Source organism: Lolium rigidum, chromosome 7 (genome assembly GCF_022539505.1).
Source record: "Lolium rigidum isolate FL_2022 chromosome 7, APGP_CSIRO_Lrig_0.1, whole genome shotgun sequence".
Taxonomy (NCBI): domain Eukaryota; kingdom Viridiplantae; phylum Streptophyta; class Magnoliopsida; order Poales; family Poaceae; genus Lolium; species Lolium rigidum.
The window spans coordinates 329,544,319-329,615,122 of NC_061514.1; the positions used below are offsets into that span (position 1 = coordinate 329,544,319).

Sequence of the window (70,804 nt, forward strand, 5' to 3'; positions counted from 1 at the left end):
CTTGGTCTTCTCCATAGGCGGGATCTACCATTCATCCTGCCAGGGTGGCCTCTCGGGCTTGCTAGCGGTGGGACGCCCTGTAGCACACATGTTGGCTAAAATATTTCATTCTAGGCATTTTTGGCCAGGCTTCTAGAAATTTCTTAATGTTCTTCTCTTCAGGTTGTGTAGAAAGAAACAACCTATTGAACTGCCAGTGTCAATAACCACACGAAGAAAATTGGTTGAGCCATATGTCTACTGGGTGCATCTTATCCGGTTTTTTAGTAGTCATTTTTCTTGAAATACATAACGTTTCTAGATGGAAGAGATTTGTTATTAGGGGTCATATATGGAAGCGTCAGTTACTCCTCTAACAAAAAGTACATGTTAGTGATCGGAGTCATTGCCCATCTAGAACATTCATTCTTATCAGATCCATGTATAGGTGTGATGTAGTCTTCAATCTATGTCCCGCACACAACCCTTAGCCGCCCAACCTCACCGTTGTCGACCGTCGTGCTTCTTCATTGTGAGCAGGTTGGCGTCTCCTTAGCCGCATCTTCATCGCCCGTTGCCACTGGCCGGACAAACAGCCGGACATGTCCAGCAACATGTCCGGCAACAAGTCCGGCAATTGTTTTTGTCGTCATACTTGTGCGACAACAAGTCACACAACTACTTCTCCTGACATGTATCTGGACTGTTCATCGCGTCAACGCGCCTTGCATTGCCTTGCCTTGCTGTGCCGCCGCCCTGCCACGCCGCCGTCCTTGCTGGCACACACCTACAAGGCCATTCTGAGGCGTGTGCCGGCCGGATCCTCCTCGAAGTGCATAGTGCCTAGCCAGCGCCGGCACCACCACCAGCCCGCCGGCCACGACCATCGCCGGCGATGAACCGGCGTACGTATGTACTTGTATACATACATATGATAGAAAGGCGTATAATTTTGTTGGACCATACGGATTTTGTAGTATTAATTTTGAAGGGGTATCAGGCAATCTCAGTCGTTCTTGTGTTTAAGTTTACTTAAGTTTGGGTTAAGTTTGAGGGGAGGGGTTGTACCGGAGCAAACGCCTAAACTTACTCAATAATGAAATCTGATCTTGATATGGATAGTTTTGAGGTTGTATGCAGTCAATGACTTGCGTCCAGTGTATATATACATAAAATTAAGGCAAAACGTACCCCTAATAAATTATGAGACAATAGGGAGATATGGTTTAGATCTTGAATGATAAATTAAAGGTATACCAAAATTTGCAAAACCAACAATCAAAATCTGATGCAAAAAAAAGTAGATATATCAATCAGTTTTAAAGAACTTGTAAAATCTCCAGTCATATGATAACATGAGTAAGAATTCAATGATAATGCCCCATGTTCTTTCTAATGTTCCAGGCGATATTTCCATGTACTTCCTCACCCAGCTTGACCCGATTGACTGGGTAGGTGTATGCATGTAGAGCGGAATTAAGGGAAGATGAATGACCTGCAGCCAGCTCATGTGCAGCCAGCTCATGTTTAACGCAGAAAACCAGACGCCCGCATGTGTTTGATTGACTACTAGGATTCCATCCCATAATAATTAAGCACATCATTGATCAGCTCAACGCTCCAATTAGCCAAGTCAGTGATCCGTGGGCTATTCATCTCATCCGTCGGTGGAAGCTTCCACGAGAGGAGGAGAACCGATGGATTGAAATTCTGCTTGCTTCCCTCAAAACTCGAATTTCTTTTCCCTCCAAGTCGAGTCTACAAATATGAGGCCATGGTAAATCCGCGGGCGGCAACGCGTGCGTGACTTGTGAAATTAGGGGGTAAAAAAACTTCAAGAAAGGAAAGGTTTATCGTTCATAGAGGCTGACATGTGGGACCTATGAGCCAGCAGAGTCCTCAACGTTTCAAAGGCGGCAAAGGCTCAAAAGAAAAAGGAAATAGCCAAAAATATGAGGGTGAAAAAAATCCAAGAAAAGAAATTTTATTGTACATAGAGGATGACATGCGGGTCCCATTTAGCAGCAGCGGTATCAATGTTTCAGAGGCGGTACGAGATCGAAATAAAAAAGAAAGTGACCAAATATCAGGTGCCAAAAAAAATCCAAGAAAAGAAAGTTTTATAGTACATAGGGGATGACATGCGAGTCCCATTTAGCAGCAGCGGTCTCACCGTTTGAGAGGCGGCACGGGATCAAAAGAAAAAGGCAAGTGACCAAATATGAGGTGCCAAAAATAACTCCAAGAAAAGAAAGTTGATTGTACATAAAGGATGACATGCGGGTCCCATTTAACAGCAGCGGTATCACCGTTTGAGAGGCGGCACGTGATCGAAAGAAAAAGACAAGTGACCAAATATCAGATGCCAAAAATACTCTAAGAAAAGAAAGTTGATTATACATAGAAGATGACATGCGGGTCCCATTTTGCAGCAGCGGTATCACCGTTTGAGAGGCGGCACGGGATCGAAAGAAAAAGGCAAGTGCCCAAATATGAGGTGCCAAAAAAACTCCAAGAAAAGAAACTTGATTGCACATAGAGGATGACATGCGGGTCCCATTTAGCAGTAGCGGTCTCAACGTTTCCAAGGCGGCACGAGATCAAAAGAAAAAAGGAAGTAGCCAGAAATCAGGGGGTCAAAAAAATCCAAGAAAAGAAAGAATTTTCGTTCATAGAGGATGACATGTGGGACCCATGATCCTGCATCGTAAACGGCTTGATCGGAGAGCGTTGAACGATATGGCGCGATCGAGAAAAAAATGCTAGAGAGGCTGCCATCTGGGCCCTACATCCCTGGGCGGTTCGGATTTGCGTTGACTCGGCCGGCGAACCCGAGAATTTGTGATGAACCACGTCCCGGGACACCATACGCGACGTTTTGGACGTTTTTGTCGGGCTAGGTGGTCTCAAAAACGAGAAAAAAAAGTTTTGACATGCACTATGGAGAGACCAAAAATCGTCGTCCATCGCGCACCAGCAACCACGACGCGACTTCAACTTCGTCGACCATGGCAACTTTTCTTGTAGTGGTGGCGCCAGCTGGTTGGAGCGGGCTGGATGCCGCACGCTCGGGGGAGACAGGCGCGGCAGGATCTGGCAGCACGCAATCCAAGGGGATTTCTGCCCAAAATCAGCCTCGGGATCGCTGCTACTGCTGTTGTTTTCTGCTGTCCTGATCTCCTGGTCTGTGGCATTATTGGATATGTTGTTTTCTGCAGTTTCTTCAGAATTTTGACGAGGTTCATCTTCAGAATGTGTAGGAGTGACTTCAGCAGCAACCTGAGGAGAATCAACAATAGGAGAAAGATGCAAATAGTGATCATTAGTATGCACACCCCTATCACTAGATTTCGAAGAAGAGATATCATTTTGCAAGACGAGAGGGTTAAACTACAAAAATGTGTTGTGCCCAGTTCGGACAAACTTAGGACTGCGGGTTGATTCTGCTAGAACTGAGGGGGTCAAACTGCACAAATGCATTGCATCTGGTTCCCAACATTGGATGTTTATCGGACGGCCGGAAGGACAACCGATTTTGAGCAAAATATCAGCCCACCGACGCCTAGCGTCCGCCTATAATATGTGCACCATGCCACCATCAATGGGATACATCATACATGTAACTGTGGCTTCTCTCACTGTCTCCAAGGATTCCACTTTTTTAGGAAGATGTCATACCCTTTGGTCCAAGGATTCTGCTGAGAGTACATTGAAGATTACAACAAATCACGGATTGATTCTTAAGGCAACTAAACTTGGAAGGTGTCACAACCAACTTTGATCCACGATCTGGGTCTGATACAAGTATCTCATCTCATCACATGCAAGCCATTGCAAAGTTATAGCATGTAAGCCTGCAAAAAGAAGAAATACATCTCCAGGAAAATTAATTTAGTTATTTAGTTGCTGGATTGGTAATCAATAAACAACCTTCTGCTTAACGGTAACAAATCCATCTTGGTCTTTTGCTCACCTCTGCCGAGCTCTGGCAACATACGGAGATGCGTCCAAACATGACATTGCAGTCACCAATCCAGACCATGATTTAGATGCAATGATGCAGCTTTGAATTTTGGATAATGACCGAATGAATTTTATGTTGGCAACGGAACAAAGAAGGGACTTCGAGTGACATGAAACAAAATCAGAATCACTTTATCTAGATAACGTTGTACCAGATAAAGATTGAATATCACAGACTCCTAAAAAAGCAGTTGACACAAACAAGGAACATTTTTTTCGAAATGGGGCATCCCAGCCTCTGCATCAAGTGATGCATATGACCTCTTTTATTAGAACTTTGACCAGCAAAAACAAGCAGTCTCAGGTTCCCTTATTACAGTTCATGGATCACAAAGTGTCTCAACAAAAATTAACCATCTAAAAAAGAGTAACATGCCGCGCCTTTGCATCAACATGTCAATCGTCGATCAGCATACCAGCCGCATCGGCTGTAGAAATCCCGTGCAACCATTGCCGGTCGGTTGCACCCGGTGTCCAACGCTTGGCGCTCACATATAATAACTATATAAGAAGAAAATGAAAAGACCCTTTTTCAGTTAAGCCCACAACTCCTAAATTCCCTTGCTCACTCAAGATGCATCTATCTTCAGAGTGTTGCAGGCATTGAGTCCTTGACTGCACCTTGTGAACTACCAAGCCAGCCTCCTCACAGTCGGTGAGAGCGCATTGTAGGATGTAGGACCAGGGCGATGACAAGTGGAGATCGTCGATGGTGTCGCTAGGCGAGCATGCTGAATCATGATGACACCGAGAAGCACGTGCACCAACGCCGAGGTTGCATCGCACCGCATTGTCAAGCAGTGTTGGATTTTTGGGTGGTAGTCGGCAGGTGTGGTGCTGCGCTCGTATGGAGCCGAGGGTCATAGGGGCTGAGAAGTTGGAGGCGGCTAGGTTTTAGATTTTGTTTTGTGGAGCCGAATCGAGCTATTAAAAATAGTTGAATGCTCGCGCGTTGCCACTGTCCATTTAATTTTTCTCTCATCCCACTTATGTACATCTTTCTATACATATTGATGTATATAGAAAATAAAACCATGTAGTATACTTAGTTTGCACTCAACATCTTTCTTTAAATATAATAAGCATAAACATAGAATTATGTTGTATACGTCGGCTCAATTGGATAATTTTGCTCGAAATGTGAACCTGCCCCTAAGTCAATGACAGAAAACGGCAACATAGATTGTGATAAGTCAATGCTACACATGGATACAATGGACACACTATTTCTTCTACCCTAGAGTTAAAATATGATATGAACAGTTGACCATCGGCCAGTAATGTAACACAAGGGAAAAATTGAAGCATAATACTCAGAAAAAAAAGGACATCCATACTTGATCCGTGTTAGAAGATGAAATGTTTCCCTGTACTCTATTTCTCTTATCTGAGGATAGTAAATAATTCCTTTGCATGCATATAACTTTGTCTAACACTTCTTTGGCAAAGCTTCCGAAATACTAAAACTTGGTCTAGCACGTGGAATTTAGGAGGCCGTCCCATGTATTAGTAATCTTATCTTTGAATAATCTTCTATAGAGGTTATGAGGTCTAACTGTAGTTTATGATACTAACAACATAGTGTAGTATGGAGAACCAACCTGAGGTTGGATGGTTAGGAGGGTGGTTGTACCCCTAGCCCACCAGAGTTCAAACCACATATTTGATATGTGTGTCTCATAAATGCGGAATATTCTTTTAGTGGGAGGCGACGTTCCCGTCGACAACGAGACCCCTATGGTGACTTTGTCAATTTCAAGATTCGATCCGCCGGCTCAACTTAATTATCAACAGATAGCAATGCTTGACCTCACATAGCTCAAGCTCAGCATCAATAAAGCCTAGAAAAAGGACATGTTGTTCATAATTGATGATTACATGAGAAGGAGGGCACAATGCAACAAGCACAAGTATATACACCTTAGATTCATGTTTCATTTATTTGGCATGGTTCGCGGTGGTCCCCGTGGTGACTTCATCAATTTCAAGATTTGATCCGCCGGCTCAACTTAATTATCAACAGATCGCAATGCTTGACCTCACATAGCTCAAGCTCAACATCAATAAAATCTAGAAAAAGGACATGTTGTTCATAATTGATGATTACATGAGAAGGAGGGCACAATGCAACAAGCACAAGTATATAAACCTTAGATTCATGTTTCATTTATTTGACATGGTTCGCGGTTGCACTTTCTCGTCTTCTTTGTGTCTCCTGCTTCCTCGATAGTATAAGGGCATTATAATCTAGGAGCTTAAGAACTTGATCAAATGTTCTAGGCACCCAAACGAGAGCAAAAGTTAGCTTTTATTTCACCAATATGTACATCAAAAATCCCATGATGAGGAGCACACACCGGTATTTATTGATGTTTATCTCGCTGATACCGCGGGCACACAATCGGAAAATGGTTCTTTGATGAGTTTTTTCTAGGCCGAGTACAATATTTTGTGATACTCAATAGAGGCCATACACGATAAAGGCAGAAACGATACTCGCTAAAGGAAAAAAAACATTCGGCAAAGACTGCCTTTGCCGAGGGCTAATTCAACAGTTGGGAAAGATAGTCTTTGACAAGTTCCAAAATTTGACACTCGGCAAATACATGCAACAAGTGACCATTGTCCCCTTCATTTGATGGCAACCTTGACAGTGTCATCCTTTTCTAAGTGCCAACTAATGGATGCCTAGTTTCCTCATATTAACACTCAACAAAGAGTTGATTTGTCTACTGCAAGGACATTAGGTTTCGGCCTTTAATTATTTTTTCCTCCCACTCATGCAGCACCACATGAAACCAACGCCGGATCTGTGATAAAATAACATCTTGTGGACCTAAAAAGGATATTTTTGCAAAACACAAGCGAAAGTTAACACTTAGCTCATATCTGGCCCGAGGAGGAGGCCGCGGAGACGCAGGTTGGCCCTTCGGTCATCCACGTCTTGTCGGCCTCCTCCTCTTCGTTGTACCCCGACATCTAGAATAGCTTCAACGGCGATGAGGATACAGCTGCAAACTAGGTAGTGGCGGAGTTATTCTGAATAATCTATCTAGTGTTAATGTTTATGAATATTTATAGTGTCAGAGTTACCGATGTTTAATCGATGTTCTATCAATGTTTAGGTAAATGTTAAAGTTTAAATCGATCAAATCACTGTTCATAGTGTTGAATTTGAAGTGTTCAAATGCTTCCTCTTTCAATAAAATGCATCATCTTGTAATCCACTCGTGTCCTAAAATACATCGTCTTGTAAACCATACCTTACAGAGGTGATGTAAAAAACACGTTCTGGTGATGTAAGATTCATATGGCATCCCTTTTTAATGCCCTATTTTACATCATCTGCTGAAAATGCTTTAAGAGATGACGTGCTTTTTCTACCATTGTACATGCTATTTAAAAGTGTAACCACTTCACTGTCCACCATATGTGTTTTGGTTCTCGCTTCTCACTGGCACTTGGGGTTGATTGCAATATTGACCATAGAAGAAGTAGTTCCTCTGTTTCCGTCGCAGAATTATCTAGATTGGTATGATGATAGTACCATCACTCGAAGTATGATTGAGACAAAGGTAAGATATTAATCCTCCATGCCTTCGCACGAGAATTCGTTACACATTATACACATGAGGACGCACGAGTGCAAGTATGCACGGGTACAGTACAATACAACCACCACACATTCACATGGTACGTACGTATACAAGTATGCTGGTGCTGGTACGTACTGGCCGCCGAGGACCTTATTTTCTTCACGATGAATAGCACCAGCGTTGGCGACGCCGAAATTACGAGTTCACCTTGGAGCAGCTGAGCCTGATCTGGCCCTGCGTCCCCGTCTTCGGCGCGATGTTGCCCATGTTCACCATGGCCGTGGCGAAGGCGCTCCCGAATGCCGCCGGGTTTGACGCGAAGCTCCTGACGGTGTTGTCGGTTCTGCCGCCGTTGAACAGCACCTGGTCGGAGTGAAGGAGCCCCTTCTGAGAAAGGAGGTTGCTGTAATAGGCGTTGTCGAACGCGTTGGGGCTCGTCCTGTCCAGCGGCGCCAGGCTGCTGTCGCTGGAGCCGGTGGGTTGCGGGCAGTTTGCCTTAAGCGAGGTCGCGAAGGCCGTGTCGATGTTGGTCTCGTTGTAGATCCTGTCCCGGAAGTTCTTGCACTGCGACTGCCCGATCGTGTGAGCGCCTGAAGTGCAGATCAATCATTCAGAAGTCCGTGTCAAAACTGAATGTCGATCGTGTCTTTGTGGGGGGAAGAGAGACCGTGTCTAGTGTACCTGAGAGAGCGACCATGTCTGTTACGCTTAGGCCCTTGTTGCTGAACTTGGTGGTGAGGTCCTGGAGATCGGAGGAAGGAGGAGGCAGGTCGTTTTCTGCATTTGTCTTGCTTGCGGTGGTGGAGTCCCTCCTCCCCAGAGGAACTGTCCAAAAGGGCCCTCCAAGCTGGCGCATGGCATGCACAGAAATTAGTTCCAGTCTTCCAGACCACAAGCGTCAAGAAATAAGCCATGCCAAAATGCATGTATATCATGTAGCTCACCGCGACCACGGAGTCACGGGCGGCGACGGCGAGGATGTCGGCGCAGGAGACGGTCTGCTTGCACACCGCCTCCACCTGGGTCTTGGCGTTGTCGATGACGTTCATGCCTCGAATGGAAAACTGTGCTTTTTTGGGTTGTGGCTTGATGGAGAACAATACATCGCACTGGGCATATATATAGCCAGAGGTTTTGGCGCCACGGCTAAAACCTCCAAATTTTGTTGCCTAACTGGTACATGGATATATGCTCGCAAACATCATCGTCGATCAAGGATACCCCACAAACCAATACTATTTGTGGGTTTCGGTCGAGATGCATGGTTAGCATGCAAAGTTCTCACATATTGATTTGATTACCAGTTTAGTACAACCTATTCGTCAAACGGCCAATACCAACTCTGCATTATCCGTGCAAAAAATCAACTGCATTATTCGGTCAGTGTATGCAATATTGCATATGGTCAGTTCGATCGGGCCTTAAGATAACGATTAGGCGAAAGCATGCACGCCAGTGACATATAATATGTGCACCATCAGCTGGATACACATTACATGTTTCACGTGTGGTTTGTGCTAATGCAGGCAATTTGATCCATGTATCCATTATTTCATTGGCATCTGACCTGAATGGAACGTTAGCATCTTTTCTCCTTCAAAACCTCAGTCGATTCTCAATAGTCCATAGAGTCCCATAACTAGGTAGTACCTATAGACCGCGTACGCTCCTAGGGGAGTAGGGGGGCAGCGTGGGCGAAACCCTGGTCGCCGCGCCTCTGTCTTCCTCTCCCCGTAAATCCTGCCGCCGGATGAAGTGGCAGCCTGGCAGGCCTCTCGTCCACAGGGAAAAAAATCATCGAAATTTCGACCGAAATTTGCGAATTTGACGGATATCGACAATGGGCGAGAATATGTAATCTCGACCGAAAATATCGCATCAACTTGAATTCATCCGTGATATTGCAGTTCAATAAGAGATAGAGCATGTTTCCAGCATGTAATTTGTTGTACTACAGTGGTTGAAGGACTACCTATTGTAGGTAGGTTATTAGTTCGTTTCCTCACCACATCATTTTATTTTTCGAAAATAATTTGAATTGCAGACTTTGAATCTGCCCGAAATATTTGAAAAGTTTGAACGAAACTTCATTAATTTCTCAAAATTTGTGAATCTCTGCGAGGTGCGAACAAATACAAAATCTAAATCTTAAACCCTGCTCGTCCCTCCCAATGTGGGACCTCTGGCCTAGTGTGATGTTCGTCCCTAGATGGTGTTGCGCTGGGTAGAGCTAGAAAACTGAGGGCATAGCCTGAAGAACTTTTTGTTAGTCGTTGCATGGTTGCGGTGGCTTGAATATTTAGGCATACCACTACATTGTGATAGGTTAAGAAGGTTACAACCTCTATTAGAGAGTATTTTGCATAGGGTCACTCGCTGGAGGGGGAACTTCTTGTCCTCTACTGCTAAGAGGATTCTTATCCAAGCATATCTAGCTAGTGTTCATATCTACTAGGAAGGTTGGCGTGGCGACACGCCGCTCCCGTGGTGTTGACTTCTTGGAGTATACAGCTAGTTTAGATCAATAAAAGAAGGTATGAAATAATCAATAATATAACATAGTATTATTTTTCTTGAATAAAAGATGAGATGAATAGTGGAGGTAGGGTGATGGTGAGGTGATATATAAAGTAGGCGAGAAATAATTGAGTATGCTAAAAACTCTAGAATGTGAGCTCTGTAAAGAAATAATTTTTTTTACATCAAACAACTCTTGTTTGAATGTATAATTGCTAGGCTACTTTGGGATGTCCTATTTGAAGCTTTTGACAAACAATTCACAAACTTTGAATCTGTTGCATCTTAGTGGCTTCATGATAAAAGAGGTGTGTAGAATAATATGAATTATATAGTCTTTAACAAGGTTATTTGGATTAACACTAGAAAGGTGTGGCGTATGATTTCAACCTATCAGAATCTGGAAGATCCCTTCAATGAGCTGGAGGGTGCAAATTTAGCCACATTCATGAACCTGATCATCTACAGGCTGAAAAAACCTCCAAGTCTTCCAGCAGGCTGACATGCACCGGATTCGAGTGAATTTTCACTTGGAAAACATCTGCTGAAGGTGTGGGACATTGGACATGGCGGCTATGAGACGTTCGAATACTTGAAGGCGCAACCTGAATATGACCCTCCGATCCATAGCTAAGCTGTCCGGTGATGAACTATTTGAAGCCTGGTGCGATGGAGCTTTTGAACGGTCCTAGTAGTGATTTAAAGATCGGCATCCGATCTGTTGTGGTCTAGTTCTATAATAGACTTTGGGCTGAGGACAAGGATTTTGTTACCGAGTGAAATACCACGGTTACTGGTACCCGTAATTCCTAGCCCCTCCAGCAAATGAGTTTATTGTTCAAAACAATCTCCGTGCATTCGAATTTATTTTAAATTTGGGTTGGTTGGTTAGTCTAGCATAAACCATATGTGTTCCTCCTCCGCTATAACTGTTAAAAGTATAAGCAAATTAATATATGATTTAACTTGAAAAAAATGATTGATAGATCATGACTAGAAACAACAAGCAAACTAATCACGTAGACTAGCAGAGTAGATGAACAAATCACATCTAGACAAGATAAACCGATCACATCTACTAGAAATACCAAAACTAGAAATTCTGGTGAAGACTAAAATAGAAATGGCAAAAACACATACAATGCAGCGTTGGCATTGGCACTGGCAGCGGCAACAACAATGGCAGCAACATCGGTGTTGTCGCCCATGTTAAGCTTGTTGAAGAGGTTATTGATGCCTAGGAAGAAATCGTCGTTCGGGAACTCGTCATCGGATGATGTTGTATTGCCAGTAATGGTGCACAAGTGATACGTCTCCAACGTATCGATAATTTCTTGTGTTCCATGCCACATTATTGATGTTATCTACATGTTTTATGCACACTTTATGTCATATTCGTGCATTTTCTGGAACTAACCTATTAACAAGATGCCGAAGTGCCGATTCTTGTTTTCTGCTGTTTTTGGTTTCAGAAATCCTAGTAAAGAAATATTCTCGGAATTGGACGAAATAAAAGCCCGGAGGCCTATTTTCTCACGAAGCTTCCAGAAGACCGAAGACGAGACGGAGAGGGGCCACGGGGTGGCCAAACCCTAGGGCGGCGCGGCCCCACCCCTGGCCGCGCCGGCCTATGGTGCGGGCCCCCCGTGCCGCCTCTCGACTTGCCCTTCCGCCTACTTAAAGCCTCCGTGACGAAACCCCCAGTACCGAGAGCCACGATACGGAAAACATTACTGAGACGCCGTCGCCGCCGATCCCATCTCGGGGGATCCTGGAGATCGCCTCCGGCACCCTGCCGGAGAGGGGAATCATCTCCCGGAGGACTCTACACCGCCATGGTCGCCTCCGGAGTGATGAGTGAGTAGTCTACCCCTGGACTATGGGTCCATAGCAGTAGCTAGATGGTTGTCTTCTCCCCATTGTGCTATCATTGTCGGATCTTGTGAGCTGCCTATCATGATCAAGATCATCTATATGTAATTCTATATGTTGCGTTTGTTGGGATCCGATGAATAGAGAATACTTGTTATGTTGATTATCAAAGTTATGCTTATGTGTTGTTTATGATCTTGCATGCTCTCCGTTATTAGTAGATGCTCTGGCCAAGTAGATGCTTTTAACTCCAAGAGGGAGTACTTATGCTCGATAGTGGGTTCATGCCTGCATTGACACCAGGACGAGTGACGAGAAAGTTCTAAGGTTGTGTTGTGCTTGTTGCCACTAGGGATAAAACATTGATGCTATGTCTAAGGATGTAGTTGTTGATTACATTACGCACCATACTTAATGCAATTGTCCGTTGCTTTGCAACTTAATACTGGAGGGGTTCGGATGATAACTCTGAAGGTGGACTTTTTAGGCATAGATGCGGTTGGATGGCGGTCTATGTACTTTGTCGTAATGCCCAATTAAATCTCACTATACTCATCATGATATGTATGTGCATTGTCATGCTCTCTTTATTTGTCAATTGCCCAAGCTGTAATTTGTTCACCCAACATGCTGTTCGTCTTATGGGAGAGACACCTCTAGTGAGCTGTGGACCCCGGTCCATTCTTTAATACTTGAAATACAAATCTGCTGCAATACTTGTTTTACTATTTTCTCTGCAAACAATCATCTTCCACACAATACGGTTAATCCTTTGTTACAGCAAGCCGGTGAGATTGACAACCTCACCTTGTTTCGTTGGGGCAAAGTACTTTGGTTGTGTTGTGCAGGTTCCACGTTGGCGCCGGAATCTCTGGTGTTGCGCCGCACTACATCCCGCCGCCATCAAACTTCAACGTGCTTCTTGGCTCCTCCTGGTTCGATAAACCTTGGTTTCTTTCCGAGGGAAAACTTGCTGCTGTGCGCATCATACCTTCCTCTTGGGGTTGCCCAACGAACGTGTGAAATACACGCCATCAAGCTCTTTTTCTGGCGCCGTTGCCGGGGAGATCAAGACACGCTGCAAGGGGAGTCTCCACTTCTCAATCTCTTTAGTTTGTTTTTGTCTTACTTTATTTTATTTACTACTTTGTTTGCTGCACTAAATCAAAACACAAAAAAATTAGTTGCTAGTTTTACTTTATTTACTGTCTTGCACTCTATATCAAAATACAAAAAAATTAGTTACTAGCATTTACTTTACTTATTTCATCATGTTTCCTTTTAATTTTACCACAAAGAACATACCGGTAGGACGTGGGTCTATAGTTGGGAGAAATAATATAGAAGAATTCTTCAACCATGTTAGTACTATTGATGATTTTGAGGATAGACACTTGGTAGACCTTGCGCCTACTTATGAAATTGCTGCCGCGCATTTAGTTCGCTTGTTGGAAACCAAATTTGTTAATCTCAATCCTATAATCCAACATATGTTTTTCACACTTGGTGATATGGAAGAAGGGGAAAAGAAAGATTTTGTTTTAGAAACCCTTCTTAGAGAATTTGGTGGTCTAGCAAGAGAAGCTAGAAAGGTCTTTGCTAAATTTAATATGCTTGGTTCTCCTACTAATTTTGCTAGTCTCCTTGAAAAGATGGATATGGATAGAATAAGATACACTAATAATATTGATGATGGTGAGGAGATCAAAGCACCAATACCATGCAAGCTCCTAGCTATGAATGATGCACTAGAAAATAATTATGCTTGGCTTGTTCCTGAAAATTTATTTGATGAGAGTAGCACACCTAAGACTAATGAAAAGGGAGATGCTAAAACTTATGTATCTAATATAATATGCCTAGTTGAGAAAACTCCACACCTCGCTGAGAATGCACCACCCTTCGATAATACTTGAGATACACTTTCCGCGCCTAGCTGAAAGGCGTTAAAGAAAAGCGCTTATGGGAGACAACCCATGTTTTTACCTACAGTACTTTGTTTTTATTTTGTGTCTTGGAAGTTGTTTACTACTGTAGCAACCTCTTCTTATCTTAGTTTTGAGTTTTGTTGTGCCAAGTTAAGCCGTTGATAGAAAAGTAAGTACTAGATTTGGATTACTGCGCAGTTCCAGATTTCTTTGCTGTCACGAATCTGAGCCCACTGCCCTGCAGGAAGCTCAGAAAATTATGCCAATTTACGTGCATGATCCTCAGATATGTACGCAACTTTCATTAAATTTGAGCATTTTCATTTGAGCAAGTCTGGTGCCATTTTAAAATTCGTCAATACGAACTGTTCTGTTTTGACAGATTCTGCCTTTTATTTCGCATTGCCTCTTTCGCTATGTTGGATGAATTTCTTTGATCCACTAATGTCCAGTAGCATTATGCAATGTCCAGAAGTGTTAAGAATGATTGTGTCACCTCTGAATATGTCAATTTATATTGTGCACTAACCCTCTAATGAGTTGTTTCGAGTTTGGTGTGGAGGAAGTTTTCAAGGGTCAAGAGAGGAGTATGATGCAACATGATCAAGAAGAGTGAAAGCTCTAAGCTTGGGGATGCACCCGTGGTTCACCCCTGCATATATCAAGAAGACTCAAGCGTCTAAGCTTGGGGATGCCCAAGGCATCCCCTTCTTCATCAACAAATTATCAGGTTCCTCCCCTGAAACTACATTTTTATTCGGCCACATCTTATGTGCTTTTTCTTGGAGCGTCGGTTTGTTTTTGTTTTTGTTTTATTTGAATAAAATGGATCCTAGCATTCACTTCATGGGAGAGATACACGCTCCGCTGTAGCATATGGACAAATATGTCCTTGGTTTCTACTCATAGTATTCATGGCGAAGTTTCTTCTTCGTTAAATTGTTATATGGTTGGAATTGGAAAATGATACATGTAGTAATTGCTATAAATGTCTTGGGTAATGTGATACTTGGCAATTGTTGTGCTCATGTTTAAGCTCTTGCATCATATGCTTTGCACCCATTAATGAAGAAATACATAGAGCATGCTAAAATTTGGTTTGCATATTTGGTTTCTCTAAGGTCTAGATAATTTCTAGTATTGAGTTTGAACAACAAGGAAGACGGTGTAGAGTCTTATAATGTTTTCAATATGTCTTTTATGTAAGTTTTGCTGCACCGGTTCATCCTTGTGTTTGTTTCAAATAAGCCTTGCTAGCCTAAACCTTGTATCGAGAGGGAATACTTCTCATGCATCCAAAATACTTGAGCCAACCATTATGCCATTTGTGTCCACCATACCTACCTATACTACATGGTATTTTCCCGCCATTCCAAAGTAAATTGCTTGAGTGCTACCTTTAAAATTCCATCATTCACCTTTGCAATATATAGCTCATGTGACAAATAGCTTAAAAACTATTGTGGTATTGAATATGTAATTATGCACTTTATCTCTTAATAAGTTGCTTGTTGTGCGATAACCATGTTTACTGGGGAACGCCATCAACTCTTTGTTGAATTTCATGTGAGTTGCTATGCATGTTCGTCTTGTCTGAAGTAAGGGCGATCTACACTGAGTTGAATGGTTTGAGCATGCATATTGTGAGAGAAGAACATTGGGCCGCTAACTAAAGCCATGATTCATGGTGGAAGTTTCAGTTTTGGACAAACATCCTCAAATCTCTAATGAGAAAAGAATTAATTGTTGTCAAATGCTTAAAGCATTAAATGAGGAGTCCATTATCTCGTTGTCTATGTTGTCCCGGTATGGATGTCTAAGTTGAGAATAATCAAAAGCGAGAAATCCAAATGCGAGCTTTCTCCTTAGACCTTTGTACGAGGCGGCATAGAGGTACCCCTTTGTGAAACTTGGTTAAAGCATATGTATTGCGGTGATAATCCAGGTAGTCCAAGCTAATTAGGACAAGGTGCGAGCACTATTAGTACACTATGCATGAGGCTTGCAACTTATAAGATATAATTTACATGATGCATATGCTTTATTACTACCGTTGACAAAATTGTTTCATGTTTTCAAAATCAAAGCTCTAGCACAAATATAGCAATCGATGCTTTTCCTCTATGAGGACCATTCTTTTACTTTTAATGTTGAGTCCGTTCACCTATTTCTCTCCACCTCAAGAAGCAAACACTTGTGTGAACTGTGCATTGATTCCTACATACTTGCTTATTGCACTTATTATATTACTCTATGTTGACAATATCCATGAGATATACATGTTACAAGTTGAAAGCAACCGCTGAAACTTAATCTTCTTTTGTGTTGCTTCAATACCTTTACTTTGAATTATTGCTTTATGGGTTAACTCTTATGCAAGACTTATTGATGCTTGTCTTGAAGTGCTATTCATGAAAAGTCTTTGCTTTATGATTCACTTGTTTACTCATGTCATACACATTGTTTTGATCGCTGCATTCACTACATATGCTTTACAAATAGTATGATCAAGTTTATGATGGCATGTCACTCCAGAAATTATCTTTGTTATCGTTTTACCCGCTCGGGACGAGCAGAACTAAGCTTGGGGATGCTGATACGTCTCCAACGTATCGATAATTTCTTGTGTTCCATGCCACATTATTGATGTTATCTACATGTTTTATGCACACTTTATGTCATATTCGTGCATTTTCCGGAACTAACCTATTAACAAGATGCCGAAGTGCCGATTCTGTTTTCTCGCTGTTTTTGGTTTCAGAAATCCTAGTAAAGAAATATTCTCGGAATTGGACGAAATAAAAGCCCAGAGGCCTATTTTCTCACGAAGCTTCCAGAAGACCGAAGACGAGACGGAGAGGGGCCACGGGGTGGCCAAACCCTAGGGCGGCGCGACCCCACCCCTGGCCGCGCCGGCCTATGGTCTGGGCCCCCCGTGCCGCCTCTCGACTTGCCCTTCCGCCTACTTAAAGCCTCCGTGACGAAACCCCCAGTACCGAGAGCCACGATACGGAAAACATTACTGAGACGCCGTCGCCGCCGATCCCATCTCGGGGGATCCTCGGAGATCGCCTCCGGCACCCTGCCGGAGAGGGGAATCATCTCCCGGAGGACTCTACACCGCCATGGTCGCCTCCGGAGTGATGAGTGAGTAGTCTACCCCTGGACTATGGGTCCATAGCAGTAGCTAGATGGTTGTCTTCTCCCCATTGTGCTATCATTGTCGGATCTTGTGAGCTGCCTATCATGATCAAGATCATCTATATGTAATTCTATATGTTGCGTTTGTTGGGATCCGATGAATAGAGAATACTTGTTATGTTGATTATCAAAGTTATGCTTATGTGTTGTTTATGATCTTGCATGCTCTCCGTTATTAGTAGATGCTCTGGCCAAGTAGATGCTTTTAACTCCAAGAGGGAGTAATTATGCTCGATAGTGGGTTCATGCCTGCATTGACACCGGGACGAGTGACGAAAGTTCTAAGGTTGTGTTGTGCTTGTTGCCACTAGGGATAAAACATTGATGCTATGTCTAAGGATGTAGTTGTTGATTACATTACGCACCATACTTAATGCAATTGTCCGTTGCTTTGCAACTTAATACTGGAGGGGGTTCGGATGATAACCTGAAGGTGGACTTTTTAGGCATAGATGCAGTTGGATGGCGGTCTATGTACTTTGTCGTAATACCCAATTAAATCTCACTATACTCATCATGATATGTATGTGCATTGTCATGCTCTATTTATTTGTCAATTGCCCAATTGTAATTTGTTCACCCAACATGCTGTTCGTCTTATGGGAGAGACACCTCTAGTGAACTGTGGACCCCGGTCCATTCTTTAATACTGAAATACAAATCTGCTGCAATACTTGTTTTACTATTTTCTCTGCAAACAATCATCTTCCACACAATACGGTTAATCCTTTGTTACAGCAAGCCGGTGAGATTGACAACCTCACTGTTTCGTTGGGGCAAAGTACTTTGGTTGTGTTGTGCAGGTTCCACGTTGGCGCCGGAATCTCCGGTGTTGCGCCGCACTACATCCCGCCGCCATCAACCTTCAACGTGCTTCTTGGCTCCTCCTGGTTCGATAAACCTTGGTTTCTTTCTGAGGGAAAACTTGCTGCTGTGCGCATCATACCTTCCTCTTGGGGTTGCCCAACGAACGTGTGAAATACACGCCATCAACAAGCGCTCCCCAAAAACCTGATCGCCCTCACCCATACAGATCTACACGAGAGGAGGAGTTCCGGAGGCCTACTGTCCCGTCTGTCGGTGGACGCCAAAGGACGAGATGAGTAAGACGATTGCGGCGACACAAGGTTCTTGAAGGAGGTAGACGCATATGTGTCTCGTGTAGGATAGGGTTTTCGTTCGCGCTTATATAGTGTGGTTCAGGAAGGTCGTGGGCGCAACCCACATCCGAGTTGGCCGAACCACGATCCAGAAAAAAGCATAACGAAATGGTTGCGTTAACGTGTCCGTCAATAACTCGTTACTAATAACATAATTAATTTCTTGAACATCATTAATGGCTCATAATTAATAACATGACATGATTATTTTCCCCAACAACAAAAATAAGTAATTAATTTCTTGAACATCGCTAATGGCTCATAATTTATAACATAACATGATTATTTTCCCGAACAATAAAAATATGTAATTAATTTTTTGAACATTGTTAATGGCTCATAATTAATAATATTATTATTTTCCAAAATTGCAAAAATAAGCTCGGCTCAGGGAGATTCCCGCATTCTGTGACGTATCGTGATGAAGCGAGCATTAGATGAGGAGCGCGCGAGGGTTCTCTCTCTCTCTCTTCTCATGCACTTACAAAGACTAGAACATCACCCCTTATAAATCATTCCACATCTCCCTCAAGTAGTAATGTGAGACTAAACTTTAATCCCACCCCTTGCTATACATGAATGGGCCAAAGAGAATTTCAGAATTTTTCTTCAGTTATAGGCTAAGGTCCAAGGCCAAATTTCAATAATAACTCCATGTCCCAACTCATTTGTCCGAGATTTTGACTATTTCTCTCCTAGACAATACATAAAAAATGTGTAAACATTATCGAGTTCAAAATTTGCGTGTTGTTTGAGAATCTCGTCAGGTCCGGTTATCTCCGGTAACCAAGGTTACTGGAAATCTTGCCCCCTCCAAGATTTTCTGCTTCTTATCGGTACCCAAATCCTTGCTTGATGGCAGCTACCTTCGGTGACGAGGTAGTTTTAGTAGATACAATTCGTTTTACTTGCGTAACTACTTTTTATGCTCCAAAAGGTTCCGATGGTTGCTTTTCGAAGTGAATGGAGCTAGAGAGAGATATCTTTTCTTGTAAGAAAATCTTTTGGAGCGAATTCCCAGTGAAATAGTGCGCAAAGCTGAGCTGCAACGTGGTACAAAACTAATGGAGCCGGTCATGGTTGAAGTATTTTAGTTTCAATTAAAAGAAAATCAGGGCAACCCTTCCATGAAGAAAAAAAATGCATGTCGACCCATGATTTGAGATAAAGGGAAGCAATTGATTTTCTCCATGCCTTTGCACGAGAATTCATTACACGGTATATTACACCACACGTTCGCAGGTAGTAATAAAAGTACTCGTGTTGCCTGGTATATCGGCTATCGAGGCCTTATTTAGTTCATCCCCGGCGGATAGAGTGACGATCGACTCCCAAACTAAGAGTTCACCTTGGAGCAGGTGAGCCTGATCTGGCCCTGCGTCCCCGTCTTGGGCGCGATGTTCCCCATGTTAACCATGGCCGTGGCGAAGGCGCTGCTGAACGCCGCTGCGCTGGAGGCGAAGTTCCTGACGGTGTTGTCGGTGCTGCCGCCGTTGAACAGCACCTGGTCCGAGTGCAGAAGCCCCTTCTGGGACATCAGGTTGGTGTAGTAGGCGTTGTCGAAGGCGTTGGGCGTCGTCGTGTCCAGCGGCGCCAGGCTGCCGTCGCCGGAGCCGGTTGGTCGCGGGCGGTTGGCCTTGAGCGACGTCGCAAACGTCGTGTCGATGTTGGTCTCGTTGTAGAGCCTGTCCCCGAAGTTGAGGCACTGCGCCTGCCCGATGGTGTGGGGCGCCCGCATGTTGCGGATAGCCTTCTTGTCGAATATTCCTCGCAAGCCGTCCGCGGTTTCAGTTTTAGCTGAGAGAAATGAACGGTGTGGTACCTGAGAGCGCCACCATGTCTGTTACGCTGAGTTGCTTGTTGCCGAAAGCGGTGGTGAGATTCGTGAGGTCGAAGGAAGGAGGAGGCAGGTCGCGTTCTGCATTGGTCTTGCTTGCGGTGGTAGAGTCCCTCCTCCCTAGAAGAACCGTCCATGTCGGCCCTCCGAGCTGGATGCAGGGCATTGCAGAGTTAACTCCAAGAAACAACATGCGACAGTCGAATGCCATCGATCATGTAAACGATCACATGCGTGGCTGGTGAGAGATAACTGTCGAGCTTACCGCGACTGAAACACTGAAGCAACGAGAGAAAGACTGAAGCTTGCTCACGTTAACAAAGCAGTCGTCGAGTGGAAGTGCAGCCGGAGCAGCGACGCGCCCATGCATGCCAGGTACGGTGTGCGCGACGCGCGCGCGCATGGATGGATGAGTCGTTTCATCCGGCCAGGGAAGGAAAAGGAAAAGAAGATGTGTCGCACCTCTGCACGCACGCGACGAGCCAGGCTGGCACCAACCAATTCAACTGTGGCTTATTAATGCTTCTGCTCTATTTTACTGCATGTATCTGAACATCGATCGGAACGCAGGCACGCGCGCCATTCGTTGATGCAGCCTTTATTTGTTTTGCTCATTTATTTTTCCTCTTGCCAACAATTTCCTTTCATCGCTACTCGCAAATTTTTGGCTAGTAATACGAACACTAGTCGCCTAGCCGGGCCACCGTTTTGGCTAATTCGCAAAACTTTGGCACCACCAAAAGAAAGAGCACGCACGATCGAGTGTACGAGTACGTACATGCACGTACGTGTGATTAATTGCATCCATGATTCGAGAGCCAGAGTTGGAACTTGGAATTATACCTAGTTAATAATACTACATCGGTTCGCTCGCTCGCATCGATTAGTTTCAAGCGTGAACGACTACTATAGTTGAATTTGGTTCCTTTTCGCTGCTCATCAATGACTGAATATACCCGAAGCGACACGACGCCTCCGTCTTCTTTTTTTACTACATGCGCGATTTTTTTTTAAAGAAATAAGAAATTCACACGGTCAGCTCGAAGAAAAAAACAAGCTAGCCAGACCGCTTGCCCGAGATCTAGGCCAGGCCGGCGGCTCTCCTACCGTCGACATGGTGCCCTGGAGGTGGAGGTGGAGCACCCACATTCACTGGGACGGCGGCGCTAACAATTGGCTTGCTATAGTGGGGCGACGGGGGCTTTGCAGACCTACTCTAGGCTCGGCCTAGCCCATCGGGGCATAATGTGCCCATACTGACGCGTCCGGTTGGCTACCGCGACGGTGGTGGAGGCAGTTCCCTCCCGTGCGACTGCGATGTTGCCGTCTCCATCTACTGTTGTGCTCTCCTATTCCTCCTTCTAGGCCTCGTGACCGCGTGGAGACGATCGGAGGTGGCGACAAGACCGTGGTGGCGCCGCATGATGGTGGGCGACAAGTTGGATGGACCGCTTCGAAGCGGGTGTGGTAGTGGTTTCTTGGGGGTTGGGAGAAATCCCCGTCGGCTCGATGCATGCTGGTGCTGCCGGTCTTTCCAGAAGGGCTTCAGGTGTATGGTGTACCCCTTCTTCACTCCCGGCCCATCGAGTACCGGGGGGAACCCGGTTAGTACGCGGCGGTTCAAAAGTGCTAGACGGCGGTGGGACAAATACGTTGGATGCAACAGTTGCGGGTTGTCTTCGCCTCGTTAATCTGCCGTTGTTGGCTTTTTTTTTCTCTTTTTTTTTAAAAAAAATATATTTTAGCTAGGACTATGCTTCCCTGCTGCCCATCGATTATATCATGTGATTCTATATATTTACATATGATGAGGACGAAAAGGAGGAACTGTTCGTGCAAATGATGTCGTGAGACAATTATTCGTCTTGGGCGCCGCAAATATTTAACTCGGGGCACTCTCTTTTTCATTGAAAGGGGGGCAATCACGCTGGCAGAAGTCCAAGTGATTTTTACATTTCCAATGAAATTTTGGGGCTGCGTTAATTGTGAGTGAGAGAGACGCACAGTTGTTTAGTACTAGTAGTGCGTTAATTGTGAGTTCTACTAGTACTTTCGCCTACCACACTGTTGGGTTGCTTCCCCTTGCATCGCATGCATCCCTGTCTTCCCCGGCACCGGCGCACTTCGCTCGCCCAAAGATGCATCCACGCGCCTCCCCTGCAAAAGATTTATCGACGCGCCGCCGCTGACCCTATCTGTGCCGGCGATGCACCAGCCGTGGGGTCCCTCCAAGCCATAGCCATCCCCGTTCCCCGGTCACCGGCCGCCTCCAAGGTCCACGCAGCCGACGACCTCTACTTCCTCGGTCAGTCCTCCTCCTCCTAATACGCTTCGTCTCCCTCCGCATAGTCAGAAAACAAACCATAACCCCCAATTTTCTCCTTTCTATCCCAGCTCTGCCTGCTCCCCAAGACAGGCGGCGCCCTCAACCTCGCCGGCGGACAGAGGGAGACATTAGGACACATCCCCTCGTCTTCCACGCGAGGCATCTCCTTGGCCGCCATATCCGGCGCCATCCACCACGAGACTGCTCCGTCCTGTCCGGCTCCTCTGACCAACTCGCCGGAAAAAGGCCGCACCCGCCACAGCCGGCGAGCCATCTCTCACCCATCTTCTTCTCCCTATTACTAGGCCAGACCAATTATTGCAGGACGTTGCCCGGAGTCTAATAAGAGAAACACCATCTTGCTCAGCTTCTACTGATATTTACGATTTGGATCCCGACAGATCCTGTTTGTAGTTTCTTAGCTTTAGTACCTTGGTTCAGATTGGTTTCACTGTAGTAGCTTATGCAATTTCCTTGCCCAAGGCCGCTGGACAATACTAATTCAGTTAAGCTCTGTTGATCCATGCATCCTATTATGATTCAGAACAGCTGTTGTGATTTACGATTTCGGCATGCCAAAATTCGATAGCAGGCCATAAGATCGTACATCCTATCCACTGGACGCTCTTTTCAATGATTGTTGCTTATTGATTTTAAAATCTATGGGCACGCATGGTACTATACCCATAATTAGACTTTCTTGTCATGCCGATAGTTTGTCCGTATGTATGTTCTTACCAAATTCCGATTTTCTTGGTCTGAACCAAGCTTTTTTTTGTTGGTTCTTGTTGGTCATGGATAGGGAGAGATCATGGTCGCGGTCAAGGATTTGGATCTCAACTGCTAGCCTCAAGCACAAATGTTCCGCCAAGAACAAACCTTCCATCTCTTCCGACCCATAATAATCTCTTCTTCTATTTCTACCAGCTGCTCATGTAATTCTTGGTTAAAAAGAAAAGACCCCCCCTCCCCGCCCCCCGCCGCCCCCAGTAGAGTTCATTACTTCTCTAATTAACTTACTTTCTCATGTGGACAGATGCATCTGGTTTGTGAATAATGACTATGTTAGCTTTGGTAAGTTAAAGAGCATTCCCTGACTAGCTATACCTTATGTTCATACAACTATAAATGTTTACTTTTGTTGATTTGGAGCTGCCGGTGCTGAAGGAAAACCGTTATGTCATGCAAAACTGATAAATTCAAAGTCAAGATCCCGCTTAATACTGATTTTAATAGAATGATCCATGTGATCAGAAGTCATTCTGTTTTATTAGCATTGAATCTGTAGTAATGAGTATTGATTAAACAATGTGTAGTGCGATGTAAACCACTGAATTTTGGCATCAAGCTAGCGCCATGATTTCCATGGGAGTCTAATGAGAGCTTGAAGTGAATCTTTTTTTGTATTTGGTTGCCTATTTGTAAATCATATTATTAGAATAGCTAGCTTACTAATGAGCTCATCTGCTTGTGTGTGTTTTGCAGGTCAATGATTTTATTCACATCCCATGGAGACGAAAACCAAATTCATCATGGTGTAATTGTGATGATCCAAATGAGTACTTCAGGTCTGTTTGTAGCCTTATTTTCTGGTTACGTACTGACAACATATTCGCATTTTCTCTAGTAAGTCCTATTTTGTTTCAGGATATGAGGGGTATAGCTCAGGACCACGTCCCTAGCAGCCACCACGCTGCTGATGTCATTGGAGAGGTCGCCGTTGCAGTAGTGCTGCTTGGCCATGGACAACCTCAAGCACGAGGTGACCAGGATGGACACACTCGCGCACATCACCTTCAAGTATGGAGTTGCGATAATTCTAATCCCTACACCCATGATGTTGTTGTCTGGTTGCTGCATCATTTTATTGCTCAATGCAAGGAACTATGTATGGAATACCAATTGTTCAGTCCAGCTGTCAGAAATTATGATATGGAGTGTCTCTTAATGCTGTGTGGCTTAGTGCTCAAAGAGAGTACTTGTCTATGATAATATCTAAAATTAACCCATATTTTCCGTAGTATGAGACGTAGTGCTGGTATGGTCTTTATCAGAACCCACTCGAAAACACCACGCGAAATATGATGTTCATAGTCACAATGTCTTGTAATCATGCAATGTGATGCAAACCACTGGTTTTAGAGTGTCATGCTTTCCGGGGGAGTTCATGATAGCAGTGGAATGGTCATGTTTTTCTGCATTTGGTCGCAGATTTAGAAATCGTATTGGTCAAGTTTAAACATTTGTGAGTTTGATTACCACTTTTTTCCGTGCGTAGATATTTGACATCAAGAGGAAAATAAGGTCCATGCCATCCTCTAAGGTTGAATGGCTTAAGTCAAACATCAAAAATATAAACATGCTCTGAACTCTTCTCTCTTGATATTGATGATGATGATGATGATGAAATGCTTCTGTGATACTCTGCTTGGTTTTGAGTGCTAGAACTTGTGTTTGGATATTATTAGTTGCGGCCTGCTATTAAATGTTTTGAGCCAAGATTGTGGTATGGCATAGGATAAAAGGTTACTTTCTTGAAGTACTAAAGCACGCCATCTTGATGATGTACTAGAAGTCTAGCGTAATGCTAGTGTAAAACCTCTTTTGTTCTGTTGATATCTATTGGCTCTTTCGTCTGGAGATATTTAAACAACCCTTTGGTCCTCTGTTCTCCTTGGGTTCGGAGTATTTTTATAGGTGTCCTTTTGCTTGACTCAGTAGCATAACATGTTTTTGAAGTCGCTTTATTGCTGGCTGTTTTGAGTGATATTTAGGGAATTATCATTCTGTGGTATCTCGACTTCCACATCGTGTATTGCTGTTTTGGATGTTAAGTTAGAACAAATCCATTGCTAGTGTCTTTCTTTGGCACCTTCTCTTGTTATTCTCATGAATCACTTCTTAGTTCTTGTATATCATCTCCTCATGCAGATGAAACATGAGTATTTTCTACTACAGACAAGGTCTCAGTAAGTATGCCTAAGATGTCTAGTTCACATATGTTAGTTTGTACGTGGAAGCTAAAATGCACTGAAAGAAGCCATTGCTGTGAATGGCATTTGAGTTTGCATATTCTGTTTATACATGTGTTGTCATGCTAAATCTGGTATTACGATGGCGGTTTGCTCCGCGGCTATCTGATGGTTAGTGCGATTCAGTGGGATGCTGCTTAATTTGTAGATGATGCATGTCTACAGTCTCTGGTTTCTGTATGTCTCCTCACGTGCTTGCATGACCAATAGGTTTGTATTAAACTCGGATATGTGGCGTTAAATGTATTTATGCCTGCCAGTTCTATTAGTAGCTGGAATAATTAATTGTTACTAGTCAGACATGTCTTGCTAGGAGTAGATTTACGTATTTTGTTTCTATGATCCAGTCCAGGAGAGGTGAATATTGATTCAATTTTTATGCTCAATTATAAGAAATGTAAATTTGATTGAGAACATGTTGTGGAAAACAATTTATTTGATACATAGCTTGGAATTCTATCTACCTTAAGGTAACCAAACTACCAATATTCTATTTTTAAAATTCTGAGATGACCTGTTTTGAATGCACATATATTGGTGCTCCTTAATACTGCTGAATATTTAGATTCTAGTGTCCAGCAAATATTCTTGCGACATTTGATATTATACTATCTGATCACTTGTAACTAACAAACCTGCTAGTATAATTTTTGTCTCGTAGTGCTATTAAATTGGTTTTCATGGCGTGGTTGTTGTATTATAGCATCATATATCTATTTTTAGTATCTAATAAGCTTCCATGCCTGCTTGATTATTCTATAATAGCATATATATAGGACTGATTACATCTAACTAGTATATGACTGATTACATCTAACTAGTATTTAGAATCAATACCTTCTTTTTTTCCGAGAAAACGCAAAAAGCCTTTGCGTTTCATTTCATTGAAAAGAAGGAGGAGAACAAAGTTTTAAATGTTACAACCCACGGAAGGGGGAAGCAGACAAGGGTCTCAATATACAAGAAACGGATTAATGCACATCCCAGGTGCTCGGCAGAATGGCACGCAGGCCTAGCGCGCCGGCCCTGGCCCATAGGTTAGCCTTGTACCGAAGCTTCGCAGTGACGTCGTTGATGGAGGGTGCCGCACCATTGAAAACGCAGTCGTTTCGCTGTTTCCAGACCATCCAGGGGATGAGCAGCGACATCGAGGCCATCCCTCTGCGCATGGCCTTGGGCGTCGCCTGCTTGGCCTGGTTCCACCAAGAGATGAGCGTGTCGTCGTATTCAGGTGGCCTGCAGGTAGCGCGCAGCCGGGCGAGGATCTCAAACCAGACTTGTCTGGAGAAGCCGCAACCGATCATGAGGTGTTGCATCGTTTCCATGTCCTGGTCGCAAAGCAAGCAGCGTGCATGGTGTGGTACAATGTGTCAAAAAATGCAACTATATATAATGTTGGTGAAGGTACCACATGCATGCTATCTTTTCTTTCTCTTTAAATTTGTTATCAAGGACTAGATTAAGATAGTGTTATACAGGGAAGTGATGTGATGCACTGAATTTTTCATGTCCTCAATTTATTTTTTCATGCCAAATCAAAGATACTAGCTAAACCTAGTGATTATTTAATTAACGTAGGTCTGGATTGAAGGCTTGACTCAATTTTGTTGGCTTTTTTTAGAAGCCTCGCGTGGCTCCGCATGGTCCCTTGCTAACCTGCTACGCTCGCCTCTATCTGCTTTGGTGCTTTGGTCCGCAGGGACCAAGCCGTTCCGGCTCCTATGGTGATGCTGCTGTGCTGGCTGCAACCTCCTATGCCCCGCTCGCAGTTTTGGGCCTGGCAGCCCCTCAGATTGGACTACTTCGTCCTTCACCTGCACCCTCGCCAGCAACCACCGCCTCGCCGCTCGACAGCGCAGCTTCGGGTCCTTCTCCCTGCTTGATTCCCCATTTTGTGGGTAGTACCTAAAGCAGTACATTTTTGTGATAAGCGATACAAACTTTATAGTTATCAAAGATGTGCAGCTGATTGAACCTGATTTATTCTTATATATCTGAGCAATAGTCGGTGCTGCTAGTTCAACTAGTTGCTGTTGGTGTGCTGCTTTTGTTTTGGAAATAAGTTTGGCATTATAAATAACATCTTAATTACACTCTGTTGATCACCCTGAACAAAATATAAGGCTTAAATAGTAATAATTAGGAATATGAAAATAGTATTTTTAAGTTCTTAAAGTAAAATAAGTTAATAATTTTTTTTCATTTACTATCTGACCTTACCAAAATGAAATTTTGATCCTCCATTTTTCTTGCGCATTTGATTTCATCTATGTATCCCTCCCTTAACTAGTAATAAAATTATCTCAACTCTCACTAAATTGACATTTAGGTAAATATCTAAGTGCATTGTTCTTGTACTCATTTAACGTGTTCTCCTTGTAGACTAAAATTCGTGGATAAATTATAGAAATAGGTCGTTGTGCATCCTACAATTCAAAGCTGGATGGACAAGTAATTTTAAAGGTTGGTTTGTTTAGTAGCCTAAAGGTGTTCTCTCAGGTCTTTGTATGCTTAAGATTTTTTTTTTATGTAGTACTTATTTCTGACATTGAATGAATATAATATCGATCAACCCCTAGCTTGCTATCAAGCCAACTAAATTCCCAGTTTGTGACTTTTATGAAGTTCTTCTTTTGTATCAATCAATACTTGGTTTTTTTTTGATGTTTGCGCTACCTGCCACAAAGTTCATCTAATACTCACTATTCATGGTTTCTAATGGTTGACACAATTTGGGAGATTCAGATTAGTTGAAAATAACCTCATGTGAATATGTCAAAGGTACTTCTATCTCTAGACAAGGAATCATGTGCAGATGGATCTGTTAATTTGAGGTGATTTTCAGTAGATAAATGATACTAGCTTTGTATTCTCAATTATCTCCCATGTTTTCTGGGCACACGATTTCCCTTTTTTTATGTCTGTACAACATAATTCCTCAATGTGCATAGCTTTGTCTACCCACTTTGGATGTTGTTTGTGCCTTTCTGTAATGTTCACTCTTGCCTCATGTTGTTATTCTGGTAGATTCCTAGGCATGTTCAGTCATGGTCGTGCATGCCATTGTTTGTTGTCTTACTTTGATCAGTACAAGTTAATGTGTGAACTAGACGCCATTTGTATGGGCTGTAGCATTAATATTCATTTGCACACATATTAATCCCTTATATTTTGTCACTCAACACCTTTTGTTGATGTCATCTTCGTTGCATTTGAACAACAAGTTAAAAGTGTTAGAGTTGAACTTGTTAAGGAGTATTAGTATTGTTGTTAGTCTTTATGAGTCCGTATTTATCTAGGTTTACTATTCTTGTGTCTGAAGTCTTTTGCACTATATATTGTGGCTTTTGGCCCTCTGGTCATAGAAGGCCATAGAAGTTGCTATTTGTCTAACATGGTATAAGAGCCCCGTTAGGGTTTCGCACGTCTCAACTGCCGCATCTGTCTACGTGCACCGCTGCCGATCTGTTTCTGGTGCCGATGGATCTGTGTGTGCTATGTCAGCTGCTGCTCTTTCCCGTCCGTGCAGGCTGCACATTGCTACCCTAGATCGGTCTGCTTGGTGCTGGTCCGATCGATTATGAATATTGCTCCTTGTCCACTGCTACTCCTGCATGGAATCGTGACCAAAGACAACCATGCTGCTCTTGCCGTCATCCAATTCCCGATGCTAAGGACGTCGTCCTTCCGCCTGCTGCCGCCGGATCTCCGGCCTCCGTGTGCGTGGATGTACCGCCTGCTGCTGGCCAGCCGCCCACCAGATCGTGGCTGCTCTCCTGATCACGGCCGTCTGACCACATCGGCGTGCTGCTTGTGACAAGGCCGTGCACTTGATTTGCTGGGCGTTGACGTGCTCGTTGGTTAATTTCAGATTTCTGTGTGCTTCCGTGTGCTTCGGGTGTTGCTGGGCCGCTCATTTTGGGCCATGCTTGGCTGCTGATCTGCACATGTTGTGCTGCTACATAATTGTTGTTGGGCTGTTGCTACCGATTGGTGATTCTGTTAAGGAGCATTAGTATTGGTGTAGGTCTCTATGAGTCCGTATTTGTCTAGGTTTACTATTCTTGTGTTTCAAATCGTTTGTACTATATATTGTGGCTTTTAGCCCCTGGTAATACAAGTTGGTATTTGTCTAACAGAACCCACTATTTTATATATTTTCGGATTGTATTACAGCTGCTGTAGTTTTTTTAAGAATATGCATGTGTTAGTATTGAAGTTTTTTAAGTTTAAAGATATGTGCGTGAATGTCTGCCTCATTCTTTTAACAGTTTGTGGTAGTTTTTATATTGTGAAGTTGAATGGCTGCCCAGAGATGATAATAATCTTTGAATGAAAACAGTTACCAAAGTTTGCATACCGAGGAGAATATTGTTGGTTCACTAGAAGTAAGCCCTAAACTTCTTTTATAATGTTCTCTATCTAGTACCTAAATGCGCTTCTGTATGATTTACTCGAGTTTCCATATTTAAGCATTCTTCCTTTCTACTTAATCACAAGGTCTTTTTTATTGTGGCTGCCATTTTCTTTGCCATATGCCTCGTCGGTCTCTCAACCTTCGCTTTTGACCCTGCAAAAGAACATTTTGTTTTTATTTTTTTAAAATCTAGGGCACTCGTAGTTTTGATTGCCTATTGATCATTTCAATGAAATGAAGTTGGTGCCGGTGTTGTGGTGGTAATGATGCAATGCAAGTGATGCCAATGTGTCAATGAAGCATGGAAATAACATATTTACATTTACTAATTATCAGTTGTTTTTTTCATTATAGGGGCCTTTTCAAGTTGCTTGAATGCTTTGTGTACATCTGTTCTCTAATCTGGTACTTATTGATACTTGTACTACAATGTGATTCAACAAACGCAATGGTGCTGCAATATAAATGTGAGTTATGTTGTTGCCTTCTCATTGATGCATGTGCCCTTGCTGCTTATTAAAACACGGATTTCTGTTAACTGCAGGGACTTGTCCAGCAATCTGTTGTGGGGATCAGGAGCCTCACTCGTCTGCGTTTCCTGTAATCTCCTATTTTTGTGGTCTACTATAATATTCTTGGCATTGCTTGGTGCTTTGAAAAAACAACAACCCTGATGTTAAACTTGTTTGCTTTTTAGGTAGGAGTGTGTCTACCAATTTCTTCTGGGTGGAGGGGGTTCCTGAGCGTCAGCATCCTCAGAACATTCAAGATTAACTTGTAAGCCTAGCTCCTACCAACTAATCTCTGTACTTAGTGTTCTTTGTGACGTGGGAATGCGATTGCTTAGTTAGTATCACTCTGTACTAACATATTGTGTGATTTGCAAATGTTAATGAATGATGCTTCTCTAGTTTCTTATCCCTCTGTTCCATATTAGTTGCAGATTCGGATGTATCTATACAAAAAATGTGTCTAGATACATTCAAATCCGTAACTAATATGGAACAAGGGAGCACCTACCCCTACATCTCTCCATCAGATTAGACAAGCTTGCCCCAAGATTTACACTTACTTGATTATGCGTAAGTCTAATGCATTGTGAGAAATCAATAAAAGCTTCATCTACACTTAATCTGATTTATTTATGGTACTAGGATTTTCTCTAGATTTGAAATGTTAAGTTTTTTGGGCTAATCACAGTTAACAACCACCATCTGTGGGAGACTAGGATGACTTTATATGTTCCGATGAGCTCTTTTCTCTCTTCCCCTATACATGGCTTCTTCTTCTCTTGTCCTCTCTTTCTCATTACATGATTTTGCAGGAAGGAACATTGCGTTGGACGAGTTTGGCTGCCGTAAAGACTAAAGTGGAGTTATGAATGCCCGCTGAATCGAGCTCGCTAATCCAATGAAGAATGCTTTAATTTTTAAAGTAAGCAAAATGGTCTCCAAGCTAATATTGTGTGTTCTCATGCACACACTAGACATATTTTCTGGGCAGAGATTAATTAGTTCATCACGTTTTTGGGGTTGCTAGCAAGACAGTGACTCAGCAGGCGATGGAACCATGAAAGCATGCGTTCTTGATCGCAAGATCATGAAACTAGGTCTTCTGAGTGTAACGAATGGGAAAATCCAGTATCTATCAAGGAGGACATAGATAAGAATGGTGCAATATGTCGCAAACCTGTGAATTGTAGGAGGGATATTAAAGGTGAGAAAGTGTGATGCTATATATGTGGATTGATCCAAAATAAGTTGGCATTCTTATTGAAGATCAGGAATATGGCATAAAACACTTTGCTCTTCTGTTTCAGCTATTGCGGCTATATGTACTGGAAACAACAATGACTTTGTTCGGACCAGGTTCATGGTGGTTAAAAAAATTGGTACCAATGGTATTCTCTCGATTGAAGGAAAGCAATGTAGGTAAGCAGCCTAACTAGCACTGCTCTCTTTCCAATTCCATTTTGTGGTTGAGTAAGTGTTACGGGATGATGACCTGAGGTGGTAACTCGTTTGACCCATTTATGCAAATTGATAGAGGATATCTTTCTCAGTTTGTAACACTCCTTTAGAAGTCCATTGTTGTGTTTGAAAATACCCGAATTCCTGTCATTGATTAGAATATCTCCTCAGTTAAAGAAATCCAAGCTCTGTTGGAGAAAACCAGCAGTTGAGATTGCCATTTCTCACAATTGCAGGCGACATATCTGGTGTAAGGTGCAAGGCTCTTCTTCAAGACAAGCTCTAAGGGATCATGGATATAGTTGCTACTAAATGTCTTTGTTTTGGTGTAAGGTGCAAGGCTCTTCTTCAAGACATTGCAATTGTCACTGGTGAGACTACTTTCTGCTAGGTTAATTGTACTTTGTAAATTAAAAGCTCTCTTTTCTCAGTCAGTCAAATGCTTTATCTTACCCGTGCTACAATATTTTCCCCTTGTGTTGTATATTACCTTATGTTAAAATATGACACATCATAGTATTACTGTTCTCATGTGGTTACCGTATAATCATTGACAATTAAACTCGAATAGTTCTTCCTTTGCTATGTAAGATACCGTGTCTAGAACACCACTCATTTCTAGGTTGACAGATAGAAGGGTTTGTTTTACACGCCTTTGAAGAGGTTATAGCATTGTCCTATCTTTTCAATGAAATGAAACACAAATGCTTTTTTGCGTTTTCTCGTTTTAAATTATGTTTGAAAAATACATCATGTAGTTCTTTTATCATGATCCATTCTAGTGTTCTATTGTACTGGTGATGTGAAACTAACTAAGACAATATATAGTTCAGATAGTCCCTGGCCCCGACGGCTTCACCGCCGAGTTTCTGCGGGCATGTTGGGGCACGGTGAAGGAGGACTTCGTCGAGGCTTTCGCGCAGCTCCACGCACTCCGTGGCCGTAGCTTTCACAGGCTAAACCAAGCGCTGCTCACCCTGCTCCCCAAGAAGCCCGATGCCACCACCCTTGGCGACTACAGGCCCATCAGTTTGATCCACCTCGTGGCCAAGATCTTCGCCAAGATGCTGTCCCTGCGCCTCGCCCCGAAGTTGGACGACCTGGTGAGCAAGAACCAAAATGCCTTCATCCCGGGGCGCAGCTTGCACGACAACTTCGTTCTTGCTCGACAATCTGCGCGGCTGCTCCACCAGCTCAAGGAGCCTAGGGTTCTGCTGAAGCTTGACCTCGCACGCGCCTTCGACTCCATCTCATGGCCTTTCCTCTTCGAGGTGTTGCGTCGCTACGGGTTCAGCGACAGGTTCCTTGATTGGCTTGCCATCCTGCTCAGTTCCGCTAGCACCCGTGTGCTGATCAACGGGGAGCCCGGCCCACCTATATGGCATCGACGCGGATTGCGCCAGGGCGACCCTCTGTCCCCGCAGCTCTTCGTGCTCGCTGTCGACGTGCTCGGCCGCCTGATCAGCCACGCTGCGACTCTCGGCATCCTCCAGCAGCTGCACCCTCGTCGCCATGTCCCCGTCATGTCCCTCTACGCGGACGACGTGGTACTCTTCTGCCACCCATCCCGCAGTGACACCACCGCCATCCGTGAGCTGCTACGCCTCTTCGGACAGGCGTCTGGCCTCCACGTCAACTACGGCAAGAGCTCGGCGGCCCTCATCAACTGCGCCAACAACGACATAGCCACAGTTACCACGGGCCTTGGATGCCCCGTTGTGGAGTTGCCCATCACCTACCTGGGCATCCCCCTCACCATCAGGCGACCCACGAGAGCTCAGATGCAGCCCGTGATCGACCGTGTTGCGACCAAGCTTCCCACCTGGAAGGCGCACCTGATGGACAAGGCTGGGCGGCTGAAGCTGATAAGGTCTGTGCTCAGTGCGATCCCCATCCACCAGCTCCTCGTCTATGCCCCGGACAAGAAGACGTTGCACCTCATCGACAAGATACAGCGAGGTTTTCTCTGGGCCGGGCGCAAGGAGGCCCATGGTGGAAACTGCCACGTCAACTGGGGCCAGGTTTGTCGCCCAATCGACCGTGGCGGCCTCGGCGTCCTAAACCTTGACAAGGCTGGCATCGCTCTTCGCCTACGCTGGCTCTGGTTCAGTCGAACAGATCCCAGCAGAGCCTGGCAGGGCCTTGACCTGCAGTTCTCGGCCGTTGAACGCGCGCTGTTCTTCGCCTCGACGACCATGGTCCTCGGCGACGGGCGCACGGCGCTATTCTGGGAGGACCGCTGGCTGAGCGGGCGTTCCATCAGTGAGATCGCTCCCCACCTGTACGCATGCATCCCCAAGCGCAGACGCCGCATCAGGACGGTCGCGGATGGCATGCGGGATCACTCCTGGGCGCGCGACATTCACGGCTCGATTGGGATCCCAGAGGTTGGCGAATACCTCCTACTCTGGCGACAGCTTGAGCCCGTGGAGTTGTCCAACCAGGCCGATACCCTCACTTGGAAGTGGAGCGACACCGGAACCTACTCCGCCAAATCCTGTTACAACGCCATGTTCCAAGGATCAACCGTCTGCGGCGCTTGGAAGCTCACCTGGCGCACCTGGGCCCCCCAGCGCGTCAAGTTCTTCCATTGGTTAGCTAACCTGGATCGGTGCTGGACGGCCGCACGTCTACAACGCCGGGGGCTCCAACACCACCCGCGCTGCCTCCTTTGTGACCAGGAGATGGAGTCCATGCAGCACCTCCTGACCGGGTGTTGCTTCTCCCAGCAGGTTTGGTTGGAGGTCTTGGCCTGGCTGCGCGCCACATGCAACCCCCCTGAACGTGGTGACTCGCTCCAGACTTGGTGGCACAGGGCACGTCGGGCCTCCCCTTCTCTCAGCCATAAGGGCCTGGCCTCCATTACCCTGCTTATCCCTTGGATGCTATGGAAGCACCGCAACGACTGCGTGTTCAATGGAGCTCAACCCTCCATCAACACCGTCGTCAACAACATCAAGGAGGAGGCCGCCCTTTGGGCAAGGGCCGGAGCACAGGGGCTACGCCTGATCCTTCCCCAGACCTGGGATGTGCACTAGTTTTTTTCTTTCTTTCTTTTTGTTCCTTCCGTGTTGTATCGCCTCTTTGGGGGCATGTAACCGCAAACCCTCTACCTATCCAATGAAATGAAACGCAAAGGCTTTTTGCGTTTTCTCGAAAAAAAAGATAGTAACCAAAAAAAGTTCCAGAAAGTAACTAAATTAATTTTTACTAAGCATGAAGCACACATTTATAAAGTTTGCATTAGAAAAATTATGTTACTTTAATTCTTGATATCTTGATGCTTGTTCCGAATTTTGGATGCCACCTCCAATTATCAAAGAGATTTATCAAGGCCATTGTATACTGAATCCATTTCATTCTTATTGAAGATTTGAGATTTCTATGAATCTGACATATCTCAGTTAAATTGTTGCTGATGGCTATTTTATTCCAATTGAGAATCACCAGGCTGTTTACTATTTTTTTGTTCTAACACATACTTGTCGGATCTGTAGGCTGAGTGGGGGTAGTGCATGTCATACATGAACTCGTCCTCAAGGACCAACGAGGCAACATTGAAGCCGCCGCCGTTCAGTACCTTCATAGCTTGTCAACACTGGCATCCAAAGGTACCTCTTTTTTTTCTGTAATATAGATGGTGATGTTAGTTTCAGTGCTGTAGTGCCGTGCAGTGAATACTGTGTGCTGGAACCTTGTTTTGGTATTGGTGTGTCTAGCTTTGTTTCATATTCAATGCTTGTATGATACGAGTTTAAAACATGATGGCATGATCCAATTTTGCATTTTATTGTTTATCTATTGAATAGCTACGTTAGTTGACTATGCCATGAAAATTTGGATACCATTAGGCAACGGTAGTAAAAAATCCCAATGTTTCTTGTTCATCCCATTTTCTGTAGTCTATGTTGAATTTTTACTGTGCCATCAAGATTTGATTCAGAAAAGTACTATGATCCAGACGTGGTTCTTCTTGTCCGAATCGTGGGTAGTTACTTTTCCTCGTATTGTCTTCTTACAAACTAAACATATGGTTGTTTATGTTGTTTTTGTGCAGACCAATGGTCCTAGGCGTATCGGTCTGACATGATCTTGTGTGGCTTCGGACGTGCTACAGCTGGGATGGCCTCCCGAGGCTCGCGTGTGATGGTAGGCTCGACTGGCCCTAGGCTTCGAATACCTCTTCGGTCTCGCGGTGACATCGACTAAGCACCACATATTCCTGATGCAGTTGGCTGACGCTACTCGGCGAAGTGCTTCCGCAAGGTGCAGTGCCCCACCATCGAGCAGCTCGCCAACTTCCTCATGATGCCTGGCTGCAACAACGGGAAAACGACCATGGAGATCATCGACTACACCCACAGATCATCGTTGATGCCATCATTGGTAGCTGCGCTGTGAGCCTCTCTCAGTTCCGTTCTTTTCTCTGCAATCCTACTTGCCTGGTGATGCTTGTTTCCGCGCACTTGTAGATTAGTATTATTAGATCATGTCAGTTGTATTAGTGGATATCTTCAGGATAATGTGTTGCTGTTAAGTTTATTGTACTATTTGCTGCTATGACATGATCTTGGACGGTGTTGTAGTAGAACAACATCGGTTTAATTTGTGGCAGTATACTTATTGGCTTTGTTTGATAGGTCTGATTGGAATGGTAGCTACACGTCATGGGGGCCCATTCTTGTATGTATTGGTGCTATGAGTCTATTACTTTCTTTCTTGGCATGTTTCAAATTAAATATTGCTACGATGATCTGGATTAGGGGCAACAAGTTTACTACTTTATTTCTTGCCTATTGATGTGTATTAGGGATTAGCAATTTATTATATCTTTCTAGGTCTTTTTGCAATGGATGTATATGGATGTCGTGTTTAGCTCTTGTACAGACCCACATGCATGTGAGTATCAATAGGAAATCGATATATCTCATGAAATATCATCTGTTGAATTGTTAAGAGCACTGATGTGAGATAATTATAGGGAATAATTAACTTCACAATATTTTTCTCCACTTGTTTTCACTGGTATTGTACATACTTAGCTTCTATTTGAAGTTGCGAGTCAATAGTTAGTGGAGCTTTGAATATGATAGTGTTCGAAGAGTGATTTATTTGTAATATCTTTTAGCCACGGCATGTTCTAGTTGTTTTGTTATTATGTTCAAACTTTTCATGGTGTGTTGGTTATCACCCTGTTGCAGCGGGCCACATGATGATGGTCACCATTATTGAGTCTACTTGTGTTGTGAGGAGATAAAATGTGGTCCTAGCCCCCCCCCCTGGAAGGTGAACCAAAGCCATATATTTTCCGACCAAGGGTTCTGGGGAGATAAACACTGCTTCGTGTCTTGTCTTTTTGTCAAGTATGAACGAAAATGTGTACTCGACAATACAATTTGTTTTCTCTCTAAGTGCTATTGGCTAAATGTATTGCAATCTTCCCAGTGATTTCTTCATGGTTATTTTGGGCAACACTTTGATTTGTTAACTAGTTTCATTTTATGATGCCAACTTTCTGGCTTTCTGGTAGTAATTGCATTAAGTGATTAGACGTGTCAAGCAGATAGATCTTACGGCAATTGCTTTTCCAATGAAGTAGTAGTAGTTTTCAGTTTCAGCAACAGCAAAAAAGGTTACATGTGTCAGGATATCTTGGAGATTACGATTGCAAGAGCAAAGAATAATATCTCCTTGCTTTTCTTTTCAGAAATTAGAATTTTTAGGTTGGGACTGTTAGCATAAAAGTTGAAGATGCATGAAAACTTGGTGTAAAACAACATCCACATACGGTAGCTTGTTCCAGTTCTAGAAAATGCTTTTTAAACATGAATAGCTCTGTTATATAGCTAGACGATGTCACTAAGCTTGTTGCTAGTAGTGCAATCTAGCTGTAGCTTAAGTTAACATTTAACTACTGCTTTTATGGTTGAGTCTAGATGTTAACCAGATGTATTCCCTGTTGGTTCCTTACTTACTTGTGCTATCCCTACCCAATTTGTCTTCATTGGAGATTTGAGATTAATTTCTTTGAAATATTATATGAATCTGGTGAATCCATTTCTGCCAATGACCAGTTTATTCCAATTGAGAATTGTAGCAGGTTGTTCACTATTTTATTATTCTCATACTACTTGCTGGATCTGTATACTAGGTGAGGCGAGTCCATGTCGCCCGAAGCCCACCGTAGCAACCTCGACTCCGTTATTCAGGATCTCCTCGGCATCGGAAACCCAAAGGTAGCTCGTTTTTCTGTAACATATATGGTGATGAACGTTATAAATGATGTAGTGCCATGCCTCGGGGACTGTGAGCTATGGTGGAACCTTGTTTTGGTGTTGTTGTCCAGCTCAGATGTCTAATAGCTTTGTTTCATACTATGCTTGTATGATGAGAGTTAAAAACATTCCTACATGATGGTATACCGCATTTAAGTATCCAATGTGCATAACTGTGTGAGTTGTTTATAATTTTACAATAATTTTTGATTGTTTTCCCTTTTGGTACATGAGATGTCAGGGGCCGGGAATGATGGGGACTGCACCTGCTCGCTCCGGTGGTGTTGCTGTTGTGTTGGTTGTGGCCTCCTGCGCCTCGCGCATGGTTGTAGGACAGGCGGCGGCGCCGAGTGAGGATGGGCTGGAGATAACCTGGCTGGTCTGACGCGTCACCGGGAACTCGTTTGTGGTGTTGCGAGAGAGCAACTTGATGTGGAGTGCAAACTGCATGCTATATATTCAAGTTGAGAACCTGGTGGTGGAGCAGCAACGGCACCTACATTGCGAGATCATGCAACAAGGCCACATTCCAGAGTTCTACCTATTGCGGTGCTTGGTGCTTGATCCGGAAAATCTGAGCTGCACAGTGTGTCAAGTTTTTCCACTGGCTAGCGAACATTGGCCGCTGCTGGAGTGCCGCCTGCCTACAGCGTCGGGGACTCCAACACCACCCTAGCTGACTCCTCCGCGACCACGAGATGGAAACAATCCAACACATGATGATGGGTTGCTGCTTCTGCTGCCAGGCCTAGTTTGAGTTCTTTCCTGGCTGCGGGAACTTGCAAACCGCCAAAGCAGGACGATACACTCCAGGACTGATGGTGCCAGGCCAAACAAGCGACACCAAAGCATCTGCACAAAGGCCTCGTCTGCATCGCTCGGCTGACACCTTGGCTAATCTGGAAGCACCGCAATGAATGTGTTTCTAAAGGAGCCCGTGACCAACATCAAGGAGGAAGTTGCCCTTTGGGCAAGATCCTCTGTGTAATGCTGTCGTAGACCTGGGATACACACTTAGTTGCATTTTGCGTTTTACGAGGCGTGTAACAACCAACTCTATCTCTCTTGTCAACGAAATGAAACACAAAGGTTTTTTGTGTTTTCTTGAAAAAATGAACCTGGTCGTGGACCTGCATGCATACTGTTGTATTGCCTAGATGCCACCAGGTGTTGAATTGTTGGTGCCTATCTGCTGTTGGTCTTGCAAACGAACATGCATGTTGGATGCTGGCATTTGGTTAGCTGTTGATTTGAACAAGTTCAGTGAATTTGTTGTGCAATATTGGTGCAGAAATTTGAACCTAGACATATATATTTTGTGGACATATTTCTTGCTTGATGGCTAATTGTACCTGGCATCTTGGTATCACATTGTTACAGTTCTTATTAAATTGCTTCGTTTGGATCTGGACTCTAGATGTCCTCGTACTACAAACCTGACAGCATCAGGGAATCCATATAGTTAAAAATTAAACATTTTGGTTTATTGATGAATCACAACGTATAGGAGGATCCGTTTCAAAGTAAAAAAAAACATACATATAGCTTGGTCTTCTCCATAGGAAGGATCCACCATTCCTCCAGCCAGGGTAGCCTCTCGGGCTTGCTGGCGGTGGACGCCTTGTAGCACACATGTTGTTGGCTAAAAAAATCATTCTAGGAAATTTTGGCCAGGCCTCTAGAAATTGCTTAATGTTCTTCTCCTCAAATTGTGTAGAAAGAAACAACCTATTGAGCTGCCAGTGTCAGTAACCACACCAAGAAAATTGGTTGAGCCGTCTACTGTCTACTGGGTGCATCTTATCCAGTTTCCTAGTCATTTTTTTTGAAATACATAACGTTTCTAGATGGAAGAGATTAGTTATTAGGGGTCATATATGGAAGCATTAGTTACTCCTCCTAACAAAAGTGCATGTCAGTGATCCGCGTCAATGCGCATCTAGACCATTCATTCTTATCAGATATCTTCCTCCTAGCAAGTAGATCAAAGAGAGAAACAAAAGTTTCCTATTTCACTCCAAACTACACCTACATGAGTCCACCAACAAGTATAGAAATTTCAAATTTGAAGATGAAGTTTTTGTACGGAAATTCAGACTACTTGAAATGTGATGCTGTTATACGGATATTTTTTGTCCATGCACCTTGTTTGAATGACACTAGCTCGTTCAAAACACTACTGAAAAGGCAATGTCAATCATAAAACTAGCTCCAACCGTATAGAGCAAATGATTATTGTCCATAACCACAGATGGAGACTATTAATTTTCCCCGTCTCGGCTGAAACTTTTAAGGATAAACTTATTCAGTAATGAAGATCTGAGCTTGATATGGATAGTTTTGAGGTTGTATGCAGTCAATGACTGGGTAGGTGTATGCATGCAGAGCCTAATTAAGTGAAGTTGAATGATCTCCGGCCAGCTCAGGTTTGACGCAGAATACAAGAAAAAACCAGACGCCCGCATGTGTTTGATTGACTACTAGGATTCCATCCCATAATAATTAAGCACACCATTGATCACCTCACAGCTCCAATTAGCCAAGTCAGTGATCCGTGGGCTATTCATCACATCCGTCAGTGGAAACTGCCACGAGAGGAGGAGAACCGATGGATTGAATCCTTCTTGCTTCCCTCAAAACTCGAATTTATTTTCCCTCCAAGTTCAATCTACAAATAAGAGGCCATGGCAAATCCGCGGGCGGCAACGCGTGCGTGACTTGTGACTTTGGACTTTGGCGAGGAGAGGAGAGGAGAGGGCATGCCTTTCTGGATCACTACGGAGCCAAGCACCGTCATCGGTTTCACTGGCCCGCGAGCGCGCGGAGGAGCAAGGAAACTGAGGTGCGACGCTCTCCGGATTGAGCTTTTTTTCTTTTTCTTTTCTGATTGATGAATCCTGTACAAACTTGATGTCATGGCTTCCCCGCGTAGAAAAAGACGACGTTGGTAGATCGGCGGAAGTAGAAGGGGTTGTGCCTTGGTGATGGAGGGGGCAAGGCGTGGTTCTTGGCGCGATTGCGGTCTTCTCCCGATCTATCCGGCCGGTCCAAATCAGTCGCATCCGAGCATCATTTCTGATCACTGGCTATGAACTGTGAATTACCCACTAATTCATTGATTCTTCAGACCATGGCAGCGATTCTTGTTTGCTTCTCCGTGATAGCTGCGGTGGCTTTCGCCGGCTCGTCGGGTGCAATAGGAATTGTTCGTAGTTGGAATTCGTTTTCTATGCAATAGGAATGCTCAAGGAATTCGTTTTCTATGCATTGTTACTTACTTTGCTCTCATAAACAAAAGAAAGTTAAGTACAAATTCTGAATTTCCTGTGTATAAAGATGCGCTCCAGTTTTCCAGCACTGTTTGTAGTGTACCTCATTTTGACAGACTGAAAATGAAGAATGTTTACTAGATTTGTCTTCATTGTTTGAATTGCCACCATGGTTATGGTTGTTGTGTTTTGCCAAATGATTGTAATTTACTACTATTTTTATATTCAAGGATTTGGATTCTATTTAATTGAGAACATTCATTTTTTATGAACAAATGTGTTTCATTTATGCAGCCAGATTCACTTTTGGAGGCAGTTGATCCACTGATCAGAACATGGGTGTTGAGAACAGTTTGTTTGGATGCTCCATTACAGGAATGGTGCGCTACGCCAACGGCCCCGAGCCATCGGCATAACCTTAAAAGGCCGTCCGCGTAGTCTACGCTGAGGGCCACCATCGGGGTAGCTCCTCGGGCAAGATTCGTCTCGGCTTGCTTAATTTACTTAGTACTCCTTTGTGTATGTGAATTGACAACCTCGCTGTTACGTTGGGGCAAAGTTCTGTGATTGTGTTGTGCAGGTTCCACGTTGGCGCCGGAATCCCTGGTGTTGCGCCGCACTACACTCCTCCGCCATCAACCTTCAACGTGCTTCTTGGCTCCTACTGGTTCGATAACCTTGGTTTCTTACTGAGGGAAAACTTGCTGCTGTGCGCATCATACCTTCCTCTTGGGGTTCCCAACGGACGTGTTAACTACGCGCAATCAGCCTACGCCGGAGGAGAGGGCGGCGGAGCAGAGGGCTATCGTCGAGTCGTTCGAGACGCTCAAGGACGACGCCGCGAGCCCGAGGCTGGAGCAGTGCCTGCAAGAGGACGCGGCGGCGCACCGAGCCATAGCAGCGGCACGGGAGGCGGCGGAGAAGCAGGCGATGGAGCAACGCAACGACGGTGCCGGCCCGTCCGGAAGAAAGTAGTCTAGTCTTCTAGATCTACATTGTATAGTTTTTATGCATTAAAATGTATTAATTTCTATATTTTTAAATGCGTTGCAAATCTAAAAATGGGTTAAAGAGGAGTCCATTATCTCATATGAGAATAATAATTGTTGCCACATGCTTATGCATTAAAGAGGAGTCCATTATCTGTTGTTCATGTTGTCCCGGTATGGATGTCTAAGTTGAGAATAATCAAAAGAGAGAAATCCAAAATGCGAGCTTTCTCCTTAGACCTTTGTACAGGCGGCATGGAGGTACCCCATTGTGACACTTGGTTAAAACATGTGTATTGCGACGATCCGGTAGTCCAAGCTAATTAGGACAAGGTGCGGGCACTATTAGTATACTATGCATGAGGCTTGCAACTTGTAAGATATAATTTACATAACTCATATGCTTTATTACTACCGTTGACAAAATTGTTTCATGTTTTCAAAATAAAAGCTCTAGCACAAATATAACAATCGATGCTTTCCTCTTTGAAGGACCATTCTTTTTTACTTTTATGTTGAGTCAATTGCCCGACTGTAATTTGTTCACCCAACATGCTTTTATCTTATGGGAGAGACACCTCTAGTGAACTGTGGACCCCGGTCCTATTCTTTACATCGCACAGACAGGGGCAAATGTAAAGCCTCATGAGTAGCTGCCAAACTGATAAATTCCTTAACACAAATTAATTTGTCCTTGGCATAGGAATAAAGACGAGGGTACATTGTAGACAACAAATTGTGATGCCAAATATTATCCCAGAATACAACAAATGATACATGTAGTAATTGCTATAAATGTCTTGGGTAATGTGATACTTGGCAATTGTTGTGCTCATGTTTAAGCTCTTGCATCATATGCTTTGCACCCATTAATGAAGAAATACATAGAGCATGCTAAAATTTGGTTTGCATATTTGGTTTCTCTAAGGTCTAGATAATTTCTAGTATTGAGTTTGAACAACAAGGAAGACGGTGTAGAGTCTTATAATGTTTTCAATATGTCTTTTATGTAAGTTTTGCTGCACCGGTTCATCCTTGTGTTTGTTTCAAATAAGCCTTGCTAGCCTAAACCTTGTATCGAGAGGGAATACTTCTCATGCATCCAAAATACTTGAGCCAACCATTATGCCATTTGTGTCCACCATACCTACCTATACTACATGGTATTTTCCCGCCATTCCAAAGTAAATTGCTTGAGTGCTACCTTTAAAATTCCATCATTCACCTTTGCAATATATAGCTCATGTGACAAATAGCTTAAAAACTATTGTGGTATTGAATATGTAATTATGCACTTTATCTCTTAATAAGTTGCTTGTTGTGCGATAACCATGTTTACTGGGGAACGCCATCAACTCTTTGTTGAATTTCATGTGAGTTGCTATGCATGTTCGTCTTGTCTGAAGTAAGGGCGATCTACACTGAGTTGAATGGTTTGAGCATGCATATTGTGAGAGAAGAACATTGGGCCGCTAACTAAAGCCATGATTCATGGTGGAAGTTTCAGTTTTGGACAAACATCCTCAAATCTCTAATGAGAAAAGAATTAATTGTTGTCAAATGCTTAAAGCATTAAATGAGGAGTCCATTATCTGTTGTCTATGTTGTCCCGGTATGGATGTCTAAGTTGAGAATAATCAAAAGCGAGAAATCCAAATGCGAGCTTTCTCCTTAGACCTTTGTACAGGCGGCATAGAGGTACCCCTTTGTGAAACTTGGTTAAAGCATATGTATTGCGGTGATAATCCAGGTAGTCCAAGCTAATTAGGACAAGGTGCGAGCACTATTAGTACACTATGCATGAGGCTTGCAACTTATAAGATATAATTTACATGATGCATATGCTTTATTACTACCGTTGACAAAATTGTTTCATGTTTTCAAAATCAAAGCTCTAGCACAAATATAGCAATCGATGCTTTTCCTCTATGAGGACCATTCTTTTACTTTTAATGTTGAGTCAGTTCACCTATTTCTCTCCACCTCAAGAAGCAAACACTTGTGTGAACTGTGCATTGATTCCTACATACTTGCTTATTGCACTTATTATATTACTCTATGTTGACAATATCCATGAGATATACATGTTACAAGTTGAAAGCAACCGCTGAAACTTAATCTTCTTTTGTGTTGCTTCAATACCTTTACTTTGAATTATTGCTTTATGGGTTAACTCTTATGCAAGACTTATTGATGCTTGTCTTGAAGTGCTATTCATGAAAAGTCTTTGCTTTATGATTCACTTGTTTACTCATGTCATACACATTGTTTTGATCGCTGCATTCACTACATATGCTTTACAAATAGTATGATCAAGTTTATGATGGCATGTCACTCCAGAAATTATCTTTGTTATCGTTTTACCTGCTCGGGACGAGCGGAACTAAGCTTGGGGATGCTGATACGTCTCCAACGTATCGATAATTTCTTGTGTTCCATGCCACATTATTGATGTTATCTACATGTTTTATGCACACTTTATGTCATATTCGTGCATTTTACGGAACTAACCTATTAACAAGATGCCGAAGTGCCGATTGCTTGTTTTCTGCTGTTTTTGGTTTCAGAAATCCTAGTAAAGAAATATTCTCGGAATTGGACGAAATAAAAGCCCAGAGGCCTATTTTCTCACGAAGCTTCCAGAAGACCGAAGACGAGACGGAGAGGGGCCACGGGGTGGCCAAACCCTAGGGCGGCGCGACCCCACCCCTGGCCGCGCCGGCCTATGGTCCGGGCCCCCGTGCCGCCTCTCGACTTGCCCTTCCGCCTACTTAAAGCCTCCGTGACGAAACCCCCGGTACCGAGAGCCACGATACGGAAAACATTACCGAGACGCCGTCGCCGCCGATCCCATCTCGGGGGATCCTGGAGATCGCCTCCGGCACCCTGCCGGAGAGGGGAATCATCTCCCGGAGGACTCTACACCGCCATGGTCGCCTCCGGAGTGATGAGTGAGTAGTCTACCCCTGGACTATGGGTCCATAGCAGTAGCTAGATGGTTGTCTTCTCCCCATTGTGCTATCATTGTCGGATCTTGTGAGCTGCCTATCATGATCAAGATCATCTATATGTAATTCTATATGTTGCGTTTGTTGGGATCCGATGAATAGAGAATACTTGTTATGTTGATTATCAAAGTTATGCTTATGTGTTGTTTATGATCTTGCATGCTCTCCGTTATTAGTAGATGCTCTGGCCAAGTAGATGCTTTTAACTCCAAGAGGGAGTAATTATGCTCGATAGTGGGTTCATGCCTGCATTGACACCGGGACGAGTGACGAGAAAGTTCTAAGGTTGTGTTGTCGTTGTTGCCACTAGGGATAAAACATTGATGCTATGTCTAAGGATGTAGTTGTTGATTACATTACGCACCATACTTAATGCAATTGTCCGTTGCTTTGCAACTTAATACTGGAGGGGTTCGGATGATAACCTGAAGGTGGACTTTTTAGGCATAGATGCAGTTGGATGGCGGTCTATGTACTTTGTCGTAATACCCAATTAAATCTCACTATACTCATCATGATATGTATGTGCATTGTCATGCTCTATTTATTTGTCAATTGCCCAATTGTAATTTGTTCACCCAACATGCTGTTCGTCTTATGGGAGAGACACCTCTAGTGAACTGTGGACCCCGGTCCATTCTTTAATACTGAAATACAAATCTGCTGCAATACTTGTTTTACTATTTTCTCTGCAAACAATCATCTTCCACACAATACGGTTAATCCTTTGTTACAGCAAGCCGGTGAGATTGACAACCTCACTGTTTCGTTGGGGCAAAGTACTTTGGTTGTGTTGTGCAGGTTCCACGTTGGCGCCGGAATCTCCGGTGTTGCGCCGCACTACATCCCGCCGCCATCAACCTTCAACGTGCTTCTTGGCTCCTCCCGGTTCGATAAACCTTGGTTTCTTTCGAGGGAAAACTTGCTGCTGTGCGCATCATACCTTCCTCTTGGGGTTGCCCAACGAACGTGTGAAATACACGCCATCAACAAGCGCTCCCCAAAAACCTGATCGCCCTCACCCATACAGATCTACACGAGAGGAGGAGTTCCGGAGGCCTACTGTCCCGTCTGTCGGTGGACGCCAAAGGACGAGATGAGTAAGACGATTGCGGCGACACAAGGTTCTTGAAGGAGGTAGACGCATATGTGTCTCGTGTAGGATAGGGTTTTCGTTCGCGCTTATATAGTGTGGTTCAGGAAGGTCGTGGGCGCAACCCACATCCGAGTTGGCAGAACCACGATCCAGAAAAAAGCATAACGAAATGGTTGCGTTAACGTGTCCGTCAATAACTCGTTACTAATAACATAATTAATTTCTTGAACATCATTAATGGCTCATAATTAATAACATGACATGATTATTTTCCCCAACAACAAAAATAAGTAATTAATTTCTTGAACATCGCTAATGGCTCATAATTTATAACATAACATGATTATTTTCCCGAACAATAAAAATATGTAATTAATTTTTTGAACATTGTTAATGGCTCATAATTAATAATATTATTATTTTCCAAAATTGCAAAAATAAGCTCGGCTCAGGGAGATTCCCGCATTCTGTGACGTATCGTGATGAAGCGAGCATTAGATGAGGAGCGCGCGAGGGTTCTCTCTCTCTCTTCTCATGCACTTACAAAGACTAGAACATCACCCCTTATAAATCATTCCACATCTCCCTCAAGTAGTAATGTGAGACTAAACTTTAATCCCACCCCTTGCTATACATGAATGGGCCAAAGAGAATTTCAGAATTTTTCTTCAGTTATAGGCTAAGGTCCAAGGCCAAATTTCAATAATAACTCCATGTCCCAACTCATTTGTCCGAGATTTTGACTATTTCTCTCCTAGACAATACATAAAAAATGTGTAAACATTATCGAGTTCAAAATTTGCGTGTTGTTTGAGAATCTCGTCAGGTCCGGTTATCTCCGGTAACCAAGGTTACTTGGAAATCTTGCCCCCTCCAAGATTTTCTGCTTCTTATCGGTACCCAAATCCTTGCTTGATGGCAGCTACCTTCGGTGACGAGGTAGTTTTAGTAGATACAATTCGTTTTACTTGCGTAACTACTTTTTATGCTCCAAAAGGTTCTGATGGTTGCTTTTCGAAGTGAATGGAGCTAGAGAGAGATATCTTTTCTTGTAAGAAAATCTTTTGGAGCGAATTCCCAGTGAAATAGTGCGCAAAGCTGAGCTGCAACGTGGTACAAAACTAATGGAGCCGGTCATGGTTGAAGTATTTTAGTTTCAATTAAAAGAAAATCAGGGCAACCCTTCCATGAAGAAAAAAAATGCATGTCGACCCATGATTTGAGATAAAGGGAAGCAATTGATTTTCTCCATGCCTTTGCACGAGAATTCATTACACGGTATATTACACCACACGTTCGCAGGTAGTAATAAAAGTACTCGTGTTGCCTGGTATACTGGCTATCGAGGCCTTATTTAGTTCATCCCCAGCGGATAGAGTGACGATCGACTCCCAAACTAAGAGTTCACCTTGGAGCAGGTGAGCCTGATCTGGCCCTGCGTCCCCGTCTTGGGCGCGATGTTCCCCATGTTAACCATGGCCGTGGCGAAGGCGCTGCTGAACGCCGCTGCGCTGGAGGCGAAGTTCCCGACGGTGTTGTCGGTGCTGCCGCCGTTGAACAGCACCTGGTCCGAGTGCGAAGCCCCTTCTGGGACATCAGGTTGGTGTAGTAGGCGTTGTCGAAGGCGTTGGGCGTCGTCGTGTCCAGCGGCGCCAGGCTGCCGTCGCCGGAGCCGGTTGGTCGCGGGCAGTTGGCCTTGAGCGACGTCGCAAACGTCGTGTCGATGTTGGTCTCGTTGTAGAGCCTGTCCCTGAAGTTGAGGCACTGCGCCTGCCCGATGGTGTGGGGCGCCTGCATGTTGCAGATAGCCTTCTTGTCAGAATATTCCTCGCAAGCCGTCCGCGGTTTCAGTTTTAGCTGAGAGAAATGAACGGTGTGGTACCTGAGAGCGCCACCATGTCTGTTACGCTGAGTTGCTTGTTGCCGAAAGCGGTGGTGAGATTCGTGAGGTCGAAGGAAGGAGGAGGCAGGTCGCGTTCTGCATTGGTCTTGCTTGCGGTGGTAGAGTCCCTCCTCCCTAGAAGAACCGTCCATGTCGGCCCTCCGAGCTGGATGCAGGGCATTGCAGAGTTAACTCCAAGAAACAACATGCGACAGTCGAATGCCATCGATCATGTAAACGATCACATGCGTGGCTGGTGAGAGATAACTGTCGAGCTTACCGCGACTGAAACACTGAAGCAACGAGAGAAAGACTGAAGCTTGGTCACGTTAACAAAGCAGTCGTGGAAGTGCAGCCGGAGCAGCGACGCGCCCATGGCTGCTCACGCCACGTACGCGTCCCAGGTACGCGCGCATGGGTGGATGGATGAGTCGTTTCATCCGCCCGCGGCCGGGGAAGATGCGTCGCACCTCTGCACGACGAGCCAGGCTGGCACCACCCAATTCAACTGTGGCTTATTAATGCTTCTGCTCTATTTTACTGCATGTATCTGAACATCGATCGGAACGAGGCACGCGCGCCATTCGTTGATGCTGCAGCCTTCATTTGTTTTGCTCATTTATTTTTCCTCTTGCCAACAATTTCCTTTCATCGCAAAATTTTGGCTAGTAATACGACTACTAGTCGCCTAGCCGGGCCACCGTTTTGGCTAATTCGCAAAATTTTGGCACCACCAAAAGAAAGAGCACGCACGATCAAGTGTACGAGTACGTACATGCACGTACGTGTGATTAATTAATATTGCATCCATGGATCGATTTGATTTTGGCCCCAACACGCGCGCGCGTCCTGCGTTGACGTACGTACTATACACCTTTAATTCTTCCAATCCATCCAACAGAAAAAAAATAAACGAATACACAGCACGACAGAGAGCGAGAGTTAGAAGTACTGTACATCGGTTCGCTCTGCCCGCATTGCTTACTTTCAAGCGTGAACGAGACTACTACTAGTACTTGAAATTAACAACTTCTCCTTTCGATGAGAAAAAGGTAAAATTGTTTATACCGTGAGCTTTTTTGACTCCTGGCTCACGGCGGGCTTACGCCAGCCTCGAACAATTTATAAAACAACCTCACAAGAGTGCACGTCACGAGTAGTACGACACAATTTTCTTGCTTACCCTCTTGTCTACAAAACGACATCCCAAACTTTGCTTAAATTTGATGATCGATCATGCAAATATTGGAAACAAGAGCTATAACATGAGTGGGACGATCAATCTATCCAACTTTGCCGAAACACAAAGACGCTCTCGCTATCCGCGTCGCCTCCCCCCGCAAGAAACTTGGCGTGCGTCGCCGACTTTCCACTCTCGGAGGAGCTCCTGCAAGGGGTGAGCGACTCCGGGTGGTGCTCCTAGGCATCGATGGTGTCTCTCGGTGCTCGCTAGCTAGGGAAGAATTAAGGAGACGACGGTGCCCGCTTGGCCCAGATCTAGGCCGGGCCGGCGGCTCTCCTACCATCGACATTATGGTGCCCTGGAGGTGAAGGTGGAGCAGCCACATTCACTGGGACGGCGGCGCTAACAATTGGCTTGCTACAGTGGGGCGACGGGGGCTTTGCAGACCTAATCTAGGCTCGGCCTAGCCCATCGGGGCATAATGTGCCCATACTGACGCGTCCGGTTGGCTACCGCGACGGTGGTGGAGGCAGTTCCCTCCCGTGCGACTGCGATGTTGCCGTCTCCATCTACTGTTGTGCTCTCCTATTCCTCCTTCTAGGCCTCGTGACCGCGTGGAGACGATCAGAGGTGGCGACAAGACCGTGGTGGCGCCGCATGATGGTGGGCGACAAGTTGGATGGACCGCTTCGAAGCGGGTGTGGTAGTGGTTTCTTGGGGGTTGGGAGAAATCCCCGTCGGCTCGATGCATGCTGGTGCTGCCGGTCTTTCCAGAAGGGCTTCAGGTGTATGGTGTACCCCTTCTTCACTCCCGGCCCATCGAGTACTGGGGGAAACCCTAGGACCAGTTCGAGCAACAATGGTGTCATCGTCGCATTATTTCTTGAAATTGTTGCTTAGTACGCGGCGGTTCTAAAGTGCTAGACGGTGGTGGGACAAATACAGAGGATGCAACAGTTGCGGGTTGTTTTTGCCTCGTTAATCTACCGTTTTTGGCTTTGTTTTTTTCTCTTTCTCTTTTTTAAAAAATATATTTTAGCCTAGGAATATGCTATGCTTGCTGCCCATCGATTATATCATGTGATCTGCTATATTTACATATGAGGATGAAAAGGAGGAACTCTTCGTGCAGATGATTGTCGTGAGACTATTATTCGTCTTGGGCGCCGCAAATATTTAACTCGGGCCACTCTCTTTTTCATTGAAAGGGGGTAATCACGCCGGCAGAAGTCCAAGTGATTTTTACATTTCCAATGAAACTTTGGCGCTGCGTTAATTGTGAGTGAGGGAGACGCACAGTGTTAGTACTAGTAGTGCGTTAGTTGTGAGTTCGCCTACCACACTGACACTTGTCTTCCCCTGGCATCCCGGCGCCGGCGCACCTCGCTCGCACAAAGATGCATCCACGCGCCTCCCCTGCAAAAGATTTATCGACGCGCCACCGCTAACCCTATTTTTTCCGGCGATGCACCAGCCGTGGGGTCCCTGCAAGCCATAGCCATCCCCGTTCCCCGGTCACCGGCCGCCTCCAAGGTCCACGCAGCCGATGACCTCTACTTCCTCGGTCAGTCCTCCTCCTCCTAATACGCTTCGTCTCCCTCCGCACAGTCAAAAAACAAACCCTAACCCCCAATTTTCTCCTTTCTATCCCAGCTCCCCAAGACCGGCGGCTGCCTTGCCACTCCCTCAACCTCGCCGGCGGACAGAGGGAGATGTCAGGACACATCCCCTCGTCTTCCACGCGAGGCATCTCCTTGGCCGCCATATCCGGCGCCATCCACCACGAGGCCGCTCCGTCCTGGCCGTCTCATCTCGCCGGAAAAAGGCCGCACCCGCCACAGCCGGTGAGCCATCTCTCACCCCTCTTCTTCTACCTATTACTAGGCCAGACCAATTATTGCAGGACGTTGCCCTGAGTGTAATAAGAGAAACACCATCTTGCTCAGCTTCTACTGATATTTACGATTTGGATCCCGAGAGATCATGTTTGTAGTTTTCTTGGTTCAGATTGGTTTCAGTGTAGTAGCTTATGCAATTTCCTTGCCCAAGGCCGCTGGACAATACTAATTCAGTTAAGCTCTGTTGAAACATGCATCCTATTATGATTCAGAACAGCTGCTGTGATTTACGATTTTGGCATGCCAAAATTCGATAGCAGGCAATAAGATCGTACATCCTATCCACTGGACGCTCTTTTCAATGATTGTTGCTTATTGATTTTAAAATCTATGGGCACGCATGGTACTACACCCATAGTTAGACTTTCTTGTCATGCCGATAGTTTGTCCGTTATGTATGTTCTTACCAAATTCCGATTTTCTTTGTCTGAATCAGTAGCTTTTTCTCTTGGTTCTTGTTGGTCATGGATAGGGAGAAATCATGGTCGCGGTCATGGACTTGGATCTCAACTGCTAGCCTCAAGCACAAATGTTCCGCCAAGAACAAACCTTCCATCTCTTCCGACCCATAATAATCTCTTCTTCTATTTCTACCAGCTGCTCATGTTATTCTTGGTTAAAAAGAAAAGACCCCCCCCCCCCCCCCCCCCCCCCCCCAGTAGAGTTCATTACTTCTGTAATTAACTTACTTTCTCATGTGGAAAAATGCATCTGGTTTGTGAATAATGACTATGTTAGCTTTGGTAAGTTAAAGAGCATTCCCTGACTAGTTATACCTTATGTTCATACAACTATAAATGTTTACTTCTGTTGATTTGGAGCTGCCGGTGCTGAAGGAAAACCGTTATGTCATGCAAAACTGATAAATTCAAAGTCAAGATCCCGCTTAATACTGATTTTAATAGAATGATCCATGTGATCAGAAGTCATTCTGTTTTATTAGCATTGAATCTGTAGTAATGAGTATTGATTAAACAATGTGTAGTGCGATGTAAACCACTGAATTTTGGCATCAAGCTAGCGCCATGATTTCCGTGGGAGTCTAATGAGAGCTTGAAGTGAATCTTTTTTGTATTTGGTTGCCTATTTGTAAATCATATTATTAGAATAGCTAGCTTACTAATGGGCTCATCTGCTTGTGTGTGTTTTGCAGGTCAATGATTTTATTCACATCCCATGGAGACGAAAACCAAATTCATCATGGTGTAATTGTGATGATCCAAATGAGTACTTCAGGTCTGTTTGTAGCCTTATTTTCTGGTTACATACTGACAACATATTCGCATTTTCTCTAGTAAGTCCTATTTTGTTTCAGGATATGAGGGGTATAGCTCAGGACCACGTCCCTAGCAGCCACCACGCTGCTGATGTCATTGGAGAGGTCGCCGTTGTAGTTGTGCTGCTTGGCCATGGACAACCTCAAGCACGAGGTGACCAGGATGGACACACTCGCGCACATCACCTTCAAGTATGGAGTTGAGATAATTCTAATCCCTACACCCATGATGTTGTTGTCTGGTTGCTGCATCATTTTATTGCTCAATGCAAGGAACTATGTATGGAATACCAATTGTTCAGTCCAGCTGTCAGAAATTATGATATGGAGTGTCTCTTAAGGCTGTGTGGCTTAGTGCTCAAAGAGAGTACTTGTCTATGATAATATCTAAAATTAACCCATATTTTCCGTAGTATGATACGTAGTGCTGGTATGGTCTTTATCAGGACCCACTCGAAAACACCACGGGAACTATGATGTTCATAGTCACAATGTCTTGTAATCATGCAATGTGATGCAAACCACTGGTTTTAGAGTGTCATGCTTTCTGGGGAGTTCATGATACCAGTGGAATGGTCATGTTTTTCTGCATTTGGTCGCAGATTTGGAAATCGTATCGGTCAAGTTTGAACATTTGTGAGTTTGATTACCACTTTTTTCCGTGCGTAGATATTTGACATCAAGATGGAAAATAAGGTCCATGCCATCCTCTAAGGTTGAATGGCTTAAGTCAAACATCAAAAATATAAACATGCTCTGAACTCTTCTCTCTTGATATTGATGATGAAATGCTTCTGTGATACTCTGCTTGGTTTTGAGTGCTAGAACTTGTGTTTGGATATTATCAGTTGCGGCCTGCTATTAAATGTTTTGAGCCAAGATTGTGGTATGCAGGGGCGTAGCCAGTCCCCAGGCAACAAGGGCCTTGGCCTGGGGCGTGCTTGTTAAATTCTTTGTTAATTGTAGCAATATTTACACTGTTTGACACTGTTGAGTACTGTAGCAGCGTAGTTGTCCCGGGGCGTGACTGCTGGCTGGCTACGCTACTGGTGGTATGGCATAGGATAAAAGGTTACTTTCTTGAAGTACTAAAGCACGCCATCTTGATGATGTACTAGAAGTCTAGCGTAATGCTAGTGTAAAACCTCTTTTGTTCTGTTGATATCTATTGGCTCTTTCATCTGGAGATATTTAAACAACCCTTTGGTCCTCTGTTCTCCTTGGGTTCGGAGTATTTTTATATGTGTCCTTTTGCTTGACTCAGTAGCATAACATGTTTTTGAAGTCGCTTTATTGCTGGCTGTTTTGAGTGATATTTAGGGAATTATCATTCTGTGGTATCTCGACTTCCACATCTTGTATTGCTGTTTTGGATGTTAAGTTAAAACAAATCCATTGCTAGTGTCTTTCTTTGGCACCTTCTCTTGTTATTCTCATGAATCACTTCTTAGTTCTTGTATATCATCTCCTCATGCAGATGAAACATGAGTATTTTCTACTACAGACAAGGTCTCAGTAAGTATGCCTAAGATGTCTAGTTCACATATGTTAGTTTGTACGTGGAAGCTAAAATGCACTGAAAGAAGCCATTGCTGTGAACGGCATTTGAGTTAGCATATTCTGTTTATACATGTGTTGTCATGCTAAATCTGGTATTACGATGGCGGTTTGCTCTACGGCTATCTGATGGTTAGTGCGATTCAGTGGGATGCTGCTTAATTTGTAGATGATGCATGTCTACAGTCTCTGGTTTCTGTATGTCTCCTCACGTGCTTGCATGACCAATAGGTTTGTATTAAACTCGGATATGTGGCATTAAATGTATTTATGCCTGCCAGTTCTATTAGTAGCCTGGAATAATTAATTGTTACTAGTCAGACATGTCTTGCTAGGAGTAGATTTACGTATTTTGTTTCTATGATCCAGTCCTGGAGAGGTGAATATTGATTCAATTTTTGTGCTCAATTATAAGAAATGTAAATTTGATTGAGAACATGTTGTGGAAAACAATTTATTTGATACATAGCTTGGAATTCTATCTACCTTAAGGTAACCAAACTACCAATATTCTATTTTTTAAATTCTGAGATGACCTGTTTTGAATGCACATATATTGGTGCTCCTTAATACTGCTGAATATTTAGATTCTAGTGTCCAGCAAATATTCTTGCGACGTTTGATATTATACCATCTGATCACTTGTAACTAACAAACCTGCTAGTATAATTTTTGTCTCGTAATGCTATTAAATTGGTTTTCATGGCGTGGTTGTTGTATTATAGCATCATATATATATTTTTAGTATCTAATAAGCTTCCATGCCTGCTTGATTATTCTATAATAGCATATATATATATATATATATATATATATATATATATGACTGATTACATCTAACTAGTATTTAGAATCAATACCTTCTTTTTTTTTCCGAGAAAATGCAAAAAGCCTTTGCGTTTCATTTCATTGAAAAGAAGGAGGAGAACAAAGTTTTAAATGTTACAACCCACGGAAGGGGAAGCACACATGGGTCTCAAGATACAAGAAACGGCTTAATGCACATCCCAGGTGCTCGGCAGAATGGCACGCAGGCCTAGCGCGCCGGCCCTGGCCCATAGGTTAGCCTCGTCCCGAATCTTCACAGTGACGTCGTTGATGGAGGGTGCCGCACCATTGAAAACGCAGTCGTTTCGCTGTTTCCAGGGGATCAGCAGCGACATCGAGGCCATCCCTCTGCGCATGGCCTTGGGCGTCGCCTGCTTGGCCTGGTTCCACCAATAGATGAGTGTGTCGTCGTATTCAGGTGGCCTGCAGGTAGCGCGCAGCCGGGCGAGGATCTCGAACCAGACTTGTCTGGAGAAGCCGCAACCGATCATGAGGTGTTGCATCCTCCATTTTTCTTGCGCATTTGATTTCATCTATGTATCCCTCCCTTAACTAGTAATAAAATTATCTCAGCTCTCACCAAATTGCCATTTAGGTAAATATCTAAGTGCATTGTTCTTGTACTCATTTAACGTGTTCTCCTTGTAGACTAAAATTCGTGGATAGATTATAGAAATAGGTCGTTGTGCATCCTCCAATTCAAAGCTGGATGGACAAGTAATTTTAAATGTTGGTTTGTTTAGTAGCCTAAAGGTGTTCTCTCAGGTCTTTGTATGCTTAAGATTTTTTTATGTAGTACTTATTTCTGACATTGAATGAATATAATATCGATCAACCCTAGCTTGCTATCAAGCCAACTAAATTCCCAGTTTGTGACTTTTATGAAGTTCTTCTTTTGTATTAATCAGTACTTGGTTTCTAATGGTTGATATAATTTGGGAGATTCAGATTAGTTAAAAATAACCTCATGTGAATATGTCAAAGGTACTTCTATCTCTAGACAAGAAATCATGTGCAGATGGATCTGTTAATTTGAGGTGATTTTCAGTAGATAAATGATACTAGCTTTGTATTATCAATTATCTCCCATGTTTTCTGGGCACACGATTTCCCTTTTTTTATGTCTGTACAACATAATTCCTCAATGTGCATAGCTTTGTCTACCCACTTTGGATGTTGTTTGTGCCTTTCTGTAATGTTCACTCTTGCCTCATGTTGTTATTCTGGTAGATTCCAAGGCATGTTCAGTCATGGTCGTGCATGCCATTGTTTGTTGTCTTACTTTGATCAGTACAAGTTAATGTGTGAACTAGACGCCATTTGTATGGGCTGTAGCATTAATATTGATTAGTACACATATTAATCCCTTATATTTTGTCACTCAACACCTTTTGTTGATGTCATCTTCGTTGCATTTGAACACCAAGTTAAAAGTGTTAGAGTTAAGGAGTATTAGTATTGTTGTAAGTCTTTATGAGTCTGTATTTATCTAGGTTTACTATTCGTGTGTCTCAAGTCTTTTGCACTATATATTGTGGCTTTTGGCCCTCTGGTCATAGAAGTTGCTATTTGTCTACGTGCCCCGTTAGGGTTTCGCACGTCTCAACTGCCGCATCTGTCTATGTGCACCGCTGCCGATCTGTTTCTGGTGCCGATGGATCTGTGTGTGCTATGTCAGCTGCTGCTGTCCGTGCAGGCTGCACATTGCTACCCCAGATCGGTCTGCTTGGTGCTGGTCCGATCGATTATGAATATTGCTCCTTGTCCGCTGCTGCTCCTGCATGGAATCGTGACCAAAGACAACCATGCTGCTCTTGCCGTCATCCAATTCCCGATGCTAAGGACGTCGTCCTTCCGCCTGCCGCCGGATCTCCGGCCTCCGTGTGCGTGGATGTACCGCCTGCTGCTAGCCGGCCGCCCACCAGATCGTGGCCGCTCTCCCGATCGCGGCCGTCCGACCACATCGGCGTGCTGCTTGTGACAAGGCCGTGCACTTGATTTGCTGGGCGTTGACCTGCTCGTTGGTTACTTTAAGATTTCTGTGTGCTTCGGTGTTGCTGGGCCGCTCGTTTTGGGCCATGCTTGGCTGCTGATCTGCACATGTTGTGCTGCTACATAATTGTTGGTTGGGCTGTTGCTACCGATTGGTGATTGTGTTAAGGAGTATTAGTATTGGTGTAGGTCTCTATGAGCCCGTATTTGTCTAGGTTTACTATTCTTGTGTCTCAAATCGTTTGTACTATATATTGTGGCTTTTAGCCCCTGGTAATACAAGTTGGTATTTGTCTAATAGACCCACTATTTTATATATTTTCGGATCGTATTACAGCTGCTGTAGTTTTTTAAGAATATGCATGTGTTAGTATTGAAGTTTTAAGTTTAAAGATATGTGCGTGAATGTCTGCCTCATTCTTTTAACAGTTTGTGGTAGTTTTAATATTGTGAAGTTGAATGGCTGCCCGGAGATGATATTATCTTTGAGTGAAAACAGTTCATTACCAAAGTTTGCATACCGAGGAGAATATTGTTGGTTCACTAGAAGTAAGCCCTAAACTTCTTTTATAATGTTCTCTATCTAGTACCTAAATGCGCTTCTGTATGATTTACTTGAGTTTCCATAGTTAAGCATTCTTCCTTTCTACTTAATCACAAGGTCTTTTTTATTGTGGCTGCCATTTTCTTTGCCATATGCCTCGTCGGTCTCTCAACCTTTGCTTTTGACCCTGCAAAAGAACATTTTGGTTTTATTTTAAAAAAATCTAGGGCACTCGTAGTTTTGATTGCCTATTGATCATTTCAATGAAATGAAGTTGGTGCCGGTGTTGTGGTGGTAATGATGCAATGCAAGTGATGCCAATGTGTCAATGAAGCATGGAAATAACATATTTACATTAACTAATTATCAGTTGTTTTTTTAATTATAGGGGCCTTTTCAAGTTGCTTGAATGCTTTGTGTACTTCTGTTCTCTAATCTGGTACTTATTGATACTTGTACTACAATGTGATTCAACAAACGCAATGGTGCTGCAATATAAATGTGAGTTATGTTGTTGCCTTCACATTGATGCATGTGCCCTTGCTGCTTATTAAAACACAGATTTCTGTTAACTGCAGGGACTTGTCCAGCAATCTGTTGCGGGGATCAGGAGCCTCACTCGTCTGCGTTTCCTGTAATCTCCTATTTTTGTGGTCTACTATAATATTCTTGGCATTGCTTGGTGCTTTGAAAAAACAACAACCCCGATGTGAAACTTGTTTGCTTTTTAGGCAGGAGTGTGTCTACCAATTTCTTCTGGGTGGAGGGGGTTCCTGAGCATCAGCATCCTCAGAACATTCAAGAGTAACTTGTAAACCTAGCTCCTACCAACTAATCTCTTTACTTAGCGTTCTTTGTGACGTGGGAATGCGATTGCTTACTTAGTTAGTATCACTCTGTTCTAATGTATTGTGTGATTTGCAAATGTTAATGAATGATGCTTCTCTAGTTTCTTATCCCTGGTTCCATATTAGTTGTTGCAGATTCGGATGTATCTATACAAAAAATGTGTCTAGATACATTCAAATCCGCGGTAACTAATATGGAACGAGGGAGCACCTACTCCTACACTCCATCAGATTAGACCATCTTGCCCCAAGATTTACACTTGCTTGATTATGCGTAAGTCTAATGCATTGTGAGAAATCAATAAAAGCTTCATCTACACTTAATCTGATTTATTTATGGTACTAGGATTTTCTCTAGATTTGAAATGTTAAGTTTTTTGGGCTAATCGCAGTTAACAACCACCATCCGTGGGAGACTAGGATGACTTTATATGTTTCGATGAGCTCTTTTCTCTCTTCCCTATACAAGGCTTCTTCTTCTCTTGTCCTCTGTGGGAGACTAGGATGACTTTATATGTTTCGATGAGCTCTTTATTGCGGCTATATGTACTGGAAACAACAATGACTTTGTTCGGACCAGGTTCATGGTGGTTTAAAAAAATTTGGTACCAATGGTATTCTCTCGATTGAAGGAAAGCAATGTAGGTAAGCAGCCTAACTAGGACTGCTCTCTTTCCAATTCCATTTTGTGGTTGAGTAAGTGTTACGGGATGATGACCTGAGGTTGTAACTCGTTTGACCCATTTGTGCAGATTGATAGAGGATATCTTTCTCAGTTTGTAACACTCCTTGAGAAGTCCATTGTTGTGTTTGAAAATACCCGAATTCCTGTCATTGATTAGAATATCTCCTAAGTTAAAGAAATCCAAGCTCTGTTGGAGAAAACCAGCAGTTGAGATTGCCATTTCTCACAATTGCAGAGCGACATATCTGGTGTAAGGCGCAAAGGGATCATGGATATAGTTGCTACTAAATCTCTTTTTTTTGGTGTAAGGCGCAAGGCTCTTCTTCAAGACATTGCAATTGAGACTACTTTCTGCTAGGTTAATTGGACTTCATAAATTAAAAGCTCTCTTTTCTCAGTCAGTCAAATGCTTTATCTTACCCGTGCTACAATATTTTCCCCTTGTGTTGTATATGTTAAAATATGACACATCATAGTATTTCTGTTCTAATGTGGTTACCGTATAATCATTGACAATGAAACTCAAATAGTTCTTCCTTTGCTATGTAAGATACCGTGTCTAGAACACCACTCATTTCTAGGTTGACAGATAGAAGGGTTTGTTTTACACGCCTTTGAAGAGGTTATAGCATTGTCCTATGTTTTCAATGAAATGAAACACAAATGTTTTTTTGCGTTTTCTCGTTTTAAATTATGTTTGACAAATACATCATGTAGTTCTTTTATCAGGATCCATTCTAGTGTTCTATTGTACTGGTGATGTGAAACTAACTAAGACAATATATAGTTCAGATAGTAACCAAAAAAAGTTCCAGAAAGTAACTAAATTAATTTTTACTAAGCATGAAGCACACATTTATAAAGTTTGCATTAGAAAAATTATGTTACTTTAATTCTTGATATCTTGATGCTTGTTCCGAATTTTGGATGCCATGTCCAATTATCAAAGATATTTATCAAGGCCATTGTATACTGAATCCATTTAATTCTTATTGAAGATTTAAGATTTCTATGAATCTGGCATATCTCAGTTAAATTGTTGCTGATGGCTATTTTATTCCAATTGAGAATCACCAGGTTGTTTACTATTTTTTTGTTCTAACACATACTTGTCGGATCTGTAGGCTGAGTGGGGGTAGTGCATGGCATACATGAACTCGTCCTCAAGGACCAACGAGGCAACAATGAAGCCGCCGCCGTTCAGTAGCTTCATAGCTTGTCAACACTGGCATCCAAAGGTACCTTTTTTTTCTCGTAATATAGATGGTGATGTTAGTTTCAGTGATGTAGTACCGTGCGGTGAATACTGTGTGCTGAAACCTTGTTTTGGTATTGATGTGTCTAGCTTTGTTTCATATTCAATGCTTGTATGATAAAGAGTTTAAAACATGATGGCATGATCCAATTTTGCATTTTATTGTTTATCTAGTGAATAGCTACGTTAGTTGACTATGCCATGAAAATTTGGATACCATTAGGCAACGGTAGTAAAAAATCCCAATGTTTCTTCTTCATCCCATTTTCTGTAGTCTATGTTGAATTTTTACTGTGTCATCAAGATTTGATTCAGAAAAGTACTATGATCCAGACGTGGTTCTTCTTGTCCGAATCGTGGGTAGTTACTTTTCCTCGTATTGTCTTCTTACAAACTAAACAGATGGTTGTTTATGTTGTTTTTGTGCAGACCAATGGTCCTAGGCGTATCGGTCTGGCATGATCTGGTGTGGCTTCAGACGTGCTACAGCTGGGATGGCCTCCCGAGGCTCGCGTGTGGTGGTAGGCTCGACTGGTCCTAGGCTTTGAATACCTCTTCGGTCTCGCGGTGACATCGACTAAGCACCACATATTCCTGATGCAGTTGGCTGACGCTACTCGGCGAAGTGCTTCCGCAAGGTGCAGTGCCCCACCATCGAGTAGCTCGCCAACTTCCTCATGATGCCTGGCTGCAACAACGGGAAAACGACCATGGAGATCATCGACTACACCCACAGATCATCGTTGATGCCATCATTGGTAGCTGCGTTGTGAGCCTCTCTCAGTTCCGTTCTTTTTTCTGCAATCCTACTTGCCTGGTGATGCTTGTTTCCGCGCACTTGTAGATTAGTATTATTAGATCATGTCAGTTGTATTAATGGATATCTTCAGGATAATGTGTTGCGGTTAAGTTTATTGCACTATTTGCTGCTATGACATGATCTTGGACGGTGTTGTAGTAGAACAACATCAGTTTAATTTGTGGCAGTATACTTATTGGCTTTGTTTGATACGTCTGATTGGAATGGTAGCTACACGTCATGGGGGCCCATTCTTTCATGTATTGGTGCTATGAGTCTATTACTTTCTTTGTTGGCATGTTTCAAATTAAATATTGCTACGATGATCTGTATTAGGGGCAACAAGTTTACTACTTTATTTCTTGCCTATTGATGTGTATTAGGGATTATCTTTCTAGGTCTTTTTGCAATGGATGTATATGGATGTCGTGTTTAGCTCTTGTACAGACCCACATGCATGTGAGTATCAATAGGGAATAATTAACTTCACAATATTTTTCTCCACTTGTTTTGACTGGTATTGTACATACTTAGCTTCTATTTGAAGTTGCGAGTCAATAGTTAGTGGAGCTTTGAATATGATAGTGTTCGAAGAGTGATTTATTTGTAATATCTTTTAGCCACGGCATGTTCTAGTTGTTTTGTTATTCTGTTCAAACTTTTCATGGTGTGTTGCTTATCACCCTGTTGCAGCGGGCCACATGATGATGGTCACCATTATTGAGTCTACTTGTCTTGTGAGGAGATAAAATGTGGTCTCTCCCCCCCCTCCCCCGAAGGTGAACCAAAGCCATATATTTGCCGACCAAGGGTTCTCTAAACACTGCTTCGTGTCTTGTCTTTTTCTCGAGTCTGAACGTAAATGTGTTTTCTTGAGTCTGAACGAAAATGTGTACTCGACAATACAATTTGTTTTCTCTGTAAGTGCTATTGGCTAAATGTATTGCAACACTTTGATTTGTTAACTAGTTCATTTTATGATGCCAACTTTCTGGTAGTAATTGCATTAAGTGATTAGACGTGTCAAGCAGATAGATCTTACGGCAATTGCATTTTCCAATGAAGTAGTAGTAGTTTTCAGTTTCAGCAACAGCAAAAAAGGTTACATGTGTCAGGATATGTTAAGAATATTTGCTATACATAAGGACCTATTAATTAAATCTTGAAGGTTGTTGCAGTTTCCTTGTTTTTAATGTTTTGTCTGCTGCTGAGAGTTAATCATATAACATGTTCCTTGTATTGAGCTGGCTGCTTATTGATTGCATCTCTCACCAGGGAGGGATCATGCCGGCGAAGCGGCATGATGATGGGGACATGTGCTCTACGCCTGTACGAGAGCGGCTTTGAGAAGCCAACTGCCCATGGTGCTTCCCTCGCATGCCAAGGTCATCGCCACAGGTAACAACCAGATGAAGTCTGTTTTTGTCGGCCTACGGGCTTATGTTAGGACGGTTTCTTGGTCTTGGATGCTGACACTGGCTAGTGAGTCTTGCTTATGACTAGGTATTCCACCAAAGCTTTGCTTAGTCAGTGGCTGGTTCTCTATCTTGGAGATTACGATTGCAAGTGCAAAGAATAATATCTCCTAGCTTTTCTTTCCAGAAATTAGAATTTTTAGGTTGGGACTGTTAGCATAAAAGTTGAAGATGCATGAAAACTTGGTGGAAAACAACATCCACATACTGTACCTTGTTCCAGTTCTAGAAAATGCTTTTTAAACTTGAATAGCTCTGTTATATAGCTAGACGATGTCACTAAGCTTGTTGCTAGTAGTGCAATCTAGCTGTAGCTTAAGTTAACATTTGACTATTGCTTTTATGGTTGAGTCTAGATGTTAACCAGATGTATTCCCTGTTGGTTCTCTATCTTGGAGATTACGATTGCAAGTGCAAAGAATAATATCTCCTAGCTTTTCTTTCCAGAAATTAGAATTTTTAGGTTGGGACTGTTAGCATAAAAGTTGAAGATGCATGAAAACTTGGTGGAAAACAACATCCACATACTGTACCTTGTTCCAGTTCTAGAAAATGCTTTTTAAACTTGAATAGCTCTGTTATATAGCTAGACGATGTCACTAAGCTTGTTGCTAGTAGTGCAATCTAGCTGTAGCTTAAGTTAACATTTGACTATTGCTTTTATGGTTGAGTCTAGATGTTAACCAGATGTATTCCCTGTTGGTTCATTACTTACTTGTGCTATCCCTACCCAATTCGTCTTGATTGGAGATTTGAGATTAATTTCTTTGAAATATTATATGAATCTGGTGAATCCATTTCTGCCAATGACCAGTTTATTCCAATTGAGAATTGTAGCAGGTTGTTCACTATTTTATTATTCTCATACTACTTGCTGGATCTGTATACTAGGTGAGGCGAGTCCATGTCGCCCGAAGCCCCGTAGCGACCTCGACTCCGTTATTCAGGATCTCCTCGGCATCGGAAACCCAAAGGTAGCTCGTTTTTCCGTAACATATATGGTGATGAACGTTATAAATGATGTAGTGCCATGCCTCGGGGACTGTGAGCTATGGTGTAACCTTGTTTTGGTGTTGTTGTCCAGCTTAGATATCTACTAGCTTTGTTTCATACTATGCTTGTATGATGAGAGTTAAAAACATACCTACATGATGGTATGCCGCATTTAAGTATCCAATGTGCATAACTGTGTGAGTTGTTTATAATTTTACAATAGTTTTTGATTGTTTTCCCTTTTGGTACATGAGATGTCGGGGGCCGGGAATGATGGGGACTGCACCTGCTTGCTCCGGTGGTGTTGCGGTTGTGTTGGTTGTGGCCTCCTGCGCCTCGCGCGTGGTTGTAGGACAGGCGGCGGCGCCGAGTGAGGATGGGCTGGAGATAACCTGGCTGGTCTGCCGCTTCACCGGGAACTCGTTTGTGGTGTTGCGAGAGAGCAACTTGATGCGGAGTGCAAACTGCATGCTATATAGTCAAGTTGAAAACCTGGTCGTGGAGCAGCAACAGCACCTACATTGTGAGATCATGCAACAAGGCCACGTTCCGGAGTTCTACCTATTGCGGTGCTTGGTGCTTGATCCGGAAAATCTGAGCTGCACAGCGTGTCAAGTTTTTCCACTGGCTAGTGAACATTGGCCGCTGCTGGACTGCCGCCTGCCTACAGCGTCGGGGACTCCAACACCACCCTAGCTGACTCCTCCGCGACCACGAGATGGAAACAATCCAACACATGATGATGGGTTGCTGCTTCTGCCGCCGGGCCTACTTTGAGGTTCTTTCCTGGCTGTGGGAACTTGCAAACCGCCAAAGCAGGACGATACACTCCAGGACTGATGGTGCCAGGCCAAATAGGCGACACCAAAGCCTCTGCGCAAAGGCCTCGTCTCCATCGCTCGGCTGACACCTTGGCTAATCTGGAAGCACCGCAATGAATGTGTTTCTAAAGGAGCCCGTGACCAACATCAAGGAGGAAGTTGCCCTTTGGGCAAGATCCTCTGTGTAATGCTGCCGTAGACCTGGGATACACACTTAGTTGCATTTTGCGTTTTACGAGGCGTGTAACAACCAACTCTATCTCTCTTGTCAACGAAATAAAACACAAAGGTTTTTTGCGTTTTCTTGAAAAAATGAACCTAGTCGTGGACCTGCATGCATACTGTTGTATTGCCTAGATGCCACCAAGTGTTGAATTGTTGGTGCCTATCTGCTGTTGGTCTTGCAAACGAACATGCATGTTGGATGCTGGCATTTGGTTAGCTGTTGATTTGAACAAGTTCAGTGAATTTGTTGTGCAATATTGGTGCAGAAATTTGAACCTAGACATATATATTTTGTGGACATATTTCTTGCTTGATGGCTAATTGTACCTGGCATCTTGGTATCACATTGTTACAGTTCTTATTAAATTGCTTCGTTTGGATCTGGACTCTTGATGTCCTCGTACTACAAACCTGACACCATCAGGGAATCCATATAGTTAAAAATGAAACATTTTGGTTTATTGACGAATCACAACATACAGGGGAATCCGTTTCAAAGTAAAAACAACATACATATAGCTTGGTCTTCTCCATAGGCGGGATCTACCATTCATCCTGCCAGGGTGGCCTCTCGGGCTTGCTAGCGGTGGGACGCCCTGTAGCACACATGTTGGCTAAAATATTTCATTCTAGGCATTTTTGGCCAGGCTTCTAGAAATTTCTTAATGTTCTTCTCTTCAGGTTGTGTAGAAAGAAACAACCTATTGAACTGCCAGTGTCAATAACCACACGAAGAAAATTGGTTGAGCCATATGTCTACTGGGTGCATCTTATCCGGTTTTTTAGTAGTCATTTTTCTTGAAATACATAACGTTTCTAGATGGAAGAGATTTGTTATTAGGGGTCATATATGGAAGCGTCAGTTACTCCTCTAACAAAAAGTACATGTTAGTGATCGGAGTCATTGCCCATCTAGAACATTCATTCTTATCAGATCCATGTATAGGTGTGATGTAGTCTTCAATCTATGTCCCGCACACAACCCTTAGCCGCCCAACCTCGCCGTTGTCGACCGTCGTGCTTCTTCATTGCGAGCAGGTTGGCGTCTCCTTAGCCGCATCTTCATCGCCCGTTGCCACTGGCCGGACAAACAGCCGGACATGTCCAGCAACATGTCTGGCAACAAGTCCGGCAATTGTTTTTGTCGTCATACTTGTGCGACAACAAGTCACACAACAACTTCTCCTGACATGTATCTGGACTGTTCATCGCGTCAACGCGCCTTGCATTGCCTTGCCTTGCTGTGCCGCCGCCCTGCCACGCCGCCGTCCTTGCTGGCACACACCTACAAGGCCATTCTGAGGCGTGTGCCGGCCGGATCCTCCTCGAAATGCATAGTGCCTAGCCAGCGCCGGCACCACCACCAGCCCGCCGGCCACGACCATCGCCGGCGATGAACCGGCGTACGTATGTACTTGTATACATACATATGATAGAAAGGCGTATAATTTTGTTGGACCATACGGATTTTATAGTATTAATTATGAAGGGGTATCAGGCAATCTCAGTCGTTCTTGTGTTTAAGTTTACTTAAGTTTGGGTTAAGTTTGAGGGGAGGGGTTGTACCGGAGCAAACGCCTAAACTTACTCAATAATGAAGATCTGATCTTGATATGGATAGTTCTGAGGTTGTATGCAGTCAATGACTTGCGTCCAGTGTATATATACATAAAATTAAGGCAAAACGTACCCCTAATAAATTATGAGACAATAGGGAGATATGGTTTAGATCTGAATGATAAATTAAAGGTATACCAAAATTTGCAAAACCAACAATCAAAATCTGATGCAAAAAAAAGTAGATATATCAATCAGTTTTAAAGAACTTGTAAAATCTCCAGTCATATGATAACATGAGTAAGAATTCAATGATAATGCCCCATGTTCTTTCTAATGTTCCAGGCGATATTTCCATGTACTTCCTCACCCAGCTTGACCCGATTGACTGGGTAGGTGTATGCATGTAGAGCGGAATTAAGGGAAGATGAATGACCTGCAGCCAGCTCATGTGCAGCCAGCTCATGTTTAACGCAGAAAACCAGACGCCCGCATGTGTTTGATTGACTACTAGGATTCCATCCCATAATAATTAAGCACACCATTGATCAGCTCAACGCTCCAATTAGCCATGTCAGTGATCCGTGGGCTATTCATCTCATCCGTCGGTGGAAGCTTCCACGGGAGGAGGAGAACCGATGGATTGAAATTCTGCTTGCTTCCCTCAAAACTCCCTCCAAGTCGAGTCTACAAATATGAGGCCATGGTAAATCCGCGGGCGGCAACGCGTGCGTGACTTTGGCGAGGAGAGGAGAGGAGAGGACATGCCTTTCTGCATCACTACGGAGCCAAGCACTCGAAGCGAGGAGAGGAGAGGAGAGGAGAGGAGAGGAGAGGGCATGCCGTTCTGCATCACTATGGAGCCAAGCACCGTCACTGGTTTCACCAGCCCGCGAGCGCGAGGAGGAGCAAGGAAACTGAGGTGCGACACACTCCGGATTGAGCTTTTTTGTTTTCTTTTTCTGATTGATGAATCCCATACAAACTGATCTGATGTGTTGCCTTTCCCCGCTTAGAAAAAGACGACCTTGGTAGATCGGCGGAAGGAGAAGCAGAAGTAGGAGTGGTGCCTTGGTGACGGAGGATGGAGGGGGAAGGCATGGTTCTTGGCGCGATTGTGGTCTTCTCCCGATCTATCCGGCCGGTCCAACATGTACGTATGAACGAGCTGTTTCATTTTTACTCATCTTTTGCATTCCAACAAAACAATGATTTGGATCCCTCTCATGTTTCATGATGTGAGTATATTATGGTGAATGTGCGCCCCAAAAAGCCTCTCACACCAGAGTTATCCTGGCATCCAACTTAAGTGATTACAGTACTAGACATTGAAATGTTCAATCTAGAGCTGTTGGCTACAGAATTCGGAGCTGCTGTGTGAAAAAATTCCGAAAGCTAAATACTACCCAAGCAGCAATTTTCACTTTTTAATGATACTAATTTCAAACAAATTATCTTTATCTATTTGAAATAATTCTTAGTCAAACAAAAAGCTCGTAAAACGAGCACGCCTTATTCCTTGAAATAGAGGTAGTAGTAATTAGACGAGGCAAAACTTGTAATCTCCATCAAGGAAACGAGTGAGGTTTCGGATGGTATCTGGATGTGGCTGATAAGCCGATATCTGGTTTACAAGTCTGAAAATATCTGAACGTAATATTCTACTAAGAAAGTTTGGGATATGTGAAACAACCTTTGGAGAAGAATAGTGTGTTGGTTCCACATGAACCTTGTCACAACACCTTGCACAAGGTCATTCCAGGTGGCTTGTAGCATCTTCGTCACCAAGGACTCCAACCTCAACTACGAGAAACCATACGAAACCCAATTCGTCTATGGAGTGTTCCAACACCTGAAGTATTCTTCACAGCATCACTACCACAGCTTTAGGTTCGATCCCTCGAATTGCAGAAAGCTCGACATGAGGTGTGGATGCATTGGCATGAAAATTCGTCATAGTACTTGCAGGATTGAACAACGAAGAATTTTTGGCCCAAAATTGTTACCTCCTACCGGAGGAGGCGCGAAAGCCACCCCCGGTGATTTATTGCAACGTAATGCTCGTTTGGGTTGGCAGCGCCCCTCCCCGGTGTCTGGATCTGAGACCCGGAGGCTCCATACGCCACAGGTGTTGGCGAAGAGCTGATATTTGACAATATCACATCTGGGCAAGCATTGTAGTCGATCAAATAAATCCCCAAAAAATACTATTTGATGGTTTCCCATAAGCTAATTAGCATATAAAGTTCCCCCCTTCATTTGATTAGCATATAAAGCCTCCGTTGGATATAGTTAAACCATCTGAGACGATGTTGGACCAGCTTCTCTTCAATCGGTGCTACCCCAACTCTCTCCCGTATATCGTCATTCCGTACCCGATCCTTTCTTGTGTGGCCACATATCCATCTCAACATACACATCTCTGCTACACTTAACTGTTGGATATGTCGTCTCTTCATTGGCCAACAGTCCGCGCCATACAACATCGCAGGTCGGATACTGAAACACCCTGTCCATAAATCGTGAGCGCAACCCATATCCGACTCGGCACAGCCACAATGCAGAAAAACCATAACAAAATGGTAATGTTAACGCGTCCGTTAATGACTCGTAATTAATATGCATTTTTTTAGAATCTCGTCAGGTATATGACCGGTTATCTCTGGTAACCATGGTTACTGAAAATCTTGGACCCTCCCAGATTTTCTGCTTCTTATCGGTACCCAAATCCTTGCTTGATGGCAGCAATCTTCGGTGACGAGGTAGTTTTAGTAGACATAGTTCGTTTTACTTTCATAACTACTTTTTATGCTATAAAAGATTATCGTTTCTTTTCGAAGTGAAATAGAGCTAGAGATCTCCTTTTTCATGTAAGAATTTCTTTTTTGAGCGATTGCAAGTGAAATAGTGCACAAAGCCGAGCTGCAACCATGGTGCAAAGCTAATGGACCCGGTCACCGGTCGAAGTATTTTATGTAGTCGATGTATCCTTCCCTTGCTTAATTTGGTAGGATGTTTGTACTTCCCTCTTCCTCCAGGTTCTTAGGTCTATTTGGATTGAGCGGAACAATGGAATTTTCTACAACAAATCAAGACCAGAGGCTCTTCTTCTTGACACGATCGTCGAGGAAGCAAATAGGTGGAAACTAGTGGGCTTTTTGTGAGGAGTTCCTCTGTTTTTCTTTTGCTTCGGCCTCCTGTGTTGTAAGTGTGGAGCTTGTATTTGATTCCTTCTCTATCTGTAAAAAAAAGTTACTTGCACCATCCTAAAGAGGTTGAAAACTGTTTCTTTTCTGGCTGTATAGGCTGATACTATGTTTCTGTGGTGAAACTTGAAAGGTGTGTTGTGGTGGCAAACTCTGCAATACTTCTGTTTTTATTGATAGTAAATAAGGCCAATCCTTTTATCAAGAAAAAAATGCAAGTCAAACCATGATCGATGGAGATAAAGGGAAGCAATTGATTCTCTCCATGCCTTTGTTCGTTTTTCGTTCTTTTACCACCGGTATATTCCCACTGGCGGGCTCTAGTGCGCCAGCAATAGCCTTTTTTGGTGCGCCGACAATAAGCCTTTTCCTAGTAGTACATAATACAACGCAGACACTCACAAACACGCATGTACACTCACCCCTATGAGCACCTCCGAGGGACTTAGTCGTCAGATCGTGAGGTTAACGAAATCACCACTGGCGCCTCGCTGTTGACGGGCACGTCACCTACCACTGAAAGCATAGCGACAATCAAATGATATAATAAATCCAGGTAAATGCAAATACCCATGCCAAATATAGGACTTGAATCTGGATGGAATGGTTCCACCACAAGAAACCTAACTACAAGAGCCAAGCTATCTGTTGTCCCATGTTATAAGAAAACAATGTGTTGGCCTCTTTCTTGTCCAACCAACTGTTCTGCTGGCGGCTTTTGAACTCCCTGCTACGAGGAGGAACAGGGGGTTCATACTTCAGACCTACTTCTAGATTTTATATTTTGTGTGGCACACGAGTTGATAGAGTGTAGATTTCTGTTAGTAGTTCCATCCGGACTGATGATGGTACCCGCATCTAATTGTCAACGCGTGAAACTATACATGTCATCTTGAGTTACGGATCATTTTGATGTAAAGGCTAGAGGTTTGGACCTCGTTTTCGAAAGAAAAAAAAAACTCTGCTTCAAGATAAGATGTACCAACGTTTAGTAGAACAATGGTAGTTGTAGTAGTATATATTGAATTTGCATGAGAGAATTGGATAGTTACATGTGTAGAGGTGCATGCGTAATTTTGAGCTGCACTACGTATATATATATATACACGATTCTAGCTAGTGCTGAACTGCTAATAGTACTGTGGAATTGGCCGCCGCGAGGTTCTGTGGCGTTATTCATTCACGTGACGTATAGTGCTGGCGACTGACTGTCTGTTGGCTCCTCGTACGCTGATCACGAGTTCACCTTGGAGCAGCTGAGCCTGATCTGCCCCTGCGTCCCGGT

The 70,804-nt window shown here is 43.6% G+C and overlaps 4 protein-coding genes, 2 long non-coding RNA genes and 1 pseudogene across 14 annotated transcripts in view; 3 read left to right on the top strand and 4 right to left on the bottom strand.

Moving 5' to 3' along the window:
• Positions 1 to 7,793: 7,793 nt before the first annotated feature.
• LOC124673406 (peroxidase 2-like) lies at positions 7,794 to 11,323 on the bottom strand. The gene is made up of 4 exons (XM_047209490.1): positions 11,256 to 11,323; positions 8,543 to 8,744; positions 8,280 to 8,445; positions 7,794 to 8,188 (listed from the first exon to the last, which is right to left on the bottom strand). Exons 1-4 carry the CDS (start codon positions 11,321 to 11,323, stop codon positions 7,794 to 7,796), a joined length of 831 nt encoding a protein of 276 aa, XP_047065446.1.
• Positions 11,324 to 19,612: 8,289 nt separating this feature from the next.
• On the bottom strand, positions 19,613 to 20,516 carry LOC124673407 (peroxidase 2-like). Its single transcript, XM_047209491.1, has 3 exons — positions 20,379 to 20,516; positions 20,096 to 20,264; positions 19,613 to 20,004 (listed from the first exon to the last, which is right to left on the bottom strand). The coding sequence occupies exons 1-3, from the start codon at positions 20,514 to 20,516 to the stop codon at positions 19,613 to 19,615; spliced, it is 699 nt and encodes a 232-aa protein (XP_047065447.1).
• A 3,404-nt stretch (positions 20,517 to 23,920) lies between these two features.
• LOC124678515 lies at positions 23,921 to 31,322 on the top strand. 3 transcript variants are annotated; one of them, XM_047214388.1, is made up of 6 exons: positions 23,921 to 24,007; positions 24,087 to 24,239; positions 30,243 to 30,355; positions 30,433 to 30,488; positions 30,586 to 30,665; positions 31,213 to 31,322. In XM_047214388.1, exons 2-6 carry the CDS (start codon positions 24,181 to 24,183, stop codon positions 31,247 to 31,249), a joined length of 345 nt encoding a protein of 114 aa, XP_047070344.1. In that variant the 5' UTR covers positions 23,921 to 24,007; positions 24,087 to 24,180; the 3' UTR covers positions 31,250 to 31,322. The 3 variants fall into 3 exon arrangements, 2 of the variants coding, with proteins under 2 accessions (XP_047070344.1, XP_047070343.1); XM_047214387.1 differs by having other exon boundaries at positions 23,927 to 24,239; XR_006994523.1 differs by lacking the exons at positions 23,921 to 24,007; positions 24,087 to 24,239 and adding an exon at positions 29,814 to 29,859.
• A 107-nt stretch (positions 31,323 to 31,429) lies between these two features.
• On the top strand, positions 31,430 to 39,416 carry LOC124673798. Of its 7 annotated transcripts, XR_006992826.1 has the most exons (9): positions 31,430 to 31,604; positions 31,708 to 31,819; positions 32,095 to 32,229; positions 35,356 to 35,469; positions 35,916 to 36,007; positions 36,090 to 36,255; positions 36,499 to 36,541; positions 38,010 to 38,094; positions 38,375 to 39,416. It is a non-coding gene; the product is annotated as an uncharacterized LOC124673798 (long non-coding RNA). The 7 variants fall into 7 exon arrangements; XR_006992822.1 differs by having other exon boundaries at positions 36,090 to 36,541; XR_006992824.1 differs by lacking the exon at positions 36,499 to 36,541 and having other exon boundaries at positions 36,090 to 36,269.
• Positions 39,417 to 47,713: 8,297 nt separating this feature from the next.
• Positions 47,714 to 48,558, bottom strand: LOC124673408 (annotated as a pseudogene).
• Positions 48,559 to 51,286: 2,728 nt separating this feature from the next.
• On the top strand, positions 51,287 to 53,074 carry LOC124673799. Its single transcript, XR_006992828.1, has 3 exons — positions 51,287 to 51,404; positions 52,612 to 52,694; positions 52,774 to 53,074. It is a non-coding gene; the product is annotated as an uncharacterized LOC124673799 (long non-coding RNA).
• Positions 53,075 to 70,753: 17,679 nt separating this feature from the next.
• Positions 70,754 to 70,804, bottom strand: part of LOC124673797 (peroxidase-like) — a 1,228-nt gene continuing 1,177 nt past the window's right edge. Inside the window, exon 3 of the mRNA XM_047209835.1 lies at positions 70,754 to 70,804. This exon is cut by the window's right edge and continues 501 nt beyond it. Coding sequence (XP_047065791.1) covers positions 70,754 to 70,804 — 51 coding nt within the window.

Bases quoted from the DNA above. Each gene is read 5' to 3' on its own strand.
- LOC124673406 (XM_047209490.1), bottom strand. From the start codon at position 11,323: ATGGGCGACAACACCGATGTTGCTGCCATTGTTGTTGCCGCTGCCAGT. The intron at 8,446-8,542 runs GTGAGCTACATG...GCCATGCGCCAG, and splicing joins CCCGTGACTCCGTGGTCGCG to CTTGGAGGGCCCTTTTGGAC. The intron at 8,189-8,279 runs GTACACTAGACA...TCTGCACTTCAG, and splicing joins AGACATGGTCGCTCTCTCAG to GCGCTCACACGATCGGGCAG.
- LOC124673407 (XM_047209491.1), bottom strand. From the start codon at position 20,516: ATGCGCGCGCGCGTCGCGCACACCGTACCTGGCATGCATGGGCGCGTC. The intron at 20,265-20,378 runs GTAAGCTCGACA...CCCTGCATCCAG, and splicing joins GCTTCAGTGTTTCAGTCGCG to CTCGGAGGGCCGACATGGAC. The intron at 20,005-20,095 runs CCACACCGTTCA...ACATGCGGGCGC, and splicing joins CATGGTGGCGCTCTCAGGTA to CCCACACCATCGGGCAGGCG.
- LOC124678515 (XM_047214388.1), top strand. From the start codon at position 24,181: ATGGACAACCTCAAGCACGAGGTGACCAGGATGGACACACTCGCGCAC. The intron at 30,356-30,432 runs GTGAGTTATGTT...TGTTAACTGCAG, and splicing joins AATGGTGCTGCAATATAAAT to GGACTTGTCCAGCAATCTGT. The intron at 30,489-30,585 runs GTAATCTCCTAT...TTTGCTTTTTAG, and splicing joins CTCACTCGTCTGCGTTTCCT to GTAGGAGTGTGTCTACCAAT.